The sequence below is a fragment of the Pongo pygmaeus genome, chromosome 20 (genome assembly GCF_028885625.2).
Source record: "Pongo pygmaeus isolate AG05252 chromosome 20, NHGRI_mPonPyg2-v2.0_pri, whole genome shotgun sequence".
In the NCBI taxonomy this organism is placed as follows: domain Eukaryota; kingdom Metazoa; phylum Chordata; class Mammalia; order Primates; family Hominidae; genus Pongo; species Pongo pygmaeus.
Genome location: NC_072393.2, coordinates 21,557,343 through 21,629,431, shown reverse-complemented (window position 1 = coordinate 21,629,431; position 72,089 = coordinate 21,557,343). Strand labels below are relative to the sequence as shown.

At 39.8% G+C, this 72,089-nt stretch overlaps 1 protein-coding gene and 1 pseudogene across 1 annotated transcript; both read right to left on the bottom strand.

Annotated features, from left to right (window-relative positions):
* Positions 1–19,181: 19,181 nt before the first annotated feature.
* Positions 19,182–23,746, bottom strand: LOC129020601 (keratin, type I cytoskeletal 18-like; annotated as a pseudogene).
* A 4,546-nt stretch (positions 23,747–28,292) lies between these two features.
* On the bottom strand, positions 28,293–60,020 carry LOC129020588 (zinc finger protein 85). Its single transcript, XM_054465157.2, has 4 exons — positions 59,850–60,020; positions 49,115–49,241; positions 48,228–48,326; positions 28,293–34,502 (listed from the first exon to the last, which is right to left on the bottom strand). The coding sequence occupies exons 1-4, from the start codon at positions 59,850–59,852 to the stop codon at positions 32,944–32,946; spliced, it is 1,788 nt and encodes a 595-aa protein (XP_054321132.1). The 5' UTR covers positions 59,853–60,020; the 3' UTR covers positions 28,293–32,943.
* Positions 60,021–72,089: the final 12,069 nt, after the last annotated feature.

Genomic DNA, 72,089 nt, shown 5'->3' with positions numbered 1-72,089 from the left:
GAGGTTGCAGTGAGTTGAGACTGTGCTACAGCACTCCAATCTGGCTAACAGAGCAAGACACCATCTCCAAAAAATAAAAATAAAAAAGATTCATGATGTAATAGTTATATCCACAACCTATTTTAAACAGAGAAACAAGAACAAAGAACCAAAATGTGTTAGGGTTGTGATAATAATCTAGCCAAATTTGTCAGCTCAGATAGTGAATGCTGAACAAATTCTACAGAAGACAATGTAGCACCCAGGATGACTGAGGGAGGGTGAGGTAGAGGAGAAGCTTCCTTCTCCAGTTGGGCTCTTTGCTGCCTTAGGAATCAGTGGTTGATTGAGTTAGCACTGGCTCATATCTGATCAATTCAATGTGATCACATTTGATTTAACTATCTCTTCAACATTCAAGAGACAAAGGTATATTCTATTTGGAGTTCAGTTGTTCTGTATTTTATTTTATTGTATATTTATCAAATACAATCAACTATAATTTGATATGTCATTTCCAAGCATTTGAAAAATTGTGACATATAGGTATACAATTTTAATGGTATATGTAATTTTCTTTTTTTTTTGAGACAGAGTCTCACTCTGTCACCTAGGCTGGAGTGCAATGGTGCAATCTCAGCTCACTGCAACCTCTGCCTCCTGGGTTCAACCGATTCTCTCACCTCTGCCTCCCGAGTAGCTGGGATTACAGTCACAGGCTGGTCTCGACTTCTGACCTCAAGTGATCTGCCCGCCTCAGCCTCATAAAATGCGAGATTTCAGGTGTGATCCACCACGCCTGGCCTTTATGTAATTTTCTTTATGTGTAACATATAAATATACCTGTTAATATATGGTCTGTTTAATTTAGCATTTTAAAATCTAGCCAAGGTTTTTAATAGTTCTGGGTAAAAAGAGGTCCAGAAATCAAAAGGGGGTGAGTCTCTTGCCTTTCAATTTTCATGCCTACTGTTTTTTTTTTTTCTTTTGAGGCAGAGTTTCACTCTTGTCACCCAGGCTTCAGTGCAATGGCATGATCTTGGCTCACTGCAACCTCCACCTCCCGGGTTCAAGCGATTCTCCTGCCTCAGCCTCCAAAGTAGCTGAGATTACATGTGCTCACCACCACACTTGGCTAATTTTTGTATTTTTAGTAGAGACAGGTTTCGCCATGTTGGCCAGGCTGGTCTGGAACTCCTGACCTCAGGTGATCCACCCACCTCAGCCTCCCTAAGTGCTTCAGTTACAGGCGTGAGCCACCTCACCTGGCTGGTTTTGTTATTTTGGTTTTTGGTGATATGACAGGACCCTGAAAAAAATCTCCCCTTACGTGTGTCTAGGTACCTAGTAACTCACAGCCTGAAACATTCCTTATGAAGGCTATAATGGCTCCAGGAAATAAATTTCTTGTCATAAGAGTGAGCCATGCCCAGCTCAGGGGCCTATAAAAGGCAAGTCCAGCATAACACTCTGCATTCTGAGTCTGGATGTGTAAGAGAGAGGACATTTCATTTGAGTTTCAACATGGAATGGGAAACTGAAGACCAAGATCTTCTCTACCTCTTCATCCAAGGCCCCACTTGCCAACTCCATTTTCAACAAATCTTTTTTACAGATAGAAGCTTAGATGAGGAGGAGAAACTATTTGAAAAAAGACAAGGTGCTCTCTTCCCATTCCAGTGAGTAATGCAGTCAAATGCCAGATAAGGCCTTGGGCTGTTCATATTAAGATCAGAAAGACTGGTGGAATGAGGGATAGTAAGCTGTGTGTCTTTGGTAGGGTTTTATTTTGAGATAGGGGATGAGAAATGGCTTGTAGCCCTGAGGTGGCTTTGAGAATTGTAGTAATGATCCCTTGGAACCGTATTCTTCTCATTAACTCTTGATGCTTGCTGAACAGCCTTAGTTAAGAAAATGACCAACAAATGTGAGTCAGGAATAGACTATGGGACTCTGGATCTAGAGAGATTTGAGTCACCTAAACTTCCTTTCTGACTAGGACCAGATCACAATCCAAATAAGAGAGAGAATTACAGAAAACTAAGCTCAAAACCAGAAACAGCACCACTAGATCAGGTAGGATTTGAATCAAGGTGAGAAGAGATAGGATATAGATGAACACAGTCTCCCCTGGAAAAATATTGAGAGCTTTTTTAAATGCAGAGTTTTACAGATCCTGGACTCTGGAGAACAGAGAACTGAGTTTTGGTGACAACCTTGGCTTTAGTGCATCCACAATGGACTAGGGCTTCTAAGGTGTTCAGTTTGAAGCACTCACCTGCACTTTGTTTTTTTGTTTGTTTGGTTTTTTTTGTTTTTTTTTTTTTGGAGACAGGGTCTCATTCTTTCACTGAGGCTGGAGTGCAGAGGCACGATCTCGCCTCACTGCAACCTCCGCCTCCCAGGTTCAAGTGATTCTCCTGCCTCAGCCTCCTGAGCAGCTGGGATTACACATGCATGCTACCATGCCTGGCTAATTTTTTTGTATTTTTAGTAGAGACGGGGTTTCACCATGTTGCCTGGGCTGGTAGCCTCCTGAGTAGCTGGGATTACACATGCATGCTACCATGCCTGGCTAATTTTTTTGTATTTTTAGTAGAGACGGGGTTTCACCATGTTGCCTGGGCTGGTCTTGAACTCCTGGCCACAAGTGAAAAAAAAAGGTGGGCGTGGTGGCTCACGCCTGTAATCCTAACACTTTGGAAGGCAGAGGTGGGTGGATCATGAGGTCAGGAGTTCGAGACCAGCTTGGCCAACAAGGCGAAACCTCGTCTCTACTAAAAATACAAAAAATTAGCCAGGCATGGTAGTGTGCACCTGTAATTCCAACTACTTGGGAGGCTGGGGCAGTAGAATCACTTGAACCTGGGAAGAAGAGGTTGCAGTGAGCCGAGATTCCACTATTGTACTCCAGCCTGGGCAATAGAGTGAGACTCCATCTAAAAAAAACAATTAACTGGGCATTATGGCTTGTGCCTTCAGCCCTAGCTACTCAGGAGACTGAGGCAGCAGCATCACTGGAGCCTAGGAATTTGAGGCTGCAGTGAACCATGATCACACCACTGCACCTTATCCTGGGTGGCAAAATGGGACCTCGTCTCAAAACAAAACAGACAAAAAAAGAAGGTGGGTTTGTCCTAAGAAAAGATCTTGAATAATCTACTCAAAATTGTGAACTCTGTGTTTTCTTGAGGGGTAAGATTACTGAAAAAAGGCCAGGTGCAGTGGCTCACACCTGTAATCCCAGCACTTTGGGAGGCTGAGGCGGGTGGATCATGAGGTCGAGAGATTGAGACCATCCTGGTCAACATGGTGAAACCCCGTCTCTACTAAAAATATAAAAATTAGCTGGGTGTGGTGGTGGGTGCCTGTAGTCCCAGCTTCATGGGAGGCTGAGGCAGGAGAATCACTTGAACCCAGGAGGTGGAGGTTGCAGTGAGCCGAGATCGCGCCACTGCACTCCAGCCTGGTGACAGAGCAAGACTCCATCTCAAAAAAAAAAAAAAAAAATTACTGAAAAACTTTGTATTTTGTGTAAGATGTTTGATGTATTTGGAATGTCTTATGACAGTCATGTATTTTATTATAGTCAGAAAAATATGAGGGTGTAAAGTGTAGCACAATAGATATATATATTTATAGCCTCCTTTTTTAATTCAAAAAAGGCTGTAGCTTTTTACTCTCCCAGCCCAAGTTCAAGGAGCACTGATATCCACAAACTTTTAATAGAGTTCTCTATGGAGAAATGTGTGTGTATATATATATATATATATTTTTTTTATTATTTATTTTATTTTTTCTTTTTTGAGATGGAGTCTCGCTCTGTCGCTAGGCTGGAGTGCAGTGGCATGATCTTGGCTCACTGCAACCTCTGTCTTCCAGGTTCAAGCGATTCTCCTGCCTCAGCCTCCTGAGCAGCTGGGATTACAGGCACACCCCACCATGCCCAGCTAATTTTTGTATTTTTAGTAGAGATGGAGTTTCACTATGTTGGCCAGAAAGGTCTCGATCTCTTGATCTTGTGACCCACCTGCCTCGGGCTCCTAAAGTGCTGGGATTACAGGCGTGAGCCACCGTGCCCTGCCAAAATGTTTATATGCTTTAGTTTGGTGACATCATGGTAAAATCACCATACAGCTGTTCACTTTTCATTTTCTTTGTGTAAAATATAAGACAAGCTATAGTAAATGCTTACTGATGATATTCATTCTTCACTTGGCTCATATTATTTGCCTAAATTTATGCTTTATTTTATTTATTATTTATTATTATTATTATTATTTGAGACAGAGTCTCTCTCTGTTGCCCAGGCTGGAGTGCAGTGGTGCAATCTTGGCTCACCACAACCTCCGTCTCTTGGTTCAAGTGATTCTCTTGCCTCAGCCTCCTGAGTTGCTGGGATTACAGGTACGTGCCACCAGGCCTGGCTAATTTTTGTATTTTTAGTAGAGACAGGGTTTCACTATGTTGGCCAGGCTGGTCTCAAACTCCTGACCTCGTGATCCACCCACCTCGGCCTCCTAAAGTGCTAGGATTACAGGTGTGAGTCACTGCACCTGGCTGCTTTCTTTTATTTTACATGTTTCAATTGATTTTATTTTATTGTATAAAATTTTTAATTTAATATATGTTTTGGTTTTTTTTTTAACATATTCTTGCTTTATTTTTCTGGTAAAATACATATTTTTATTGTAATAAAATGAGAAATGTAAAGATTTCTTTTGGCTGTAATGTAAGAGTCAAGGGAAGTAGAAGCAGGAGAGTGATAGAATTTTTATTCACTTTTAATGACAAAATATTAATAATAGAAAGTTCTCGTCAGAACAATCAGTCAAGAACAAGAAATAAAAGGCATCCAAATTATGGGGAAAAAAGTTCAAACTATCTCTTTCTATGGATTATCTAATTTGATACCTAAAAACCCCTAATAACTTTACTAAAGAGCTCCTGGAACTTCTCAGCAAGTTCAGTGGTGTTTCAGAATACCAAGTCAATACGCAAAAGTCATTTTTATTCACCAATATTATTGAAGCTGAGGGCCAAATCAAGAACTCAATCCCATTTAACTTGCCACAAAAAAATACCTAAGAATGCATATAACCCAGGAGGTGAATGATTATCACAAAGAGGACTACAAATACTGCTAAGAGAAATCATAGATGACGTAAACAAATGGAAGTACATTGTATTCACATGGATTACAAGAATCAATATTAAAATGACCCCACTGGCCAAATTAATCTACAGATTCAATGCTATCTCTATCAAACTACCAATAAAATTTTTCAGAGAATTAGAAAAAAAAACTATTCTAAAATTTATATAAAACAATAAAGAACGTAAATACCCAAAACAATCTTAAGCAAAAAGAGCAAAGCCAGAGACACCACTCTACCCAAATTTAAACTATTCTATATGGCTCCAGGAACCAAAACAGCATGTTACTTGTATAAAAGCAGACAGAGACCAATGGAACAGAATACAAAACTCAGAAATAAAGCTGTACACCTACAGCCATATAATTTTTGACAACATTGACAAAAATAAGCAATGGAAAAAAGACTGTCTATTTAATAAATGGTGCTGGGATAACCAGCTAACCATATGCAGAAAAAAAATACTAGATAATACTGAACCCCTACCATTTGCCATATACAAAAAATTAACACAAGATGAATTAAAGATTTAAGTTGAAGACATCAAACTATAAAAATCCTACATAAAAACCTACTAAATATCTTTTTTTGACATTGGCTTTCACAAAGAATTTTTGACTAAATCTCCAAAAGTAAGCAAGAAAAACAAAAATTGACAATTTCCCAACTTCCTAACTATTCTAAAGAGCTTCTGCACAGCAAAAGAAACTATCAACAGAGTAAACAGACACCCTACAGAATGAGATTAAATGTTTGCAAACTATGCATTTGACAAAACTCTAATTTCCATAACCTATTAAAAAAACTTAATTAAAGAAGAATAAATAACCCCACAAAGATGAGCAAAAGACATAAACCAATACTTCTCAAAAGAAAACTTACAAGAAGCCAACAAACATAAAAATATGCTCCATATTCCTAAACATAATTTTGCTTTCAATGAATAGTTTTAGGTCCCTGCTCTCTAGAAAATTTTGGGAATTTGTTAGTATAAAAAAAGAATTTTTTTTGGCTGGGCGTGGTGGCGCATGCCTGTAATCCCAGTACTTTGGGAGGCCGTGGTGGGTGGCTCACCTGACGTTAGGAGTTCAAGACCAGCCTGACCAACGTGGTGAAGCCCCATCTCTACTAAAAATACAAAATTAGCAGGGCGTGGTGGCGCATGCCTGTAATTCCAGCTACTCAGGAGGCTAAGGCAGGAGAATCGCTTGAACCCAGGAGGTGGACGTTGCAGTGAGCCAAAATTGTGGCACTGCACTCCAATCTGGGCACAAGAGCAAAACTGTCTCAAAAAATAAAAAAATTGTGCAGTGGCAAAATCTTGGCTCACTGCAACATCTGTCTCCTGGGTTCAAGTGATTCTTCTGCCTCAGTCTGCCGAGTAGCTGGGATTACAGGCATGCAGCACCATGCCCGGCTAATTTTTGTATTCTTAGTAGAGATGGGGTTTCACCATGTTGGCCAGGCTGGTCTTGAACTCTTGACCTCATGATCTACCCACCTCGGCCTCCCAAAGTGCTGGGATTACAGGCTTGAGCCACTGCGCCTGGCCCAATATGTTTTATTTTGACATTAACCTTTTTGTTTCTTGAATGACTGACATTCTTCACTCTAGTGGTAATTATAGAAATTTAGTAGCATAAAATGTTGCTCATATTTCAAAATCCAGTTTTCACCACCAGCTTTTGATTCAGTAGTACTACTGGGTAGTGGAGCTAAGGACCCACAGATTTAAAATACTTTCTAAATATTCTAAACATTCTGTCAAAGAAAAGGTATTTTGATATTAACTTTATATTATCTGTAATATTCTCTTTCTTTAGTAAGCACAGTACTAACTACTAGTCTGGTAATTGGAGAATCCAGCAAAACTCATGTTACCTTTTTCTAATAAAACAGATCTTGCTGTGTCTAATCTGGGCCTGATCAACTCTCTGAAGCAAAGGAAAGAATCCTGGAATTTAAAAAGACAAGAGACCATAGCTAGCACCTACGTAGGTGGAAGTGAAAGAAGATGACGCAGGTGAGGTCCAAAGGTGAAGAAGAAAGCCAGACCATAAAATGTGGTTTAGGAAGCTCTACTCCAATGGAAATAGTTTCTAAAATGCCTGATTTTTTTTCTCATACCCAAATAGTGGGACAGCTTCTGTCCCATCGTCTTAAATCCCCCAAGAATTCTACTTTAATTTAATCTTTCTTCAAGTTTATACTTAGAGCTGAAGACCATCTTATGGTTTATAAGAAGTTGAATAATCTGACAGGTCTTCCATTGCTATTGGGGGACATGAGACTATTTGTCTTTTTTTTTGAGAAACTCTGTATGAAACTATTTTAAATCCTTTCTACATCATTGCTGAAATGTGTGAAAGCAGTAGTGATATTGAAATTTGGTTTCAAAATCTCAAGAACACCAGATAAAGGTGTGTGTTTTCTACTTTATGAATTTCTATTCTGTGACAGTTTCACATGTGTTTCTAGAGATATTTATACTCAGTAACTTTATCAGAACACTAAGTATTTCTCTAAATGTAAGAAAATCTATTTTTTTTTTAATTTTCAGGGTTTTTTTTTTTTTTTTTTGAGATGGAGTTTCGCTCTTGATGTCCAGGCTGGAGTGCAATGGCACGATCTTGGCTCATTACAACCCCTGCCTCCTGGGTTCAAGTGATTATCCTGCCTCAGCCTCCTGAGTAGCTGGGATTATAGGTGCCTGCCACCATGCCCAGCTAATTTTGTATTTTTAGTAGAGATGAGGTTTCACCATGTTAGTCAGGCTGTTCTTGAACTCCTGACCTCAGGTGATCAATTCACCTCAGCCTCCCTAAGTGCTGGGATTACAGGCATGAGCCACCGCACCTGCCCCGATTTTCATTTTTTTAACATAAATTGAGATAGGTAATTTAAACACTACATGACCAAATTTGTTACGGTAATATAGCTTAATGTATTTACAGCATATATATATATATATAAAACATATATACATATATAATATATATGCAGTATATTATATAATATATAATATATATATTTTAAACAGAGTCTTGCTCTGTTGCCAGGCTGGAGTGCAGTGGCATAATCTCGGCTCACTGCAACCTCCCAGGTTTGAGTGATTCTCCTGCCTCAGCCTTCTGAGTGGCTGAGATTACAGGCACATGCCACCACACCCAGCTTATTTTTGTATTTTTAGTAGAGACATGGTTTCACCATGGTGGCCTGGATGGTCTCAACCTCTTGACCTTCTGATCTGCCTGCCTTGGGTTCCCAAAATGCTGGGATTACAGGCATGAGCCACCGCACCCAGGCTACTGTGTATATTTTTACAATATACTATGTCATTGGGAAGCTTAGAAAATCACTGAGGGCCAGGTGCCATGGCTCATGTCTGTAATCACAGCACTTTGGGAGGCTAGGGTGAAAAAACACTTGAGCCCAGGAGATTGAGACCAGCCTGGGTAACACAGCAAGACTTTGTTTCCATAATTACCAAAAAATTAATTTATTTGTATGTACATTTAAAAGGAAGAGGAGATTGATTTTTCTTCTGGAGAGTTATAATTACATTCAAAGTGTACTTTTTGCATTAAAAAATTAAAATTATTTGAAAGCAAACATTGATGCAATTCAACTCTTTTTCATTTTTTTGAGACGGAGCCTCACTCTGTCACCCAGGCTGGAGTGCAGTGGCGCAATCATGGCTCACTGCAACCTCTGCAGCCCTGGTTCAAGTGATTCTCCTGCCTCAGCTTCTCAAGTAGCTGGGATTAAAGGCACCTGCCACTGCACCTGGCTAATTTTTGTAGTTTTTTAGTAGAGATGGGGTTTCACCATCTTGGCCAGGCTGGTCTTGAACTCCTGACCTCGTGATCCACCTGCATCAGCCTCCCAAAGTACTGGGATTACAGGCGTGAGCCACCATGCCCGGCTGCAATTCAACTCTTAGATCACTTGTTATACCTTCATTCTTAGTGTGTATACAAAAGAACATGGTTAGTTTTTGCTTCATCAGAGCTATAAGAGGCACATCTCTATTAGACAAACATCTCTATTAGACAAACATCATTCACGTAGTTTTTCATAGACACTGAAATGTAAGATATATCAAGTGATTCTAAGTGGAGAAGTGCTTTGTGGTTGATTAACAACAGCATTGTGATACATGGGGTAGGTTTTTAGAGTAAGATTCCATGCATTATAGTAAGGGAGAAACATTTTAGATCTTAAATTCATGTTGTTTTTCCAATTGCTTACTAAAGTAATAAGATACAGTGGATTTTTAAAAAAATTTAGATTCTGTGTGAACTTAATTTGTTTTAATTAAGCATAATTGTTTTTAATTTGTTTCTACTACTGTGCATTGAACAAAGTATTATTCTTTGACCCGTGTTAACCTATCCAACCTAACTGAAGCTTATAGGTAACAGATGGTAACAATACACTATTGGTTAACATAGTTGACTAACATTTTTAGAGATCCTTTTTTCCAATAACTTTAAACATCAAACAATTTGAAGAATATTGTTTCTATTGGTAATATTTTTATTCTTTTTGTAACTACAGGGCCATTATAATGGTAATAATAAAGATTATATAAAAGTACAATTTAAAACCATGTATTTCTGAATACTGAATGAGTATTTACAAAATTTTATTCCACTTTTTTTTGCACCTGTCACCTCTGACTTGCAAAATATATGCAGACTGATAGTCTTGTTTTACAAGGATAAAATATACAAATATATTCCTCTAATGATAAATCTTAGAAGTAAAGGAGTTATGGAGCAAGTAATTGTGTTTTGTGAGTTTGGGTGTATACCTATTTTGCAAAGAAAAGAAAAATATTGAAATAAAACATAATTTCCAAAGCGTTGATAATTTACTAAAAAGGCAAAAATGTCAAAAATTCTGAAAGCAAATCTATTTTCTTTGCTTTATGTCGAGCTCATTTCTCTGAGATTTTATTTGTCCTTCATTGGATTCTCCCCATGCAAATCCTCTTTTTTTTTTTTTTTTTGAGATGGAGTCTTACCGTGTCGCCAGGCTGGAGTGCAGTGGCGTGATCTTGGCTCACTGCAGTCTCTGCCTCTCAGCTTCAAGTGATTCTCCTGCCTCAAGCTCCTGAATAGCTGGGACTACAGGTGAGCACTGCCATGCCCAGCTATGTTTTGTGTTTTTAGTAGAGACGGGGTTTCACGATGTTGGCCAGGATGGTCTCGATCTCTTAACCTCATGATCTGCCCACTTTGGCCTCCCAAAGTGCTGGGATCATAGGCGTGAGCCACTGTGCCCGGCCAATTGCTTTTTTTTCTTTAATATTAAAGGGAGTCTGGAGAAAGAACTACAACAATCCCAGAACTGGCAAAGGGGCAAATGCTGGAAAACTCCAGGGTGGGAGAATGCCCATCACAGGGCCAAAGATCTGAGCAGATGACTCAAAAAAGAGAAAATCTCAACAGGTCTTAAACAACTGAAAGGTGACTCAAACGTGTCAGTTTAAAAACTGAAAGTGAAAGGAACAATATGATTTTATTTGCCGTATAGGCACAAACTGACAACAAAAATTAAAAGAATGCAATATGCAGGAGAGCTTAGATACAGAGCAGCAGGTGCATCAGAGAGTGCCGGTGCCGATGGACCTGCTACAGCCCTTTTGGAAAGTCATCTGGCTGTAACTGTGAACAGTTTACATAGACATCCTTTAATCCAGTAATATATTTTCTGAGGATCTATCTTCAGATAGTTAGTAAATGTTATGGGATAATTTGTTATTTTCTCCTTAATTCCCAGGATCAATACTTTGTATTCTTCAATCCAATCAAGTTGACATTCAGTATTAACCATCACACCTGTGGACTCCATCCATGTATGAGTGTCATGATTCCAACTGTCAACTTCTCTGGGTGTGAGATTCAGAACCTCAACAGTGGGTTGTGTCCATGTGTGAGGCTGATAATTCTAACATTTGGTTGAGTATGCATACAAGAATCACAAAGTTTCCTGTGTGCTGGGTTCTTTTATGACACTCTATGTATCAACCAAGTGCTTTATACAGCATGCATGAGAGCTGCAATCTTCCCTGAGACCTGCATGCTGGTATAGACACATGATCTTACCTGTGGCCTTAAGCCCAAGAGAAGAGTCAAAATGTTTCTTTTTTTTTTTCTTTTTTTCTTTTTCAAGACAGAGTCTCGCTTTGTCACCCAGGCTGGAGTGCAATGGTGCGATTTCAGGTCACTGCAACCTCCGCCTCCCAGGTTCAAGCGATTCTTATGCCTCAGTCTCCCGAGCAACAGGGACTACAGGTGTGTGCCACCAAGCCTGGCTTATTTTTGTATTTTTAGTAGAGATAGGGTTTCATCATATTGGCCAGACCTGTCTAAAACTCATGACCTCGTGATCCGCCCACCTCATCCTCCCAAAGTGTTGGGATTACAGGCATGAGCCACCGCACCTGGCCAAAAATGTTTCTTATTGGCTGGGTCCAGGTATGAGACTCATGATCGTGCCTGTGGGCTTGGTCCAAAAATGAATAACCATCCCACCTGTGTCAAGATTCACATAGAAGAGTCACAATTCCAACTGTCAAGTATGTTTGGCTATAAAATTGGGGACCTCGCTAGTGAGCTGTGTCCATGTGTAACAATCCTAACTTTCAACTGGGTGTGCATGAGAGCCACAATCTCCCCTGTGTGATGGGCACTGTTATAACACTCTACCACCTGAGAGTTTTATGTGATATGCTTGAAAGTCACAAACCTCTCAGTGACTTTTGTACAAGTATGAGATCCATGAACTTACCTATTTCCTTAAGGCTAGCTATGAGAGTCAGAATGTCTCCTCTTCACTGGGTCCAGGTATGAGAGCCATCATTGCCTGTGAGCTGGGTCCAGCTAAATCTTACAATTTCCCCCGTGAGCCTGGCTCAGGCAGAAGAGCTACATCACCTGAAGGCTGGGCCCATGTATATATCACAATCTCTCTTGTGGTCGAGGCCCAGCAGAAGAGTAACATCACCTAGGTGTGGGGCCCAGGTATATTAAAATCCCCTGTTTGGCAGGTCCCAGGCAAGAGTGTCACATCACCTAGGTACTGGGCCCAGGTATGTGTCACAATCCCTCCTGTTGCTTGGGCTAATGTTGGAGATTCACATCACCTAGGTTGTGGAATTAGCTCTACATCACAATCCCACCTATGGCCTTGGCCCAGGCAGAAGAGTTACATTGCCTAGGTACCAGGTATGTGTCACAATCCCCGCTATGGGCAGGTCCCAGATAAGAGAGACACATTGTCTAGGTGCTTAGCCCTGGTATATTGTCACAATCTCTTCTGTTGGCTTGGCCCAGGTTAGATATACACCTCACATAGGTGTTGAGCCCAGGTATGTGTCACAATACTCCCTGTGGGGTGGGCTCAGCCTAAAGAGTCACATCATCTAAGTGCTGGGCCCAGGTATATGTCACAATGCCCCTTGTGACTTTGGCCAGGCATGAGAGTCAGAACACATAGGTGCTTGGTTCAACTGTATGTCACTATCCCATTTTTGGCCTTGACCTAGGTGAGAGAGTCTTATGACCTATGGGCTGGGCCCAGGTATATGTCACAATCTTCTCTGTGGATTGGGCCCAGGCAGGACAGCCACATCACCTTAATTCCTGAGCCCAGGTATATGTCAGTCCCCCTGAAAACTTGACCTAAAAAAGGTTCAAATCACCTCAGTACTTGGCCCAGTTTTATGTAATCCCACTTGTGGCTTTAGCCTAGGCAGCGGAGTCACATATCTTAGGTGCTGAGCTAAGAAATCTGTCAGAGTCTTTTTTGTGTTTTAGGTCCAGGCAAAGTGTAACATCACCTAGGTGCTGGACCCAGGTACATGCCACAATCTACCCTCTAGGCGGGACCCAGGAGGAAGAGCAACACAACTCAGAAGACGGGTTCAGGTATATGTCACAATTACCAGGAGGTGGGGCCCAGGCAGGAAAGTCACATTACCTAGGTGCTGGAAGCAGGTGTATGTTACAATCCTCCCTTTGAACAGGGACCAGGAAGGAGAGATATATCACCTAGGTGATGGAAACACGTGTAAGACCCAATTTCAAATGTGGGCAGGGATCAAGCAGAAAAGTCGCATCCACAGGTGTATCACAATACTCTCTTTGGGTAAAATCCAAGCAAGACACTCACATCACTTGGATGCTGAGCCCACCAATATGTCACAATCTCCCCTGTGGGCAGGGCACAGACAGGAGACTCACATCACCTTGGTTCTGGGCCCACTGATATGTCACAATCCCACATGTAGGCAGAGATGGGGCAAGAGAGTCGCATAACCTGGACACTGGGCCAGGAATATGTCACAATCCTTTTTGTGGGCAAAGCTGAGGCAAAATAATTATACCACCTTAGTTCTGAGCCCAGAAATATGTTACAATTTCCTGTGTGGGCAGGGCCCAGGAAGAAGTGTCCCATCACCTGGGTGCTTGGCCCAGCAATAAGTTACAATCTTCTTTGAGGGTAGGACCAAGTAAGAAAAGGAGACACATCACATAGCTGTTGGCCCTTGTAATATGTCACAATCCCCACTGTGGGCAGAGCCCTGGCAGGAGAGGTGTATCACCTGAGTGCTGAGCCCAGCGATATGTTACAATATCTCCTATGGGCAAGACCCAGGCAGGAGATTTACATCACCTGTGTGCTAGATCCAGTGATATATCACCATGCACCCTTAGGACAAGGCCCAGAAAAGAGTCACATTACTGGGTGTTGGGCCCAGCAATATACCATAATGCCCTGTGTGGGCAGGGCCCAGGCAGCAGAGTTACATCACCTGGGTGCTGGGCTCAGCGATGTGTCACAATCTCCCACACGAGTAGAGCCGAGATAGGAAAGGAGACTCACATCACCTAGATACTACATCCAGCAGTATGGCAAAATCCCCCATTATGACAGGGCCCAGGCAGGAGAGTCACATCACCTGAGAGCTTGGGTCCAGGTATATCTCACAATCCTGTTTAGGAGCTGGACCCGGGCAGGAGAGGCACCTCACTCAGGTGCTAGGCAAAGGTATATGTCACAACCACATCTGTGGAAAGGTCCGGAGAAGAGCTTAACAATCCCACACATGTCCTGGCTTCAGGCATGAGAGTCAATGCCTGTGAGTTTGGTCCAAGTACATGAGTCAAAGTCTCAAGGGTTAGCTGGATTTGTGCATAAGATCCCCAATCCTGTCTGCAGGGGACTGTGTTTCAGCAAAGGAGTCACAGCCTCACCAGTGTTCTGAATCCTGGTCTGAGAGTCATTATCCAACCTGTGGAAAAGATTCACATAGGAGAGCCACAATTTCAACTTTTGACTGAATCCAGGTGTGAGATTAAGAACTTCAACAGCGGGGTGGGTTTATGAGAGGGTGACAATCCTTACTGTTGGCTGGGTGTGCATATGAGAGTCACAGTCGCTTCTGTGTGCTGGGCCATGTTATGAAACTCTCTGTATAGCCCAAGGGCTTTATACAGTGTGCGAGACAGTTGCTATCTGCTCTGGAAATTTGTGCTGGTATGGAGCCAGGATCTTACTCATTGCCCTAGGTACAAGAGTCAACATCTCTCCTATTAGCTGGGTTCAGGTATGAAAGTCATCATTGTCCCTGTGTGCTGTGTCCAGAAATGAGTCAGCATCACACCTGTGGCCAGGCCTATGTATGACAGTCACAATTCCAACTGTGTACTCCTCTGAGATCCAGGACCTCACCAGTGGGTTGTGTCCATGTTTGAGGGTGACAATTCTGGCAGCTGAGTGTGAATATGAGAGTCATAATCTCATCTGAGTGCTGTGTTTTTGTTTTTGTTTTTTGAGACGGAGTCTTGCTCTGTCACCCAGGCTGGAGTGCAATGGCGCAATCTTGGCTCACTGCAACCTCCGCCTCCCAGGTTCAAGTGATTCTCCTGCCTCAGCTTCCCGAGTAGCTGGGATTACAGTCATGCACCACCACACCTGGCTAATTTTTGTATTTTTAGTAGAGACGGGGTTTCGCCATGTTGGCCAGGCTGGTCTCAAACTCCTGACCTCAGGTGATCTGCCTGCCTCGGCCTCCCAAAGTGCTGGGATTACAGGCATGAGCCACTGTGCCCTGCTCCTGTGTTCTGACACTCTCTGTACCACTCAAGGGCTTTATATGATATGTGTGAGTGTCATAATCCTCTGTTATCTTCATAAAAGTAGGAGACCCAGGACCTTACCAGTTGCCCTAAAGGTATCTATGAGAATCAAAATCTCTTCTATTGGCTGGGTACAAGAATGAGTTATTTTCACAGCTGTGAGTTGAGCCCAGGTATGTCACACTGTCACCTGTGGGAAGGAACAAGGCAAAAGAGTCACATCACCTAGGTGCTGGGCCCAGTGTTATGTCACAATTCCTCCTGTAGGCAGGGCCCAGGCAGGAGAGGTGAGTTACCTCACCTAGGTGATGGAATCGGTGATATAATTCCTTCTGTGGGCCAGGCCCAGGCAGGAGTGTCATCTCACCTGTATACTGTGCCCAGAAATATGTCACAATCTTTTGTGCATAAGGCCCCCCAAAATAAGTGAAATGACCTAGATTATAGGCCTATAGATCCGTCACAAAGCCTTCTGTGGGCAGAGCCTAGGCAGGAAAGTGATATATCACTAGACACAGCATGTAGGTGATGTGACTCTCCTTCCTGAACTCTGTTCCCCAAGGGACACTGTGACCCATCACTGGGCACAGCACACAGGTGATGTGACTTTTTTGCCTGGGCCTTGATCTCAGGGGGCATTGTGACATATTGCCTTGCCCAGTACCGAGGGCAGGTATTAAGCAGGAGAAGAGACTAACACCACCTAGATGCTGGGCCCAGGCACATGTCACAATCCCATCTGTGAACAAACCCAGGCAGAAGAAGAGTAACATCTGGGTGCTGGGCCCAGTGATATGTCACAATGCAACCTGTGGTCAGGGGCCTGGCAAAAGAGGAGTCACATTACCTAGGTTCTAGGCCCAGTGACGTGTCACAGTCACCAATTGGGCAGGTCCTAGACAGGAGAGTCACATCACCTAGGTGCTGAGTCCAGTAATGTGTCACAGTCCCAGAGCAGGGAGGGGGCAGGAGAGGAGATTCACATCATCTAGAAGATTGGCCCAGATAGATGTCACAATTTCTCCTTTGGGCAGTGCTAAAGCAAGAGGGTTACATTACCTGGGTGCTGAGCCCAGCAATATTTTACAATCCTTAGGGCAGGGCTCAGGCAGAGAGGAGATTCACTTCACATGGTTGCTGGGCCCAGCGATATGTCACAATGCCCTGTGTAGGCAGTGCACAGGCAGGAGAATCACATTATCTGGGTGCTGGGTCAAGGAATATGTCACAATTTTCTCTGTAGGCAGGGCCTAGGCAGGAGAGCAGAGCCACATCACCTAGGTCCTGGGTTCAATGATACATCACAATTCCCTTGAGGGCAGGGCTCAGGCAGCAGAGTCACATAACCTAGGTGCTTGGCCTGAGTATGTGTCACAATCACATTTGTGGGCTTGGCCCAGGCAGAAGAGTCAAATCATTCAGATTCTGGGCAAAAATATCTGTCACAATTTCACCCGCAGAAAGGTCCAGGGATGACATTTACAGTCCTGCACATGTCCCAGGTTATGTATGAGAGCCAATCTCTCCTGTGGGTTGGGTCCAAGAATGCAAAGCAGTCTCGATGCTGGACTGAATCCCTGCATGAGAGCCCCAATTCCACCTGAGGTCCAAGAGCCATTATTCCACCTGTGGACTAGATCCATGTGTGAGAGTCACAGATCCAACCTTTGACTCACTCTTGGTGTGACATTCAAAACCTCAACAGTGGTCTGTGTCCATCTGGAAGGGTGACAATCCTTACAGTCACCTGGGTGTACATAGGGGGGGTCACAGTCTCTTCAGCATGGTTGGCCCTGTTGACACTTTCGGTGCCACTTGAGGAATTTGTATGATATGTGTGAATGTTGTCATTCTCTTTGACTTTGGTACAAGTAGGAGACCCAGGACCTTATCCATTGTTGTAAGCCAACCTATGAGAGTCGAAATCTTTTCTCTTGGCTGTTGTCCAGGTATATGAGTCATTGTAGCATCTGTTTACCTATATGGGCCCAGGTATATTTAATAATCTCACTTATGCGCAGAGATAATGCAGGAGAGTCACATCACCTAGGTTCTGGGCCCAGTGATATATTCAGGATAAATGAATTACAATTTTTAAAATAAATACAGTAAAATAACAGGCCAGATGCAGTGGCTTATGCCTGTAATCCCAACACTTTGGGAGGCCAAGGCAGGTGAATCATCTGAGGTCAAGAGTCCAATACCAGCCTGGCCAACATGGTGAAACCCTGTCTCTACCAAAAATACAAAATTAGCCAGGCATGGTGACGTGTGCCTGTAGTCCCACCTACTCAGGAGGCTGAAGAAGGAGAATCGCTTGAACCTGGGAGGCAGAGGTTGCAGTGAGCCAAGACTGTGCCATTGCACTCCAGCCTGGGCAGCAGAGCGAGACTTCACAGTCTCAAAATAAATAAATAAATAAATAATAAAATAAAAATAATTAACAATATCCAGATGAAACAGTTATCTGCATGTTCAAGTTGTTTAACTTATATCTTTCAAAAACTATAAATTTTTATAAACTATTGAAAAACTATTAAAAATATAATGTATCAATTTCTTTTTTTTTTAGTTTTAAAATACTGTCATGTGGCCAGGTGCGGTGGCTCACCCCTGTAATCCCAGCACCTTGGGAGGCCGAGGTGGGCAGATAACCTGGGGCCGGGAGTTTGAGACCAGCCTGACCAACATGGAGAAACCCCATCTCTACTAAAAATACAAAATTAGCCTGGTGTGGAGGCGCATGCCTGTAATCCCAGCTACTCAGGCAACTGAGGCAGGAGAATCACTTGAACCTGGGAAGTGGAGGTTGTGGTGAGTCAAGATCACGCCATTGCACTCCAGCCTGGGCAACAAGAGTGAAACTCTGTCTCTAAATAAATAAATAAATAAAACAAAATAAAATAAAATACTGTCATTACTTCTGGTTGACATAACACAAGAATTCAGATGTTGTTGCTGTAGAAACTCAATATGTCATGGCTGACTCCACTTTACTTCCTGTCTTTCTATTTTAGACAATCAAAGTAGCACAAGCAAAGCCAGAAATGCTACACCTCGATTGCAAATACACCAGTGCCCTTCTAGTGAGAATATATGTGTGAGGATATTAACTTGAAATTCTTGGCATCTTTTGTTGAAGTACAGACTTCTATATGACAAATAATAAAGACAAGAATTTAACACTGCAATAGAATCAGAAAGGTATTCTAAAAATACATTCTAATCCATTATTATTATTATTATTTTCACCAGAATGGTTGTGATAGAGTGGTTGCAGCAGTGTGGTCATAAATAACCCATACTGTGTACTTCATTATTTTTGGTCTATGATCATAAGACTTTTATGCTTAAAAAAAATGTTTTCTTGCCAGGCGGAGTGGCTCACACCTGTAATTCCAGCACTTTGGGAGGCCGAGGCAGACAGATCACCTGAGGTCAGGAGTTCGAGACCAGCCTGGCCAACATGGCAAAACCCCATCCCTACTACAAATACAAAAATTAACTGAGCATGGTGGCAGATGCCTGTAATCCCAGCTACTCAGAGGGCTGAGGCAGGAGAATTGCTTGAACCTGGGAGGCAGAGGTTGCAGTGAGCTGAATTCACGCCACTGCACTCAAGCCTGGGTGACAGAGCCAGACTCCGCCAAAAAAAAAAAAAAAAAAAAAATTATTTTCCTAATTTAGGAATTTAACATGATTTTCACAGCCTGACATTTTCAAAAATGGTTTATTCTAAAAGAGAAATGTGATTAAACTACTTTTTCCCCAAAAAGAGTAGAGTAACAAATTATAATCTAGTGTACAGTTAATAAATACAATATAAAGATATAGCCATTTATTTTAGTTGCATACTTGGGGATAAGACACTTTTTGGGCTATAAACCAAGGGCTTTCAGAGATATTAGCTCATAAAACGTGGGGCGACCTGGTATAAAAACATTCACCTCTATACTCAAAATGGACATAATTCTGTGTCTTTCACTCCTAATTTCAACTATTAACCCAGAACTGGAGAAATATAACATGCCATTATACCACAAAGCATTTTATTATTTTTATTTTGGATTCATGGGGGTATGTGGGCAGATTTGTAACATAAGTATACTGCATGATGTTGAAGTTTGGGCACTTAATAATTCCATTGTCCAAGCAGTGTACCTTGGCATTTTTTTTAAGAACTCCCAGCATTTATTGTTTCCATGTTCACCCAATGTTTAGCACCCAATTATAAGTGAGAACATGCAGTATCTGAAATACTTATATACAGTGCAATACTAAGAAACCACAGAAAAAGATGTTCTTTGAAGCAACATGGATGCAGCAGAAGGCCTTTATTCTTTTTTTTTTTTTGACCTTTGAACTTTTTATCGGCCTCCTGCTCCCCAAAGAGTACCCTGCTTCTGCTGGCTTAATGTCTCAGAATTTGGTGTCGTTGGTCTCAGACAGCACTTTGCCATCCATTCTCTGGTGGGTAGTGGTCTTTTTGATGGTTTGCATGGAGTTGCTTCTGTCCAGGGCATCACCAAGATTGAAATCCTCACCATCTTCCAGCAGGCAGAGGTAGTTGGCGATCTCAGCCTCCTGCTTGACTTTGATGTTCAGCAGGGCCTTGTACTCCTGGGCCTGGGTCTGTGCCAACTCTGACTACAGGTGCAGCAGGATCCCGTTGAGCTGCTCCATCTGCAGGGCGTAGTGGGCTTCCACCTCCCTCAGGCTGTCCTCCAAGCTGGCAGAAGGCCTTTATTCTAAGCAAATTAACAAAGAACATGAATCTAAGATTCATGGGTACCTACTTTAATTCTGTCTTTTTTTATGGTGAATAGTGCTGCAGTAAACATGTGAGTGCCTGTGTCTTTCTGGTAAAATAATTTCTTTTTCTTTGGGTATATACCCATTAATTTGATTAATGGGCCAAATAGCAATTCTATTTTTAGTTATTTGAGAAATCTTCAAACTGTGTTCTACAGGGGCTGAATTAATTTGCATTTCCACCAACAGTGTATACAGATTCTCTTTTCTCCACAACCTCAACATGTTTTCATTTTTGTTGCATTAACTTCTAAGGTGTTAGTTATAATTTTTTTCTAGAGCCCTGTGTCTAGAAGAGTACTTTCTACATGTTCTTCTAGGGTTTTAATAGCTTGAAGTCTCACAGTTAAGTCTTTAAACTATATTGAGATATATTATTTATATGGTGAGAGGTGGAGTTTTTTTCTTCTCCTGCATATGACCAACGAGTTTTCCCCGTATCATTTATTAGATAGGGAGTTATTTTCTTTTTATTTCCCCATCCAAATCTCACCTTGAATTGTAATAATCCCTACACGTCATTGGAGGGTCTGGGTGGGAGGTGATTAAATCATGGGGGTGGGGTTTTCCCATGCTGTTCTCTGGGTTGGGAATAAGTCTCTTAAGATCTGATGGTTTTATAAAAGGGAGTTCTTCTGCACATGCTTGCTCTTGCCTGCTGCCATGTCTTGCTTTCCCTTTGGCTTTCATCATGAATGTGAGGCCTCCCCAGTCATATGGAACTGTGTCAATTAAACCTTTCTTTTATAAATTACCCAGTCTCAGGTGTGTCTTTATTAGCAGCATAAAAATGGACCAATATAGTCTGTATGTGTATTTTTGTACCAGAACCATGTTATACTGATTACTGTAGCTTGTAGCACAGTTAGAAGTCAGGTAATTTGAGGCCTCCAGATTTTATTTTGTTTGTTTGTTTAATGTTGCCTTGGCTATTCTGGCTTTTTTTATTCTTCCATATAAATTTTAGAATAGCTTTTTTCCCTATTTCTACAAAAATGGCACTGACAGTTTGATAGGAATAAAAATCTGCAGGTTGCTTTAAGTGGCATGGACATTTTAATTATATGAAATTTTCAAATTCATGAGCATGAAATGCTTTTCCATGTATTTGTGTTTTGTCTGATTTCTTTCAGCAGTGTTTTTTTTGTTTTCTTTGTTGAGATATTTTACCTCCTTCATTTAATGTATTCCTAAGTATGTTGTTTTTTGTTTGTGGCTATCCTAAATAGAATTCTGTTCTTTTATTTTTTACCTCTGAACTTTTTATTGGCCTCCTGCTCCCCAAAGGGTACCCTGCTTCTGCTGGCTTAATGTCTCAGAACTTTGGTGTTGTTAGTCTCAGACACCACTTTGCCATCCACTATCTGGTGGGTGGTGGTCTTTTGGATGGTTTGCTTGGAGTTGCTGCTGTCCAGGGCATCACCAAGATTGAAGTCCTCGCCATCTTCCAGCAGGCAGCGGTAGGTGGCGATCTCAGCCTCCTGCTTGACTTTGATGTTCAGCGGGGCCTTGTACTCCTGGGCCTGGCACTGCCCCTCTGCCCGGGTCTGTGCCAGCTCTGACTCCAAGTGCAGCAGGATCCTGTTGATCTGCTCCATCTGCAGGGCTTAACATGCCTCCACCTCCCTCAGGCTGTTCTCCAAGCTGCCCTTCAGATTTCTCATTGAGTCCAGGTCAATCTTCAAGGACTGGACTGTACATCTAAGCTCTGTGAGCATCATCTCAGCAGCTACAACCTTGGTGGACTGCGTGGTGACCACTACAGTGCTCTCCTCAATCTGCTGAGACTGGTACTTGTCCAGCTCCTCTCGGTTCTTCAGAGCCAGCTCGTCGTATTGGGCCTGGATGTCTGCCATGATCTTGGCAAGGTCCCGAGCTTTGGGGGCAACTACCTCCCTGGTCAACCCAGAGCTGTCAACCTGGGCTTGTAGTCCTTTTACTTCCTCTTTGTGGTTCTTCTTCATAAAGAGCAGTTCCTCCCTGAGAGCCTTGATCTCTGTCTCCAACTGCAACCGAGTGACATTGGTGTCATCAGTGACTTTGCGAAGCCCATGGATGTCGCTCTCCACAGACTGGCACACAGCCAGCTCTGTCTCACACTTGGCTCTAAAGTCATCAGCAGCAAGACGGACTGAAGGGGGCCAGCCCCTCCACACCTGTGGGTATTTCTCATCAGGTGGGATGAGAGACAGAGAAAAGAAATACGACACAGAGACAAAGTATAGAGAAAGAACAGTGGGCCCAGGGGACAGGTGCTCAGCATACGGAGGACCCGCACCAGCGCCAGCCTCTGAGTTCCCTCAGTATTTATTGATCATTATTTTCACTATCTTAGTGAGGGGAGTGTAGCAGGGCAGCAGGTGGGGAGAAAGTCAGCAGGGAAACATGTGAGCAAAGGAAGCTGTTATAAGTTCATGGAAAAGTACTGTGTCCAGATGTGCACATAGGCTAGATTTATGTTTCTCTTTACCCAAACATCTCAGTGTAGCAAACAGCAACAGAGCAGTACTGCTGCCAGCATATCTTGCCTCCAGCCACAAGGCGGTTGTCTCCTATCTCAGAAGAGAACAAATGAGAATGGCCAGCTTTACACTGAGACATTCCATTCCCAGGGACGAGCAGGAGACAGATACCTTCCTCTCATCTCAACTGCAAAGAGGCCTCCCTCTTTCAGTACTCCTCCTCAGCACAGATCTTTTACAGGTGTCAGGCTGGGGGATGGTAAGGTCTTTCCTTTCCCATGAGGCCATATCTCAGGCTGTCTCAGTGGGGGGAAACCTTGGACAATACCCAGGCTTTCTTGGGCAGAGGTCACGGCAGCTTTCCACAGTGCATCGTGTCCCTGGTTAATCCAGAATGGAGAATGGTGATGACTTTTACTAAGCATACTACCTGCAAACATATTGTTAACAAGGCACATCCTGCACAGCCCTAAATCCATTAAACTTTGATTCATTACAGCACATGTTTCTGTGAGCACAGGGTTGGGGCTAAAGTTACAGGTTAACAGCATCTCAAAGCAGAAGCAATTTTTCTTAGTACAGATCAAAATGGAGTTTCTTATATCTTGCTTTTCTACATAGACACAGTAACAATCTGATCTCTTTCTTTTCCCCACAACGGACATTGTTGATCTGCAGAATGATGTGGGCATTGTCCACAGTATTTGTGAAGATCTGAGCCCTCAGGTCCTTGATGGCCTTGAAGTAATGGCTTGTCTCTGACCTGGGGTCCCATCTTCTCCAGGTGCTCCCGGGTTTTGCTCTCCACCTTCTGGTTCTTGGTCCTCAGGCTCCTCACTCTGTCCAAGTAGGAAATCAGGGAGTAGTTCAGGCTTTGCACGGTCTTCTCATTCTGGATGCCTCCCATTCCTGTCAGACTCCCGGCTATCCCTGCAGACAGGCCCCTGGACCCCATGCCGCCTCGGAAGCAGTGAGGCAGGACACAGAGATCCTGGAACTAGAAACCCCATGCCTGCATAGATGATGGCTGTGCTGCTGACCGGCCAGGCACCTGGACAGAGCCCAGGGACCGGTAGTTGGTGAAGAAGGTGGAGAGAATGGTGAAGCTCATGCTGTCCAGGGAGGAGAGCGAGAGGACAGGACTCAGGCTTTGTTGCTGACCAGAACTGTGTTTTTCATTTTTTTCTCAGCTTGAGTGTTATTCATGTACAGAAATGCTACTCATTTGTGTATGTTAATTTTGTATCCTGAGACTTTGCTTAAGTCACTTTTTAGGCTTAGGGGTCTTTTTGTGACCTCTCCAAAGTTTCCCAGGTAGAGAATTATATCATCTGTGAGAATAATTTGACTTTCTCTTTTCTTATTTAGATCCCTTTTATTTCTTTATCTTGTTTAATTGCTCTAGCTAGGACTTCCAGAACTATGTTGAATGCAGGTGTTTACAGTGGATATTCTTGTCTTATTTTTATTCGTATGGAGAGTTCATCCAGCTTTTGCCTGTTCAGTATTATTTCAGCTGAAGATTTGTCACAGATGGCTTTACTATTTTGAGATATTTCTTTAATACCTAGTTTGTTGAGAATATTTTTATAAATATTGGATTTTTTGAATGCTTTTTCTGTATCTATTGTGATAGTCATGTTTGCTTTTAATCATCTTTACTTGATGAATCACATTTATTGTCTTGTATATGGTGAAACATCCTTGCATTCATGAAGTAAAGCTCCCATGATTGTGGTAAAATAACTTTTTGATTTGATTATGAACTCAACTTGCTAGTATTTTATGGAGAATTTTTGTTTTAATGATCACCCAAAATATTGGCCTATAGTTTTTGTTGTTGTTGTTTTGTCTTCACTAGATTTTGGTATCAAGGTGATACTGGTTTTATATAAACAGTTAGGAAGAAATCCCACCTTGATTTTTGGAGTACATTCAGAGGATTAGTACGGCCTCATCTTTGTATATGTGGTAGAATTTAGCTGTGAATTCATCTGATCTAGGGGTATTCATGGTTTGTGGGTTTTCTATTACCAATGTATATATTTCTATTACTAATGAATGATTTCTATTACTATAATGTATAATTATAATGTATAATGTAAAATATAATGTATAATTTCTATTGCTAAATGTATAATTTCATTATACATTTTATTATTTTTGCTGTGTTCAAGATTTTTGCTTCTTTCTGGTTCAATCTTGAGAGGTTGTGTGTATTCAGGAGTTTATTTTCTGTAAATTTTTTAGTTTGCATGCATGGAGATGTTCATAGTAGTCTCTGAGGATGTTTTGTATTTATGTCGAGTTAGTTGTGATTTCACAACTTTAACATTTAAATAGATGCAGAACAAAAGTTTGACACATTCCCTAATGATAAATCTCTGAAAAAAATTAAGTATAGGACAAATGCACCTGAAGCCAATAAATGCCACATATAACAAAAAAGTGCATAGGAAACAGCATACTAAACAGGGAAAAGGTAAACTTTTACTCTGAAAGCTAGAACAAGACAAGGATGCCCATTTTCTTCAGTCTTGCTAAACATAGTACGAAATGTCCGAGACAGAGAAATTAGAGAATAAAATCAAAGGCATCCAGATTGGAAAAAGAAGTTAAATTATTACTATTTGTAGAAGACATAATCTTAAGTATAGAAAAGCCTGAGACTTTACTAAGAACTACTAGAAACTAATAAACAAATTCATTAAATTTACAGAATAAAAAATCCACATGCAGAAGTCAGTAGCATTTTTGTAAACAATTAACTATCTCAAAATAAAATTAAAAAACAATCCTATCTACAATAACTGTGGTAACTATACTTTGAGATAAATGTAACCAAAAAGTTGAAACCTTACATTATAATCTAAAGAATATTAAAGTAATAATTAATACACAATTGAAAAATATTTATGAATTGGCATTAATATTGTTAAATATCTGCATTATACAAAATGATCTACAAATATAATGCAACTTCTATCAAAATACCAGCAACAAACTTCATAGGAATTAAGAAATATATATTTAAAATTTATATGGTACCACAGAAGACCCTGAGTAGCAAAAGCAATCAAACAAAACAAAAAAGCCTGAACCTATTACCCTACCTGGCTTTGAAATATGCTACAAAGCTATAGTAACCAAAACAGTATGGTACTTCAATAAAAAAAGACACATAGGCCAATGGAGCAGAAGAGAGAAATGAGAAATATATTCATGTACTTACAGCTGATTATATTAACAGGTGACAATCTTTTAGGGAAATGACAGTATCTTCAATAGATGGTGTTGAGAAAACTTTATAGCCACATGCAGAGCAATAAAATGAGACCCTCATCTCACACCATATATAAAAATCAACTTAAAATAAATTAGATATTTAAATGTAAGGCTTGAAACTCTGAAACTACTAAAAAAAATACACAGTGAAAGCCCCATAACATTGGTCTGGGCAGTGACTTTCTAAAATGTAACCTCAGAATCCCAGGGAACCAAAGAAAAAATAGAGGAGTCAGATTAATTCAAATTAAAAAGTTGCTGCACAGAATCTGATACAATCAACAGGATGAGAAGACTAAAAAATGGGAGAAAATATGTGCAAATTATACATGTGACAAGGGTTTAATATTAAAATATATAAGAAACTCAATTATAGAATAAAAACAAACAATATTAAAAATGAGTTGAGCTTAAATATTTTTCAAAAAAGACACACTTACAGGCAAGAGATATAAAAAATACTCAATATCAATTATTACCAGGAAAAGCAAAGCAAAAAAAAAAAAAAGAAAAAAAGAAAAAAACTATGATATCAACTCACTTCTGTTAGAATAACTCTTATTTAAAAAAAAAAAAAATTAGTAAAGGTGTGAAGATAAAGGAATGCTTGGGGGCCGGGTGCTCACGCCTGTAATCCCAGCACTTTGGGAGGCTGAGGTGGGTAGATCACAAGGTCAGGAGATTGAGACCATCTTGGCTAACACGGTGAAACCCCTACTAAAAATACAAAAAATTAGCTGGGCGTAGTGGCGGGTGCCTGTAGTCCCAGCTACTCGGGAGGCTGAGGCAAGAGAATGGCGTGAACCTGGGAGGTGGAGCTTGCAGTGAGCCGAGATTGCACCACTGCACTCCAGCCTGGGTGACAGAGCGAGACTCCATCTCAAAAAAAAAAAAAAAAAAAGAAAAAGAAAAAAAAGAATGCTTGCACATTGTTTGCTTGAATGTAAATGAGAACAGACATTATAAAAAACAAAATAGGCTGGGCAAAGTGGCTCATGCCTGTAATCCCAGCACCTTGGGAAGCTGAGGCAGGTGGATCACCTGAGGTTCGGAGTTCGAGACCAGCCTGACCAACATGGAGAAACTCTGTCTCTACTAAAAATACAAAATTAGCCAAGTGTAGTAGCACATGCCTGTGATCCCAGCTACTGGGGAGGCTGAGGGAGGAGAATCGCTTGAACCTGGGAGGCAGAGGTTGCAGTAAGCTGAGATCACGCCATTGCACTCCAGCCTGGCAACAAGAGTGAAACTCCATCTCAAAACAAACAAACAAAAATAAATAAATAATAGAGAAGTCTCAAAAAATTTAAAATAAAACTATAACACAGCAATTGTAATATTGGACATATATCCAAAACAAATAAAATCAGAGTAAAAAAACGTTTGCACTTCTATGTTGTTTGCAACACTCTTTACAACTGTCAAAACATAAGAGTCAACAGTTCAACATCGAATGAGTAAATAAAGACAATATAGTAGGCTGGGTGCAGTGGCTCATGCCTGTAATCTCAGCACTTTGGGAGGCCAAGGCGGGTGGATCACTTGTCAGGAGTTCAAGACCAGCTTGGCCAATATGGTGAAAACTCATCTCTACTAAAAATATAAAAGTTAGCTGGGGGGAGGTTGCAGTGAGCCGAGATCGCACCACTGCACTCCAGCCTGGGCTACAGAGCAAGACTCCGTCTCAAAAAGAAAAAAAAAAAAAGTATGATATATGTAAACAATGGAATACTACTTATCTTCAAAAAAGAAAATTCTATTATTTTCAGTCGGATTGATGAACCTGGAGGACATTACATTACCTGAAATAAGTCAGGCACATAAAGATTATTATTATTTTTGTGACGGAGTCTTGCTCTGTCGCCCAGGCTGGAGCGCAGTGGCACAATCTCGGCTTATTGCAACTTCCGCCTCCCAGGTTCAAGTGATTCTCCCGCCTCAGCTGGGACTACAGGCGCCCGCCACCATGCCCAGCTAATGTTTGTATTTTTAGTAGATGGGGTTTCATCACATTGGCCGTGCTGGTCTCAAACTCCTGACTTTGTGATCTGCCCGCCTTGGCCTCCCAAAGAGCTGGGATTACAGACGTGAACCACCGCACCCGGCCCAGAAGGATTATTTTGTAATTTTAGTACAAATGGATCCTAAAAAAACGTAATCTCATCGAAGTAGAAAGTAAAATGGTGACCACCAGATACCAAGGTATTTAGAAGGGGGGTTTGGAAAGATGTCAGTCAAAAAATACATAATTATACTTGAATAGGAGAAATAATTTCAAAAGATTTTTTGTACAGTATGGTGACTATAGTTCATAATAATGTATTTTTGAAAAGTGCTAAGACTGTGTCACTTGCTCTCACCACAGAAAATGTTAACTATGTGAGGTAAAGCCTTAATTACCTAGAATTAAACATCTGACAATGTATACACATTTCAAAATTCATATCTTACAGAATAAATATTTATTTACTACAGATAATAACTGCATAAAAACATTTGGTCTCATGACTGGCCACTCTTCGAACACACTAAACAAGTTTGTGAGCAAACTAATAGGATATGTTTCAATCCAAAAGCCGCCATGATCTCCACGTTTTCCAGAGAAAATGATCAAGAAGTTGGCTACAGTTATGTGACTAAGAATAGAAACTCTAGACTGAACTTCACCCACTAAAAAAATTATATAAGACTGAGAAATTTTTTCAAATTGTAATATCAATATAAAAAAGAAATATTATTCCAAATTTTAAATCCACAGAGGTCATCTTATTATTTTACAAACTTTAACATTCACACTTAAAAATAGAAGATTCTGCATGGAAATGTTAAGTTGTGCTATATCATAGAAAATTAAATTTAAAAAATTTCACTTACCATTAGCTCTCTTAAAAATTTAATTTCTGAGATATATTTTTTAGCAAATATTTGCCACACTTTGTGTAAGACTTTTTTCTTTTACAAGCAGAAAAAAAGAACACTAACTGACTTATTCCTCTCACCTGTGGATACTGAATGCCTTTTATCTTAATTAACTGATCTGAAAGTTGTATTGATAAGCAAACTCTCCAGTTAAAACTAATTTTTTAGTACATTTAAAAAAATACCAACTTTCTCATCAAAACTTACAAAGTACCATGTAAAATGACATGGCATAAAGACAACAATGAGAAAACCACAGATATAATACAGAAAAAGAAAGAAAAGGGCTGTGATGCATACATAGCTGGAATACACATAATAAAACAAAAGATACTTAGAAAATAAAGGAAGCAGAATTTCTCTTTAAATTCAGCAAGAGTCAGCTTTGTAGCCTGGAAAAAATGTCTTCTTAACATGAAGAATCAATATTATTTTTTCACCATTGATATTTTCCATCTCTGACTTGAAGTTACAAACTAACTTCAGCAGGAATATTTATAGCTTGTTATGCAGCATCTGTTACACAGCAGGCACTGTCATGTTTGTTTGCTATATTTATATATAAAAACATCCTCATGACTTATAAAGCATCCTTAGTACTTACCGGAAAAAAAATTGGCTCAATAAATAAATATAGTTATTTCAATTATAAAAAGTGAAAAGAACAACAACTAAAGCAGGTTTAGAGTTCTCCAATTAAAAGAACAAATGAAATGTTCTAAGAAAATAAAATATAACGATACACTAATTTTGGAATAACATCTAAACATTATTTTGTGTGCACTACTAAATTTTATAAAAGCATTATAATCCCTGACAAGCTCACATAATAATGCCTCAGAAACTATAAAAAAATTATAAAAAACAAGAAAATTATAGGTCCAGCATGAGTACCAGCCAAGTCAAAACAAAATATTTGCATGGGAATATTCTTAACCATAAGCCATAAGATATTACAATAACACAAAGCAGAGAGTATACATTTGTTTTCAGCATTTTTGAGGTATTCAGTTTTCTAGTAAACTAGTTACCTTATTATTATTTTTTTGAGATGAGTATTACTCTTTCACCCAGGCTGGAGTGCAGTGGCAAAATCTCAGTTCACTGCAACCTCCGCATCCTGGGTTCAAGCAATTCTCCTCTCTCAGCCTCCTAACTGGGACTAGAGGTGCACACCACCATACCCAGGTAATTTTTGTATTTTTAGTAGAGATGAGGTTTCACTATATTGGTCAGGCTGATCTCGAACTCTGGACCTCAGGTGATCCACCCGCCTCAGCCTCCCAAAGTAATGGGATTACAGGCATGAGACACTGCACACAGCCAATTAGTTACCTTATTAAGATGATTTGTTTTGTTCCAATATTGCTCTTTTCTTCTGAATATAGGTACAAATTCATATGCACAAAAACACACAGACTTTATAATTTTCTTACCCCTAAGGTTTATCTTTAGAGTAATATGTGTATATTTACCTCTGTAAATAAAAATTAAGAGTCTGTATGTGTTTGCAGGCAGAGAAGCCAGGTTTAAAGAAAAATATTAACAAATTTTTAAATGTTTATTCAGAATTCAGAAATGTATGGATTTTATTAATACTTCTATACAATTCTTATTATGACCATAAAATAAAATTATGACCAAAATCTTGCCACTTGCCAAAGTGGCCAGAAGGAAGTAGACATTCCATGCAAATTGGTTACTGTAACCAATAACAATTGCACATTTCAAAATAACTAAATGTGTAGAATAGGTTTGTAATACAAAGGGTAAATGCTGGAGGTGATGGATACTTCACTTACCCTGATGTGATTGTTACATATTATATGCCTGTATCAAAATATTCTATATATGGCATAAATATATACACATACTATGTACCCGCCAAAATTAAAAAAAAAAAATAAGTTCATATAAGAAAAACGAATAAAAATTTTACCTACAAGAACAATATTCTTTAACCTATTTGCAGTTTAAAGCCACTGGCAAAAGAGATGTTAGTTCATTATGTTACCAAATTACACAGTGTAACCATCTTTTAACTACATTCTTGAGTAAGGTAGATAGGTTAAACTTAGTGGCATCGTAAAACATCATTGAATGCACAATGGTCATAATGTTAAAAAAAGTTTAATTAAAAAACTAAGTTTAAATGTAATCTGAAAATTTAAAAATGTACTGCATTTTATTACATAGAACTATAATTAGTAAAATAATATATTACTAATTTTAGCTAAAATTAAAAATGTTTTTCATTCACTATAATGCAGAATATTACTCTGAACAACTACCTCATATATCACTCAATGATTATGTTAACCACAAAGAGCCCCACCACTTAGAGTTTCATCATGCATCTTACATTTTAATGTTCTTATTCTTTTTTGTTTTTGAGATGGAGTCTCACCCTGTCACCCAGGCTGGAGCATACATAAGAATGGTGTACTTTTTTGTTTTTTTTTTTTTGAGACGGAGTCTTGCTCTGTTGCCCAGGGCGTGCCCTCGGCTCACTGCAACCTCCGCCTTTTGGGTTCAAGTGATTCTCCTGCCTCAGCTTCCCGAGTAGCTGGGATTACAGGTGCGCGCCACAGTGCACAGCTAATTTTTGTAGTTTTTAGTAGATGGGGTTTCACCATATTGGCCAGGCTGGTCTCGAACTCCTGACCTCATGATCTGCCTGTCTCGGCTTCCCAAAGTGCTGGGATTACAGGTGTGAGACAATGCGCCCAGCCTAATGTTCTTATTCTTTAATAGAAAAGGTCATAAATAATGACCACCTAATAAAAAAACTCATATCTTTGATGTAGCAACCACTGATCACATGCTTTCACATGTGAATATAATAGCAGTGAAGAAGAAACAGCATGAAGTAATTTGAAAGTTGAATTACATGATTATTTGTTTTTCAAAAAACCTGTAATATTTTTAAGGAAAAAAGTATACTTTGAATGTAATTAAAACTCTGCAAAAAATGTCCTACTTCTTTTAAAGTTACATACAAATAATTTATCCACCAAATTTAGTTTTGGATTATTTTCTATACCCAGCACTCTGATTTAGTGTAGTGTCTGAAGTGCCAGCACCTTAGATATTTCTACTGTGAACCCTCTGATATTTACATGAACTTAATTTTGGATTAAATATATTTTTATATCTACTGCATCTGCAAAAATATATTTTAGTATGAATCCTCTGCTGCTTTTTAAGCTGTAGTTTTTGAAAAGGTTTTTCAAAATTTGTTACATTTGCAGGGTTTTTCTCAAATATAAATTCTCTGATGTTGGCCAGGTGTGGTGGCTCATGCCTGTAATCCCAGCACTTTGGGAGGCTGAGGCGGGCAGATCACCTGAGGTCAGGAGTTTGAGACCAGCCTTACCAACCTGGAGAAACCCCGTCTCTTCCAAAAATACAAAATTATCCAGGCTTGGTGGCACATGCCTGTACTCCCAGTTACTCGGGAGGCTGAAGCAGGAGAATTGTTTGAACCCAGGAGGTGGTGGTTGCGGCGAGCCGAGTTCACACCATAGCACTCTAGCCTTGATAACAAGAGCGAAACTCCGTCTCAAAAAAGAAAAAAAAAAATTCTTTGATGTTAAACAAAGTTTAAGCAACTGCTTCAGGGGTTTCCTCTAGTACAAAATCTGTATAATAAGATTTGTGGTACAAGTAAAGGTACTACAACCCTCTTTAAATTTGCAATGTTTGCCTTCAAAATGATTACTCTTTCTCACATTAAAGGCTTATATTTTCTGAATGCTCTTTTGACAGTAATTGCATTTATAATGCTTTTATTAAGTACTTTCTGATGCTGAGTAACATGTAAGTAGATATTAATGGCTTTTCCACATTCTTTATATTTGTATAATTTTTCTCAACTAAAAATTCTTTTCTGTGCAATAAGGTGTGAGCATAAATTAAGTTTTGCCACATTGTTTGCACTTGTAGTTTGTTCCAGTATGAATTATCTTACCTAAAATAAAGTGTGACAACCATTTAAAGACTTGCCACATTCTTCACATTTTTAGAATTTCTCACCAGTATGATTACTTTCATGCTTATAAGTTTGAGGTGTTGTCAAAATTATTGTCACTTCTTTCAGGTTAGTAGAGTTTCTCTCCAGTATAAATTTTCTTATGTTTAGTAAGACTTGTGAATTGGTTAAAAGCTTTGCGCTAATTTTCACATTTGTAATTTTTCTCCGGTATGAATTATCTTATGTTTAGTAAGGACTGAAGACCATTTAAAAGCTTTGTCACATTCTTCACATTTGTAAGGTTTTTCTCCAGTATGAATTCTCTTATGTTTAGTAAGGTTTGAGGACTGGTTAAAGGCTTTGCCACATTCTTCACATGTGTAGGGTTTCTCTCCAGTATGAATTTTCTTATGTTTAGTAAGTTTTGAGGACTGGTTAAAAGCTTTGCCACATTCTTCACATTTGTATGGTTTCTCTCCAGTATGAATTATCTTATGGATAGTAAGGGTTGAGGGCCATTTAAAACCTTTGCCACATTCTTCACATTTGTAAGGTTTCTCTTCAGTATGACTTTTCTTATGTCTAGTAAGATTTGAGGACTGGTTAAAAGCTTTGCCACATTTTTCACATTCATAGGGTTTCTCTCCAGTATGAATTTTCTTATGTTCAGTAAGTTTTGAGGATTGGTTAAAAGCTTTTCCACATTCTTTACATTTGTAGGGCTTCTCTCCAGTATGAATTATCTTATGTTTAGTAAGGGTTGAAGAGTGTTTAAAAGCTTTGCCACATTCTTTACATTTGTAGGGTTTCTCTCCAGTATGAATTATCTTATGTGTAGTTAGGTGTGAGAAATGATTAAAGGCTTTTCCGCATTTTTCACATTTGTAGGGTTTCTCTCCAGTATGAATTATCTCATGGGTAGTAAGGTGTGCAGACTGGTTAAAGGCTTTTCCACATTTTTTACATTTGTAGGGTTTCTCTCCGGTATGAATTATCTTATGTGTAGTAAGGTTTGAGGACTGCTTAAAGGCTTTGCCACATTTTTCACATTTGTAGGGTTTCTCTCCAGTATGAATTTTTCTATGGGTAGTAAGGGTTGAAGATCGGTTAAAAGCTTTACCACATTCTTTACATTTGTAGGGTTTCTCTCCAGTATGAATTATCTTATGGGTAGTAAGAGTTGAGGATCGGTTAAAAGTTTTGCCACATTCTTCACATTTGTAGGGTTTCTCTCCAGTATGAATTTTCTTATGTTTAATAAGGTTTGAGGACTGGTTAAAGGCTTTACCACATTCTTCACATTTGTAGGGTTTCTCTCCCGTATGAATTCTCTTATGTTTAGTAAGGGTTGAGGACCAGTTAAAGGCTTTTCCACATTCTTCACATTTGTAGAAATTTACTCTAGTATGAATTCTGCTATGTTCAGTTAGGCATGAAATCATGCGAAATGATTTGCCACATTCTCTACATTTGAAAGGTTTCCTTTTAGTATGTCTTATCTTAGGTCTGTTTGAATTTGAAAATTTATGAATGACTTTTACATATTTATCACACTGAAATATTTTGCTCTGGGTAGCTGCGAGGCATTGGTAAAGTCCATTATAACCTCCTTTGTGCATCTTACACTCATCCACACTTTCACAGCCTTTTCTTAATGGTAAATTCTCATGTCTACATTTTCCATATCTTTTCAGTGTCGCTTTTTGGAAAGAATCTTTTATATTCTGCTCTGGCCAAAGGTCTTGGGCAAAATGAGAACACATAACTGAAAGAAATAAAAATGACAAATTAATGCACTTGCTAGACTTAGATGAAGATAGTTTACAAATGTAACATATAAAACTAAACAAACTACATTAAGATGGCATAGCAAAATACCATAGGCCCTAAATCCTTCATAGACATATAAATGTAATGAAAACATACTGACCAAAATACATTGGTGGAAAATTTATAAATGAGTTAAGTGAGTACGGGCCCCAGGTGAGCATAATGCAAAGAGCCACATAGGAAAAAAAAAGTTTGTTACATTTACAACACAGCTCTTTCGGCTGCCCAATGTAACACAGTGCCTTTAGAAGTAAATTGGCAACTCTTGGTTTCTTTTATAAAAGACAAGAAAAATGGCAGCAAAAACATTTCTATTTCTGGTTTCTAGGGACTTTTCCAGACACTGGTTTCTGTATTGAAAGAAATGATATACATTGGAATGGCAGTTTGAGTCTGCTGAGATCAAAGGTAAATGCTATAGCAGCAAAGAGACTGCAATACTATAGGCAGGAAATAGTTGTAGCAAATGATTACTGACTATTAAGAAGAAACATGAACAAACTCCTTTAACTAAAAAAACCTAAAAAATTTCAGACAAGACACATCCTAAGAACATGTTAGAGAAACTCTCAGAATCTCTATCCAAGACAACTGGTTTCAGACTATGCCAGGACAGAGCTATATTATAAAGATTGTTACAGGTAGTTTGTTTTTAATGTGTAAATTTCAATGAAAGATTACAATGTATATAAAATATTAGGGCAATATAGCCCCATCAGAAATATAAAAATTTCAGGAAGCTATCATTAAAAATAAACATATACAAATTAGTTTTAAAAACTTGAATAATATTCAATGAGGAAAATAGAAACACAGACAACTATTGAAAATCAGAAGAATGAGGATAACAACAAAAATATTAAAAATATCAAAAAACAGAAATTGTGGAGGTGAAAAATATAAAAATAATTTAATATAAGAAAAAATGATGTAAAAATGAAGAAGCTCAACAAACTAGAATACACACAAAGATATTTATAACAAACACATACATGAGTGGAATTTCAAGTCACAAAGTAGAGAATCCTGAAAGCTGCAAGATAAAAATGATGGGTCATTTATAAGCATAGTCTTATGAGAAAACTAGTAAATTTGTCATGAAAATTTTGCAAGCCAGAAGGGAACTGTGTGATATTATAATAGTCCTGAAATTAGTAAAAAAAAGTATATTGGCACTGCATATGCCCTGTATATCAAAGATGCTGAAAATAACATAATGTAAGAAAACAACATATTATTATATAAAAATGCATAACTTTCTGGGAAAGATATGCACATATCCAAAATTAGAATTCCTTAGCATTATTATAATGGTGCCAAAAACATTTTTAGTTATTCTCTAAAAGTTGAAAAATAAAAACACTAATTATTATAAACACCCATTAATGTACTTACAAGATAAAGATATAATTAGCAACATCGATAAGAAAGTTGAGAGCAGATATAATGAGATTTTTTCTATACCACTAAAGTTCATTTTTTACCAGAATTAAATATGCTGTTGCATCTTTTAGAGATTTTATGTAATCCCCAAGGTACCACAAAAAAATCTGTACAGAGGTATAAAATTTCAAAAAGTGAAAGCATATTAGTACAAAAATAAAAACAACACAAAGAAAGAAAGAGAGAAAATTGGGAACAAAGATACAAGAATCAAATAAAACAATAAAATAACATTTGTCAGTCTTTCTGTTTCAGAAAATTAAATATATATAAAATTAACTTTTTAATTAAAAGACATACTTTCAATAAAGGGATTTATTAAAAAAAAATTAAAAACCAGGATTCAACTTGCCTTTCTACAAGGGTCAGTTGAGATCTAATGATAAAGAAAAACTGAAAGTGGCAAGATGGAAGTAGACATTCCATGCAAATTTTAACCAAATGAGAGCAGAAGAGGTCAAGCTACGTCTTAAGTTAATACTGTCATATTTTATAAAATTTACTTTAAAGTCAAAACTCCAAAGAGACAAAGAAGGATATTAAACAATAATAGATTCACTCACTGGGAACCTCTGAAAAATTTCTATATACATTTGTGGTGTGTGTGTGTGTGTGTGTATCTCACATTAAAGTTCCAAATATATAAAGCAAATAATGCCAGAACTGATGAAACACATACAGTGCAATATAATTATAGTAAGATATTTCAATACCTACTTTCTATAATAAAAATAAAACAAGACAGAATATTAGAAGGGAAGAGATAACTTTAAGGCAATATAAAACAATTACTTCTAACAGAGGTATAGAGAACACTCCTCAGTAACATCAGGATATACACATTTCTCAATAGCTCATACAACATTCTTTTTGACAGACCACATGATAGGACAAAAAAGAAGTCTTAACAAATTTTTAAAACTAAAATTTTATAAATTACTCTTTATGATAAAAATGGAATCGGTATAATTAATGTTGTAAAGATGTTCATACTGCTTAATGTAATCTGCAGATTTAAGGCAATGTTTTTAAAACTTGTCATTGCATTTTTGAAGAAATAGAAACAGCAACCTCAGAAGTATATGGAATCTCAAAAGACAATAAAGTACCCAACAATCTTCAAAAAAAGAAACAACGTCTGAGGCATTACAGTTCCTGATTTCAAACACAGCACAAAGCTACAAAATTAAAACAACTTGGTATAAGTATAAAGCTGAAAAGGTAGACTAATAAGAGAATGCAGTACATACATAATGTATATGTCATATAAAGAGTCATTTGCTTACCCATAATTATTGCAGCATTGTTACTGAAAGCCAATGGGTGAAAGCAATGCAAATTTCTGTCACTAAACCATTCAGCAGATTTAATTTGAAATATAAAAGTACTGGAATAGGCCAGGTGCGGTGGCTCAAACCTGTAATCCCAGCACTTTGGGAGGCCAAGGCAGGTGGATCACTTGAGGTCAGGAGTTTGAGACCAGCGTGTCCAACATGGTGAAACCCCACCTCCACTAAAAATACAAAAATTAGCTGGGCATGGTGGTGCATGCCTGTAATCTCAGCTACTTGAGAGGCTGAGGCAGGAGAATTGCTTGAACCCAGGAGGCGGAAGTTGCAGTGAGCCAAGATTGCACCATTGCACTCTGCACTCCAGCCTGGGTGACAGAGGGAAACTCCATCTCAAAAAAACAAAAAACAAAATACTGGAATATCCCTCAGTTTTCAAAAAGCAGGAAATATTCTGACAACTGTAAAGATAAGTTTTGATGACATTATGCCAAATAAAATGAGCCAGCCACAGAAAGACAGAGATTGTATAAGATATTTAAAGTAGTTACAACCTTAGACAAGGAAAACAGAGTGGTGTTTCAAAAGTGCCACAAAATAGGAAAAATTGGTAGTTGTTTAATGTATATTCAGATTCAGCTTTACAAGATAAAAACATTTTGGTGATATGTTGTATAACAATGTCAATATAATTAAGATGACTAAACTGAATATTTAAAAATATTTTATTATAAATTTTGTTATGTTTTTGATAAGTAAAAATAAACAGAAATACCTAAAAAAGATACAGAGTAATGATAGTTTTTATATTATCTTAAAATTCAAAAGTGTTTCTCCCACACAGAATATAGATTCACAAATAAATAAGATGATAAAAGTAGAAGAATTTTTATGACTACTCACCCACACAGGATTAAACAACCATTCACAACCAAACTACACAACAAATACACAAGTTATAGGAAAATAGAAATAATATTTATACAGGCAAACAAACATAAACACATTAGCAACAGACATATGGCTGATTCATATTTGATTTTGCTTCACACTCATAAATTGCAGAGTTAAATATTTTCATACACAATATAAACTAAAACATCCAAACACAATTAACTAATGTGAGCTGGAATACCCTTAAATATAAAACACAAAAATATAAAAGAGCAAAACAAAATTAAAACATGAAATGTAAAACTTATTGGACACTGTCAAGTAGAACAATATATTCATGAAAAAAATCATAGAAGAATATAGCAAAAAAGTAATACAGAGGTTACTTGAAGATTAAAAAAAGCTGAGAACTTTCCAAATTATGATGTAATAAAAAATCATTAACCAATACTACTTGAAAATATGTTTATAATTATATATTAATATAAGTATATAAAAATATATAATATACTACTAATTATAATGATTTTACTTCAAAAACAAGATAAAAACAAAGACTTTTCAAAATAAAAGGTGAGGGTATTCATCACCCCTAGCACAGTCCTACAAAAACTGCTACATGGTTGCCAGGCACAGTGGCTCATGCCTGTAAATCCTACAGTTTTAAGAGGCCAAGGCAGTCACATCACTTGAGACTAGGAGTTGAAGATCAGCCTGAGCACACAGTGAGACACTGCATACAAAATAAAAAAGAAAGGCTAAATGAACCCATTATTTTAAAAAATAAAATGATGCTGAACAGCATCATAAAAACATATATAAATAAAAAACTCTCTATTAATTATAAATATATCAACACATATAAAATTATTTATTATCAAAATAATGGTGCATAAAATGCTTAAATTTCCTCTGTAGAATATGAAAAACAAAATATAAATCTGTTAATAGATACACAACATAAAATAATATTTAATACCAATAACAAACTGGAAAATATAGAGTCATATAAGCTGAAAGTAACAATGGAAAAACATTTTATTACATGCAAATATAACCACAATTGAGTGAGACACTCATAATTATATTAGACATTATATGCTTTAAGTCAAGTACTAGCATCAGACAAAGATTGATATTATACAATAGTAAGATGGGTCAATTTACCAGGAACCTATAACTGTTATGCCTATTTATTTATGTGTATATGTATATACAACATTAGGGCTCCAAAATATATAAAGCAAATACTGACAAAAGTGAAGCAAGAAATACTTAGCAACATAATAATTGTAGACATCAAGACCCCATTTTTAATAATAGAAAATTCAGAGAAAAGATCAATAAGAAAACAGAAAACTTAGACAACGTTACAGAATATATTATTTTGCACATAGAGGAATACCTGAGAGTGGATAATTTATAAATAAAAAAGGTTTGTTTGGCTCATGGTTGGGCAGACTGTACGTGTGTGCCGGCATCTGCCTCTGGCGGAAGGTTTCAGTAAGCTTCCACAATGGTGGAAGGCCAAGAGTAAGTGGACATATCACATAGTAAAAGACAGAACCAAATGTGAGGTGAAGGAGCCAGGTTCTTTTAATGAGGCAGCTTTCATTTGAATTAACAATGTAAACTTTTTGATTACCAAGAGGATGGTACAAAGCCATTCATGAGAAATTTGCCCCATGATCTAAAACATCTCCCACCAGGTTCCATATCCAACACTGAGGATTACATTGCAGCATGAGATTTGAAGAACACGAACATCTAAACCACATCACAGACCAACTAGGATTAACAGACACGTACAAAACTTTTTAGTCAAAAGCAAGAGAATACACAATATTCTTATTTGCACCTTGTGTATTCTGTTAGGACACATAAGAAATCTTATTAAATTTAAGAATACTGGCTGGGTGAAGAGGCTCATACCTACAATCCCAACACTTTGGGAGACCAAGGTGGGAGGATCATTTGGAGCCAGAAGTTTGAGACTAGACTGGGCAACAAAGTGAGACCCTATCTCTACAAATAATCAAAAAATTAGCCAGGCATAGTACTGCATGTCTGTAGTCCAAGCTACTCGGGAGGCTGAGGTGGAAGAATCACTTGACCCCAGAAGGTTGAGGCTGCAGTGGGCCAAAATCATGCTACTGCATTCCAGACTGGGTGACAGAGTAAGATTCTGTGTCAAAATAACAATGACAACAACAACAAATAAATTTAAGCAGACAAAAATTACACACTGTGTGTTTTCTTACCAAAATTGAATGCAACTAGGAATTAAAAGCAAAAGTAAAACTGGAAAATCCAAAATTATGTAAAAATAAAACACACGCTTCAACATATTCTTGCTCAAGGTTCAAAAAAATTAATTTTTCAAAGATGTCAATACAAACTACAGTGGCAAACAAATTCAATATAATCTAACTAGAAATCCCAATACCACAATTTTTTACAGAAATATTGTTTAAAATTTGATTATAAACTATAGCCAAACACCCATGAAAAAGAACAGAGGCATTATACTTCTTGATTTAAAAACACAATAGGCTGGCAAGGTGGCTCACGTCTGTAATCCCAGCACTTTGGGAGGCCAAGACAGGTGGATCATGAGGTCAGGAGTTCGAGACCAGTCTGGCCAACATACTGAAACCCTGTCTCTACCAAGAATACAAAAAATTAGCCAGGTGTGGTGGTGGGTGCCTGTAATCCCAGCTACTCAGGAGGCTGAGGCAGGAGAATCACTTGAACCTGAAAGGCAGAGGTTGCAGTGAGCTGAGATTATGCCATTGCACTCCAGCCCGGGAGACAGTGAGAGATTCCGTCTCAGGAAAAAAAAAAAAAAAAAAAAAAAAAAATTGACAATAATAATAATAATAATAAAAGCTATGATAACAAAAACAATGTGGTACTGACACAAAAACAGATAAACAGATGAAAGAACAGAATAGAGAGCACAGAAATAAACTCTTCTGTATATGATCAAATGATCTTGTAAAGTTGCCATGAGCACACAATAGAAAAAAAGATAATCTCTTCAAGACATAATGTTGAAAACTGGATATCAACATGGATACAATGAAGATGGATTATTTCCTTGAACCACATATGAAAAACATTTTTAAATAAAATACCCAGATATAAAAATAAAGGGGGAAAGACATGACATTGGTCTTGGCACTATTTTCCTAGATATGACATTAAATGCATGAACAACAAAGAAAAGAACGGTAAAATTTAACTGCACTACACTTCAAAGTTTCTGCACATCAAAGAAAACATTCAATAGAGTGACAATGCCTCCTAGGAAATAGGTAAAAATATTTGCAAATCACATATCATAGAAGTTAATATTGAGAATATATAACCAACTTGTAAAACTGAACAATAAAGTTGAATAATTTTATTTAGGAATGAACAAATAATTGAACTAAATTTTTCTCAAAAAGAATACACAAATGGGAAAAAGCATTTGAAAGGAAATGCGGCCAGGCACGGTGGCTCATGCCAGTAATCCCAGCACTTTGGGAGGCTGAGACGGGTGGATCACTTGAGGTCAGGAGTTCGAGACCAGCATAACCAACATGGTGAAACCCCGTCTCTACTAAAAATACAAAAATTAGCCGAGTGTTGCAGCATGTGCCTGTAATCCCAGCTACTTGAGAGGCTGAGGAGAACTGCTTGAACCCCGGAGGCAGAGGTTGCAGTGAGCTCAGATCACGCTACTGCACACCAGCCTGGAGCAAGACTCCATCTGGGACAGGAAGGGTGGGGGGAGGGAAGAAAGGAAATGCAAAATTACTGATTTGTAGAGAAATGCATAAAAATCACAATGAATAACAAAATCACTTCACACCCATTAGAATGGCCACTACAAAATATCAAAAAAAACCCACCAAATTTGTTGCTGATGCAATGAAAATAAAACCCATATTAATTGGTGGAAAACAAGGATGCAGTCATTATTTTAAAATGTTATAAATGTTCCTCAGATAATTAAAACTGGAATTATCATTAAGTACAGCAATCACATTTATGAATGTATATCCGAAATATGCAACACAGAACCTGGGAGACATATTTGAGCATCCATGTTTATTGTACCAGTATTTACATAAGCCAAAAAATTGAAGCAACCCAGATGTCCCTTGATTTATAAACACATCAAAAAATGTAACATATACATACAATGAAATATTTTTTCAGATTTAAAACAGATTATCTTGTAACAATTTAAGATAACCTTTGAGAATATTTTGTCACTTAAAATAAGCTAGTAATAAATGATAGAAACTATATTATTCTAGTTATATGAGATATCTTAAGTGGTCACACTCAAAAAAACAGAAAGTGGAAGGGTGTTTGTCAAGGGCACCAGAGAGGGTAAAATGGGTTGCTGTTACTTAATGGGTATTGAGTTTTTGTTTTACAAGATGTAAAATTTCTAGAAGTCTTTTGCATAACAATGTGAATATACTTAACATTCCTGAAATATAAAGCTATTTTTGTTTTTTGGAGACAGGGTCTCACTTCATCACCTAAACTGGAGTGCAGTGGCACAATTATGGTTGACTATAGCCTGAAATTCCCAGGCTCAAGTAATCCTCTTTCTTCAATCTTCCAAAGATCTGGGACCACAGGTGCACAACAAAATGCCAGGCCATTTTAAAGAAAATTTGTAGAGAAGGAGTCTCCATATGTTGCCCAGGGTGGTCTCAAACTTTTGGGTTCAAGTTACCCTCTTGTCTTGGCCTCTCCAAATCTCTGGGATTACAGATGAGAGCCACAACCATGCCTGGCCCTAAAATGCACACTTCAATAGATTTAAGATGACAAACTTTATGCGTTTTAAAAACAATTTTTCTAAAGAAAAAAACTGAAAACAATATAGAATTATAAATCTTTTCAGGAATTACCTTCATATCACAAAAGTGTTTTTTTTTTCACATAAAGGAAATATATATTCATTATTAAACACATGGTAAAAATAAGACTATCTCCATAATTAATCACTTAAACAAGATGAAACAACCATTGAAAATCAGCTAAGAGGTCAGGCATGGTGGCTCACATCTGTAATTTACCCCAGCACTTTGGGAGGCCAAGGTGGGTGGATCACCTGAGGTCAGGAGTTCGAGAGAAGCCTTACCAACATGGAGAAACCCCGTCTCTACTAAAAATACAAAATTACCTGGGTGTGGTGGGGCATACCTGTAATCCCAGCAACTCGGGAGGCTGAGGCAAGAGAATCGCTTGAATCCAGAAGGCAGAGATTGCGGTGAGCTGAGATTGTGCCATTGCACTCCAGACTGGGGGTCATATTTACAGATAGGCACACACACATATATAATCAGATTGTATTAGACATATGGCTGATTTACATCTTAATTAAACCTCACATTGACTTAATGTGTACAAACAGAATTGCAAGTTATCTAAAATTATAATGTGTAAGTAAAACCAAAAAACGCAATAAACTGATATTAAGAAACCTACACTACCTGGGCGTGGTGGCTCAGGCCTGTAATCTCAGCACGTTGGGAGGCCGAGGTGGGTGGGTCACTAGGTAAGGAGTTCGAGACCAGCCTGGCCAATACAGTGAAACCCCATCTCTACTAAATATACAAAAATTAACCAGGCATGCTGGTGTGTGCCTGTAGTCCCAGCTACTTGGGAGGCTGAGGCAGAAGAATCGCTTGAACTGGAAGGCAGAGGTTGCAGTGAGCTGAGATCACACCACTGCACTCCAGCCTGGGTGACAGAGCAAGACTCTGTCTCAAAAAACAAAACAAAACAGAAAACAAGCCTACACTTAAAAAACACACTAATACAGAACTGCAAGACAGTAATAAATGTTTACTCCTACACTCTGGTTTGCAATATTGATGTACCATTAAGAAAGAATGTGTCTAGACAACAATATTTGACTGTGTACTCATGCAAAGCAGGTATTTTGAATCATTGGCAGGCACTGTATGGCAGTAAAATTTCAGAGAAAATGCAGTATAAGCATAAACAGAATATTGTAATGAGAAACTTTCTATAATCATTTAAAAGAAACAAGAGATAAATTTTGTTTTAAATATATGCATTTTTACACAAAATGAAACTGCTGCAATCCAAATTTAGAAGCAAATAGCCTTATACTGCTAAATAAAATACACACACACACATATATATATACACACAAACACACACATATATAGCAGAATATGGTTAGAGCCTCTGATATATAAAACAAATATTTGGGAATAAATTATGCTATTATTTAGATTTAGGCTGAAGAAAGTGGGTGAATATCCTCTAATTCCGTTTTGCCTGCAGCAAACTTAAATTTATAAGTAACTATTTTAATAAATATGGAGTGCCTACTAATTGTATAATTTACTTCAGGCATAACATGTAAATTCTAGCATATTGTTCTAAATGTCTGAATCTAAAATTACAGACAAGTTTGAAATGAAAAATAGAAAGAAAAATGTATATAGAGAGTAACATCAGCAAGATGGAAAAATAAAAGGTGCCCTACTTTCTTATGCCCCAACAGCAAGAAAATTTTTTCAGCCAATTGTGACAAAAATGCCCTTATGAGAGAGCCAGGCATCATGGCTCACCCCTATAATGACAGCTACATGGTACACTGAGGTTGGAGAATTGCTTCAGGCCAGGATTTCAACAGCATCCTAGGACAAATGCGGTGGCTCACGCCTGTAATTCCAGCACTTTGGAAGGTTGAGGTGGGAAGGTTAAGGTCATAAGTTCAAGATCAGCTTATCCAATGTGGCAAAACCATTGCCTAAAAATACAAAAATTTTTTGTATTTATTCTACTAAAAATACAAAAATTAGCCCTGTGTGGTGGTGTGTGCCTGTAATTTCAGCTACTTAGGAGGCTGAGGCATGATAATCACTTAAACCCAGGAGGAGATGGGAGTGAGCCAAGATATGCCACTGCACTAAAGCCTGTGTGACAGAGTGAGACTCCGTCTCAAAAACAAAAAACAAGACTAGCCTGGGTTCTGAAGCAAGACCCCATCTCCAAAATAAGTGCCTTTAAGAGCTTTGAGATCCAGGGAGGGACTTGTGAAACTGATAAAGCCCAAGATTGAGGAGTATACTTTTCAGAAGGCAGGCCCTCATTCAGGTGGCAAACTACAGAAACTCTGTTCTTGACTATAGACCAAAGAAATGGCCCACCCAGCTTGGTCATCCCAAACTCCTGCTAGCCACAGTATGAAAGAGGCCCTGCCCTTCCGGAGGCCTGGAGGAAGACACCAATTTATAGACATGCAGACAGGCCTGCAGACCTTGGCCTTTACTGTGATCCCCAAAGCAGTTTAATGACTCAGTTCCAGCTCCCTAAGCCACAGTTTATGGCCAGTTCTGCCTACATAGAAACCCACAGTGTCCCGGAGAAATGCTCTCTGGTATTCAGTGAAAGCCATACTCATCCACATCCTGATATAAGCCCTGCCATTAGCAGACTCGACTGCAGAAACCTGCCCTAGTGTCTGCTCTATATATAGAAGTCCTGAAAGATATTCAGTTTGTCCAAAAATAAAATGGGAGTTACAGCTACCCAAGCCTCTTATAACAAACCAACTAAAGGTGGACCCTAGTGCAGACCCAGCAGCCTTCTGATCAAGCTACAATTCCTCTGCACTATAGATCCAGTGGGCATCCCATCACCCTGGGGGCCCAACGGAAGATCTTTACCTTCTGAAACTGGTTTATGAAAACTTGAAGAGGGCCAGGCGCTGAGGCTCATGCCTATAATCCAAGCACTTTGGGAGGCTGAGGTGGGTGGATCATGAGGTCAGGAGTTTGAGACCCACCTGGCCAATATGGTGAAACTTCGTCTCTACTAAAATACAAAAAATTGGCCAGACATTGTGGTGCACGCCTTTAGTCACAGCTGCTTGGGAGGCTGAGGCAGGGGAATCACTTGAACCCAGGAGGCGGAGGTTGCAGTGAGCCGAGATCGTGCCACTGCACTCCAGCCTGATGACAGAGTGAGACTCCATCTCAAAAACAAAAAACAAAAAACAAAAACCCAAAAAACAAAACAAAAAAACCCCAAAAACTTGAAGAGCTGTTTGCTCATTCAAATTCATACACACCAATGCAAAACTATACTGTGCTCATTGTAAAATATGAAATAGAGGTTCCTCTTCAAATGGACTTTCCTCCTCATGTAATTAGGAATAAATAGTAACTTTTCTTAGAAGCAAAATGTATTCAAAGACCTGTGCTGACATTATCAGATATCTGCTAGCCATAATAAACAATTCAATGCTTTGTGTTCTTAGCTCCCACATTTTATCCTAAATATTTGCCTTGTCATGCTTATACTGGTCCAAGCAAGCATTAGGTCATAGCCTGTTCCTATTCCTTATTTGGAGGTGTTTTTACCTTTCTCAGCATTCCACAAGTTGCTCTCTCCTTCCTTTGTTTTCCTCTGCCTTTGCCTCTTTTAGAAAGTTCTAAGTCACTAGCCAACTGGGACAAATAAAGAATGTGAGGTCCTGTTGTATAGCCAATGGAAACCGGACATAGCAGTAGGGTGGACGCATCAGGTTATAAATGACCCTGCCTCCTTTGTTTAGTGTATTCTCGTGGCAAAACTGCTGACGAGTATACTCTTTCTGCAGAAAGTAAACTAGCCTTGCTGAGAGATCCTTTGTCTCTCAAAGGATTTTTGTGACACCAAGCACCCATTCCCAATACGATTGTCAATGTTTCTATTTTATTATAGCACTGGAAGTATGTGGCAGAAGAATTAGTCAAAAAATTGTTTTAAAGCCATTGAAATTGAAGACAAATAAGTAAAAGTTGCTGGTTGTAGATCATATAATCTTATATATAGAAAACCATGAATAGTACATTAAAACCTGTCTAAACTAATAAATACACTCAGTAAATTAGCAAAATATAAAATTAACATACAAGTATAAATTAGGGTTCCATATACATAAAACAAACTATCTGATAAAGAAAACAATCTTTTTTATAATAGCATCAAAATAATAAATTTCTGAGAACAAATTTAACCAAAGAGGTAAAACATTTTTACACTGGAAGATAAAATATATCATAGAAAGGAACTAGAGAAGACACAAATTTTAAAATATTTTATGTCTATAGATTGAAAGAATAAATACTGTTAAAGTGACATGTTATACAAAGTAACATATAGATTCAACAAACTCCCTATCAAAATTCTAGTGGTAGCCAGGCATGGTGGCTCATGCCTGTAATCCTAGCACTTTGGGAGGCCAAGGCAGGTGGATCACCTGAGGTTGGGAGTTTGAGACCAGCCTGACCAACATGGAGAAACCCTGAGGCAGAGGTTGCGGTGAGCCGAGATCACACCATTGCACTCCAGCCTGGGTAACAAGAGCGGAAAAAAAAAAAAAAAAAATTCTAGTGGCATCTTTTACAGTAATGAAAAATACAATTCTAAAACATACATGAAACTATAATAAACTCTGAATAGCCAAAGCAATCTTGAGGTAAAAGAACAAAGCATAGGGGCATCATACTTTATAATTTCAAACTATATTTCAAGACTGTAGTAATACAAACAGGATGTAATGTGCAGAAAAATGAACAAAAAAACTCCCAATGGAACAGAAACCACTACTCACATATTTCAAACATGATGCCAAAATACAATTAAAAATATTGTTTAACACAGACTTTTTCAAAATTATGCAGATATTTGTGTGTCCCCCAAAACAATGAAAAAGCAGTCAGACTGTGCAGTCTCTTATATGCCATGAAGAGGACTTTGGCTCTAACTGCAAACTTGAAGATCACCGAAGGGAAATTAGAATCCTTAGAAAATTTAAAAGCATAAGACAGAAGATGCCCCCATGTGAGAGCAAAAAAGAAAGAAAGAAATCTCAGGCTTCTGAGAAACTATTTTCTTTGGAACACAGCTTCCTAAATCACATTTTAAGGACTGGCTTTCTCTTTGGCCTTTGGACCTCTTATGTGTCATCTGTTGTATTCATTTTCACTTTCACCTACCTGTGGGTTTGGCCACCATGATCTCATGTCTCTTCATACTCCATGCCTCTTTTCCTTGCTCCAGACAAGTGATCAGGTCTGGCTTAGAAACAGCAATACCTGTTTTATTAAAAATAAATAATATAAATCTTGCTTATATTTTCTAATGACCAATCTAGTAATGTGCTTAGCTAGTAAATTAATCCCAAAATACTAATTTATAACAGATATTTCCAAATATTTAAAAAATATTTTTGATTTGTAGGTTTTTTTTTTTTTTTTTGAGATGGGGTCTCGCTCTCGCTCTGTCACCTAGGCTGGAGTGCAATGGTGTGATCTCATCTTACTGCAAGCTCCACCTCCTGGTTCACGCCATTCTCCTACCTCAGCCTCCTGAGTAGCCGAGACTACAGGTGCCTGCCACCACGCCCAGCTAATTTTTTGTATTTTTAGTAGAGACGGGGTTTCACCATGTTATCCAGGATGGTCTTGATCTCCTGACCTCGTGATCCGTCCACCTCAGCCTCCCAAAGTGCTGGGATTACAGGCAGGAGCCACCACGCCTGGCCCAGTTTCTTAATTTTACTATCCAGTACTATTGAATCAAAAATTGGTGTTGGCAATTACATTTTAAGGTGTGGGTAAAAATATTTTATGCCACTAAATTTGTGGAATTTAATAATCTAGAGTGAAGGATACAGATCAGCTCAGGAATTTGGAAAGTTAAGGTCAAAATGAAACATCTTGCAGAAATTCTTTTCTACATGTATTAATCCCCAAGATTTTCTTGAAAACAGGGATCTGAAACTAATTTATGCAAAGCACACTTTACCAGAAAAACATTCCACAAATAAAAGAAATAAAACCTTTAGGGCATATTAGAAATTGTGTATTGAAGTTATCCTCACCCAGGAAGACCAGGTTTCTGTAGTTCTCTAACATCACATTCCTATATAAATTCCGCTGTGCAGTGTCCAGGCAATGCCACTCCTCCAGGGAGAATTCTATGGCCACATCCCTAAATGTCAATGGTCCCTGAAAGATACACACACATACACACAGACACACAGACACACACACACACACACACACACACATATAATTACCAACTGGTTATGAAAAGCATTTTTAATTTGACTCAAGACGAAATGAGAGAGTACAGGTAACTCTTTCTGACTTACAGGAGTGACTAAAATTATAAAATAAAATAATTTTTTTAACACACAAATATTCTCTAATATATTTTTTAACTCCAAGAAAAGAGAGTGGCATAAGATCCACAATATCAGTGTATACATGATACTTTTCTGGATGATATAGTATAAAATTAAGGGCATAAAATGTGTATTTTGGAATGCTGTATATGCATTCTACAGAATGAGTTGTGTATATTTTTCAGACGGAAAAGACAGGTTGAGTTAGAAGGTACTTTTTAAATTTTAATGTGTACAATAAACTGGAGAACTTGTTAATGCAGATTATTTTTTTCAGATGATCTGGAATAAAGTCTGATTGTCTGAATTTCTAACAAGCTCACCAGTAAGGTTAATGTTTTTGGCCAAGAAGAATATTTTGTCAAGCATCCAATAAGGGGAAGAGCCTGTGTTTTTCCTAATTTTTCTGACCTGTAAACAAAGGTAAGAGCTTTGACTTTCCAAAGACAGATATATGCAAAAAAAACCTATGAAAAAAGGGCAGCTGCTGGATTAACTGTGATGGTTTATGCACATTAGCTGCATTAAGATAATAATGAAGAAAAAATAATTAACTCTATAGTGACAAAATCTGTCAGAGAGCTCTTTAACCAAGTGAATCATTAACATGAACTGCACTAGGACAATTTTTTTTTTTTTTTTGAGATGGAGTCTCGCTCTGTTGCCCAGGCTGGAGTGCAGTGGTGCAATCTCAGCTCACTGCAAACTCCGCCTCCTGGGTTCACAGCATTCTCCCGCCTCAGCCTCCCAAGTAGCTGGGACCACAGGTGCCCGCCACCATGCCCGGCTAATTTTTCTTTTTTTTTGTATTTTTAGTAGAGACAGGGTTTCACCATTCCCAGGATGGTCTCGATCTCCTGACCTTGTGATCCGCCTGTCTTGGCCTCCCAAAGTGCTGGGATTACAGGCTGAGCCACCGCGCCCATCCTAAGACAAATTTTTAGGATGTGTTGATGCACATGAAATGACACAGCATCACAGCTGTGATACTGCTCCTCCAAAACTATAGTCTGAATTTTAACATTAAAATATCAGTTTTATGCAAAGTTCAGGATACAGATATCTTTCCTGTTCCATAATTTGTAATAGTAATTTTAAGTCATCTCTCTTTAGCACCCTAAGGAGCAGGTATCTCCTGACAAATTTTTTTTTAGAACTTTCCGGGTGATAAATGTCATCTTGTTTAACTAAGCATTTCCTTGATCCTGTTTTGCACAGATGTAATGTAGAATACAGATGGAACCTCAACATTACATGTTTTCCATCTTTACAAATGACTCCAGGTTTCCCCCAATAGAAATCTTGAGTAACCACACCTTTTCATGTTCAAGAGCCACAAAGCGAACATTTTTAATAGTGCAGATTATAAATTTGTGGTAGGAATTCTGCATGGCATATAAGAAGCCACGATGTAAAGAATGTAGAAAGGGCTCTGGTTATATAGAAAAAAATACTTTTCAGACACCCTTGACTATCATAAGAATTTTTAAAAGTAGTTAAACTCTTTAGGGAGGAGTAATACAATAGAGAAGTAATGATTTGCATGGCATTCTAGGAGGCAAAGTGGACACAGCTCTTGATCTGAGACATGTTTTGCTTTAAAAAAAAAAGCAATTTTTTTTCCTCTTTCTCCTCCTTTTCTGGGAATCCTTTCCAGATGAGATTCTTTGAACAAATTACAGCTGCATGTTGAGAATATGTCTTTAAAGATGTCAGCATCACCTGCTTATCTGCTACCACCAGACCCACAGGCAGAAGGATCAAGACCTGCAGAAAAAGCTCACTCATTTCTGTCCCTTATAATGGAAGAGATTCAGGAACAATGAGCTGCTCCATGGATATCAAAATACGTTTCACTTTTCCTGTTCTCAGGTGCCCTCCCCTGTCATAGACACCAGCAATTTCTGCTACAATAATGAAAATATGGGCCATGGCCAGGCTTGGTGGCTCATGCCTGTAATCCCAGTACTTTGGGAGGCCGAGGCAGGCAGATCATGAGGTCAGAAGATTGAGACCATCCTGGCTAACACGATGAAACAGCATCTCTACTAAAAATACAAAAAGTTAGCCAGGTGTGGTGGCATGTGCCTGTAGTCCCAACTACTCAGGAGGCTGAAGCAAGAGAATCGCTTGAACCCAGGAGGCAGAGGTTGCAGGGAGCCGAGATTGCACCACTGCACTCCAGTGAAACTCCATCTCAAAAAAAAAAAAAAAAGAAAAGAAAAAAGCAAAAGAAAATATGGGCCACATTGCTCTGTCCCTACCAAACCCAAACAGAAACAGTTCTGTGGCCACCCTTTAGTGCAAAGGTGGAACTTAACTCACGAATGTACCTGGAACACCTGATACTTGATTCTGGCCTCAACTTAAGAGTCACATGAGGCACTTCATTACTACAACATGGCTGCTTCGCCCTAGAACAATAAACAGAATCTGTGGAAAGGCCACAAGTAATGAGATTTCTGCAAATTGGCCATGGAATCCTAATGAGAAGCCTGGGCTGATAACCAATTAGCTAAGCATTGCCTCTCAAGTTTTAATGAGCTTATAAATCACTTGGTAATTTTGGCTCCATCCTATGTAATGTGATTCTGCAGGTTTGAAAAGAGTCCATGAATAGGTAACAACGCTGTCAGTGCTGATGTTGCTTCCCTTGGGCTCATTATTAGCATTAGAGAAAGCAGGCACAGCAAAGGTTCCCTTACACTCAGCACTCTTGTCACAACCAAATACTTCTGGTACGAATAAAGACAACCCATCTCTGCCAGGCGCAGTGGCTCATGCGTGTAATCTCAGCACTTTGGGAGGCCGAGGCGGGTGGATCACCAGAGGTCGGGAGTTTGAGACCAGCCTGACCAACATGGAGAAACCCAGTCTCTACTAAAAATACAAAAAATTAGCTGGGTGTGGTGGTGCATGCCTGTAATCCCAGCTACTAGGGAGGCTGAGGCAGAAGAATCACTTGAACCTGGGAGGCAGAGGTTGCGGTGGGCCAAGATCGTGCCATTGCACTCCAGTCTGGGCAGCAAGAGCGAAACTCTGTCTCTAAATAAATAAATAAAATCCATCTCCATCCTAAAATATCATATTCTTTGCTGGCTCATTAAAGTTTACAGAGGAAACAGAAGGCAGCAATGTCTGAATAAGCCTGCATTTGGCAACAACATGTACACATGTACTAATGCAAGATATATTAAGCAGGAACTATGTACTCAAAAGGATGTTAAAAAGCACTGTGTTGGCCATAACACATTACGTGATTTCATCATCATAACACCCTGAAAGATGTTATTGTTTAATAATTCTTAGGATTTAAATAAAGAGCCCAGCCTTTCCATTTCTTCTTGTTTCTCTGTCATTGATTTTTTTTTTAATTGCATAGAAGAAAAGTTAAATATAGACAGATGAGAGGAATACAGAAAGGAAAGTTTAATGTATTTTAGAGAAGTTTTTACTGTGTTTGTATTTAATTTTATGTGACTTGCAGAGCAACTACTGGATTTGCAAAAATAGAAAACAGGTTGTTAAATAGAATGTTTCTGCAAGCACTCGCTTTAATACAGAATTTAAAAATTAAGACCCTAAAATACATAATTTATTTTTACCATTTATCTGTTTTGGGGTTTAAGGAAATTGTGAGCATTAACTCTAGAAAGGCAGAAGGATTCACCAGACAAAAACTCTGATCTCTTTTTTTTTTTTTTAGTTGGAGTCTTGCTCTGTCACCCAGGCTGGAGTGCAATGGCATGATCTCAGCTCACTGCAACCTCCGCCTCCTGGGTTCAAGAGATTCTCCTGCCTCAGCCTCCCAAGTAAGTGGGATTATGGGTGCATGCCAGCATACCAGGGTAATTTTTGTATTTTTTTAAGTAGAGATGGGGTTTCACCATGTTGGTCAGGCTGGTCTTGAACTCCTGACCTTATGATCTGCCTGCTTTGGCCTCCCAAAGTGCTGGGATTACAGGCATAAGCCACTGCGTCTTGCCCAAAACTCTGATTTCTTCTAACAAATTGTGTGAGGCAAGACTCCAGGGTGGGGCCAGACCTAAATAAGGCCTCCAAATAGGTTAAATCTAAACAGAACTGGGGCAGGTAGAGGACCCTATGTAGAATTCTGTTCTCTATGCCACTGGGGTATTTCCAGTTCTGTTTTTCCTAAGCTTACCTAAGAGAAACTTAAATCCCAGAGTTTGTGTAATCTTAATCTTTTTAAGCCAAGCCACTGCCCCCTCAATTTTATAACATATACTAAGAAATTTAAAGAAATATTTTAAGGTTTTCTAGGGTAATTTTATTATAAGATATATATGTATTCTTAGCAAGGTAAAAGAAATAGAAATAGGCTGGGTGCAGTGGCTCATGCCTGTAATCCCAGCATTTTTGGAGGCTGAGGTGGGATCACAAGGTCAGGAGTTAGAGACCAGCCTGGCCAAAATGATGAAGCCCTGTCTCTACTAAAAATACAAAAATTAGCCAGGTGTGGTGGTGTGCACCTGTAGTCTCAGCTACTTGGGAGGCTGAGGCAGAAGAATTGCCTGAACCTGGGAGGCGGAGGTTGCAGTTAGCTGAGATCATGCCATTGCACTCCGGCCTGGGTGACAGAGCAAGACTATGTCTCAAAAAAAAGAAGAGATCAGAGTTTTTGTCTGGTGAATCCTGTCACTGTACTCCAGCCTGGGTGACAGAGCAACACTCTATCTCAAAAAAAAAAAAAAAAGTAAGAGCTAAATAGCTAAATAAGAACACGTACACAAAAAAAGAAACAACAGACACTGAGGCCTAGTAAGGGTGGAGGGTGAGATGACAAGGAGAATTTGAATAAATATTTGTTTGGTGCTATGCTTAGTACCTCTCTGACAAAATAATCTACACCAAACCCCTATGACACAATTTTACCTATATAAGAATCCTGCATGTGTACCCCTGAACCAAAATCAAAAGTTAAAAGAAAAAAACTTCATGGGTGGGGTAAAGTGCAATGTAGGTGGAAGGACTGCAGGTTTTTGCTACAGATAGTGGTCCCGGTCGGGCTGTACTCTGATTTATTTGTGCCTGTGCAGGCAGATGAGATTATGAACAGGTGGTCCAGAACCCTAGGTTGGTGGAGAAAACAGTTTGCTGCTGCAGATTCAGTGTCTAGGGGTTGGGATATGCCAGGAGACTTGTAGACACTCTTGTGGGATTTTGGCAAGAAATACTAGGATCCACAATGCTGTGGTGAAATTCCTGAGGATGATGACTAGTCTTGAGAGGGATGTGGACACGTCAATGTCTAGTGTGTGTTTGTGAGTGGGTGGGACTCCTGTGGTAGCACCTGCAAGAAAAGGGGGTCTGTCATCAGAGGTCCTTTCCTCTAAGTTTCAGTCCACAGTCACCCTGGGAGGAGACCTGGAATCACAAGACAATGGGCAGTGTGACAGCCTGTGGACAGGAGAGCAGAGCCTCCCCTTCCCAGACACCCAGAGTTCCATTCAAGGCCAGGCCTCTGTGATATCTTTTTTCTGGTGTCAAATCTATAGAGTTTGCTGAACACTAATCAATTCTCCAGCACCTACTCATTATCTGAACTTTGAATTCTGACACCACCCAGAGTCAGCACTGACCCTGATTCAGGGTTCAGTCCCACAACACTGCCCTCATTACAGATGCCAGTCACAAACCCCTAGGCCCAACTATGCTTCTGAGCTACTGTTTAAAATTTGGGGATTCCCATATCCTCCCTCTAGTTCAATAATTTGATAGAGCTACTCACAGAACCCAGCAAACTCTGTAGTTTATTATAAAAGATATGACCCAGAAAAAGTCAAATGAAAGAAATATATAGGACAAAGAAAAGAGGTGGGGAAAAATGAAACACATACATAATCCTGGAAAATAGCTGTGATTAATAAAATTCATCCTTTGTGTGCTCCAGCAACAGTTTATGAAAAGAAACACTTTTTTTTTTCCTCAGATGGAGTCTTGCCCTGTCACCAGGGTGGAGTGTAGTGGCATGATCTCGACTCACTGCAACCTCCGCCTGCCAGTTCAAGCAATTCTTCTGCCTCAGCCTCCCAAGTAGCTGGGACTACAAGCACACACCACCACGCCCAGCTAATTTTTGTATTTTTAGTAGAGACAGGGTTTCACCATCTTGGCCAAGCTGGTCTTGAACTCCTGACCTCATGATCCTCACGCCTCAGCCTCCCAGCGTTGGGATTACAGGTGCGAGCCACCATGCCCGACCAGAAACACCCTTCTTATTATGACTTAGAAGGCACTCCCTTTTCTTACCTATCACATAGCCAGATACATACTCTACACATTTTCTTCCTTTTCTCATTAAAAAATGAGCTGAATTTGTCTTCACTGGTCTAAATAAAATACTTTTTTTTTTTTTTTTGAGACAGTTTTGATCTTGTTGCCCAGGCTGGAGTGCAATGGCATGATAACAGCTCACCACAACCTCCGCCTCCTGGGTTCCAGGGATTCTCCTGCCTCCGCCTCCTGAGTAGCTGGGATTACAGGCATGCACCACCACGCCTGGCTAATTTTGTATTTTTAGTAGAGATGGGGTTTCTCTGTGTTGGTCAGGCTGGTCTCAAACTCCTGACCTCAGGTGAAATGCCCACCTCAGCCTCCCAAAGTGCTGGGATTACAGGCGTGAGCCACCACACACAGAAATAAAATACTTCTTAATCAAACTTTACTGAATTTTTTTTCCCACAGTCTCCTGAACTTTGAGCTACCATGAGTGTGAGTCAACATACAACCCCATTTTATGTCCCTCCTACAAACATGCTGACTTCAGGGTAAAACATTATCTGATCTAAAATCTGATTTTTTTCACACTCCATTTGTCACTCCCTTCCCACCTTTTTTCTAATCTTTTATGCTCCTCCCTAGGAAACAAAGCCTTTGTCTGCCTAAACTTTGCAAGCTATAAAGATGATATAGTTAGTACCTCCTCTTGTTGCAATATTCCTTTGGAATTCAATTTTTTTTACACAAGTCTAACTTTGTTTTATTTTACAAAGTCTAGAAATTGCCTCAAAACAATAAAAAACTTTATCATCAGTAAGACCCTCTCAGTTTCCTTTCATCTTAACCTTAACTGCATCTGCCTGTGGGGCCCCAGCCTTCCAGGGCTTTGGAGCTTCTCTCAGGATGGAAAGACTTCTTCCATGGCTGGGGTGAGCAGGCTGGGACTTCTGCAGGGGAGGCTCCCCAGAAAGAACTAACTGGGCCTTTAATAACCTTTTTTTTTGTAGGCTCAATATTAGCCTTAGGTTGGAGTCACTGGGTTCAAGCTTTAATTTCCATGTCAGATTTACTCCCTTGGCTTTTGAAACTGTTTGAAAACTCCAATGAAATCACTCAAACAGAGTGTTCACATAAAAAAAGAAAATTTTTGGTGCTTACATTTTATACCACAATTTGAAAAACAAAAGCATTTATTCCTTTCAGATGATAAACGTATTATTTTATTATTTCTATAAAAAATCATGTAGTAAACAATTAGTCATGGGAACACTTCTAGGAGGTACCAAGTTTCATCTCATAAAATTTAGCATGAAACTTAAAAATCAAGATAACAGGATATGGGACAGAAATACTCACTCACAACTTTACCCTGCAAAAAGAGAAATTTGTGTTTTCATGAATCTATGTAACTCACCAATTATATACCATATTTTCTTGTGGAAATCTATTTATTTTTTACAGCCAAAATGGAAGAGAGGGTTTTCCTAATTTTTTCCTTGATAACATTCTAAAAGCTAAGCCTTGGAATTCTGTTTAAAATCACCCAGCCATAAGCACACCTGAGAAAATTTTTAAATTCACTCTGACAAAGGAAAAGGTAAATGAGAATTCTTAACAAATGGTTAAAATGATTAGATTTTAATTTTTTTCTAAAACCCACTTCTTTTACACCCTGTACAAATATTTTTGTCCCTTTTAAACTTTACTAATTAAATGCAATTTACAATTAAAAGAAGCTGAAGTCAAAATAAATGAACAAATCTTTTCAAGGTGACAAACCCACGGAGTGACAGTACTGATTAGAAAACAGATGTGTCTGACCTATGTGTCAAGTCAGGCCACTCAATCACTTGAAAGATTCTCCCAACCCCTCCTGCTCACTGAAGTTCTCAATGACTAACCTCTCAAGAGACACTACACTATGCCCCAGTGCCTGCCCCAAGTGCATTTTACTTTGCAAATTCTTGCACCATCTCACTGGGGTGACTTTTTTTTTGTCTTTTGGGATACTATTTTTTCTTTCACAAATCTTAGAGAATCCAGGGGGTAAAAATTATTTCTGCATTTTTCTCTCAATGTGTCTCCAAGAAATAGAAGCTGGGTTGGGAGAAGTCAATCTTTTTTTTTTTTTTTTTTTTTTTGATACAGAGTCTCGCTCTTTTGCCCAGGCTAGAGTGCAGCGGCGCGATCTTGGCTCACTGCAACCTCCGCCTCCTGGGTTCAAGCAATTCTTCTGCCTCAGCCTCCCTAGTAGCTGGGATTACAGGTGTGTGCCACCATGCCTGGCTAATTTTTGTATTTTTAGTAGAGATGGGGTTTCACCATATTGGCCATGCTGGTCTCAAACTCCTGACCTCGTGATTCGCCCGCCTCGGTCTCCCAAAGTGCTGGGATTACAGGTGTGAGCCACCGTGCCCAGCTGGGTGAAGTCAATCTTAATGTCTCAAGGAGTTAGCCTTTCAAAGGAAGAGTACACCAGGAGACTGCACTCAGACCCAGGGTATCTACCTGCTCCCTTGATAGGATACACTTCATATCTCAGGTTGTCCTAAGAGAAAATGACCCAGGAGCTGATATTCACTAGACACTCTAGCCAACATAGCCACCATGGTTGGCATCTTGGTTTATCCCCATACAGTACTGAAAACCCAGGACCAGGAAAAAACTGAAGAGTGGCTGATGACCCATCACCCCATAAAGTCTCCAAACGGAAACCTTGACCCAACAACATTCTGATAAGAACTCTGTGCCTAGGGAAGATAAAAGGAAAGGAGACACAGAGATTTTTTTTACAATATGGTGTCAGGGATTATTATTCACTTTCTTCTCATGGGAAATATTTACAAACAGAAGACAATTTTTTAAACAGTGCCATCCAATGTTTTGTCAAAGAATTATTAATTGAAATATAATAAAATGTACAATAAAGGACAAATGATAATGTGTATCAGAGAGGGGAAGGTGGCATTTTGGAATGTCAATGACACTGGAAATTTAGTATTTTACTGTAAATCAGAGTTAATCTGGAAGAACAGGGAGTAAGAAGTAGACTTGAGACCCTGCTTGGGAAACATGTGAAAAATGCAGGGGAAAAGAAGTCCCCTGTGGACTGTGAAAATAATTTAGTGGCAGGCAATTAGACTGAGGTGGCTCTAGTCCCTGGGGTCCTCCTTTTTAAAAAAATCTAACTAAAATAGCATTTTTTAGTAAATTATCACATCGGGGAAAACAAAATTCAGGCTTAACCAACTATAAACTGCCAATTAAATTCTGATCACATAACCAGAAAATTGCCAACACGATCGTACATATTAAGAGACTACATAACTGTACCTAACCAATTACTAAATTTGATTTTCTTCATCATGCACCTTATAAAAGTTTTATTCAAGCTCCTCCCATGGACCACATACAAACCATAGCTGAGTGCTCTACAATACCTGAACCACTTTTTAAGTTATTTAATATTTTTGCGGTGACTCCTATACATTTTTTTTTGAGACGGAGTTTCACTCTTGTTGCCCAGGCTGGAGTGCAGTGGCGCGATCTAGGTTCACTGCAACCTCCGCCTCCCAGGTTCACGCAATTCTCCTGCCTCAAACTCCTGAGTAGCTGGGATTGCAGGCGCGCGCCACGACGCCCGGCTAATTTTTGTATTTTTAAAAATTGAGACGGGGTTTCACCATGTTGGCCAGAATGGTCTTGAACTCCTGACCTCAGATGATCCGCCCGCCTCGGCTTCCCAAAGTGCTGAAATTACAGGCGTGAGCCACCGTGCCCGTCCCCCCATACATTTTTAACAGAAAAAAAGAGGAACTGGGAACCCCACAGCCCAAAGCTCTTCCCTTTCATGAACCTGCACCCCGAGTCGGGATTCTCCTCTGACAACCCTCCCGCGGTCCCTGCTCAATCTGGGAGAGACGCGGTGCTGCGAATGCAGAGCTGCCCAGAGAGGGCTCCAGTCCAGGGCACAGTCACTGCGCAGGGAAGAGACAGGACGCCCGGGCCGGCGGTCAGCGCAGCCGCCATCTTATGGCTGGAGGGACTGGAGCCGAGATGGGCAAAAAGAACTCGGAGCGCAAATTGTGGAGCTGACTACAGGGAGGCCTGAGTCCCGCCACAGCCGCTTCCTACCGGTTTCAACCAACCCCTTTCCCCCTCGGGATGGCGGACCTGGCACTCTCACCATTTCTAGGCTTCCAGGGGGTCCCGGCGTCTTAGCTGTGGATCTCCCAATACCTGCAGGTCACAGGGCCACAGAGGCTGGGACTCTACGAGCAGAGAACACAGAGCAGGAAAGAAGACCTGGAGCTCAGGCTGCAGCGAGAGACAAAGGCCCCGCCACATCCCGGATGCCGCCCTATCCGCTCCAGCTGCGTTCCTGATTGGATGGTTCCCAGCCCAGCGTCTCTGATTGGATGATATTTAAGGCACCTTCTTTTCAGGCCCTGAGTGACAGAAGATGTGATCAGATGCTGGGCTGAAAGAAGAAAGAGTGACAGCCTAGGCTGCAGCCTTTTCAGACAGGGCTTCCTTCCTGAGCTGAGCCAGGCCCACACCAGAGAGTATTTGCCCTTAACCTTGTGTATCAATTTATATGCATTCAAAAATAATATATTATATGGCTATTCACAAATGAACAAAGTATAACATCAATTGTTCTAAAATTTTAGATTTTATGACCTTCCTGTATTCTGGTCCTTTGAGCAGGCAATCCTCTGAAATGTGAGTCACATGTGAATTTTAAATTTTCTAGTAGCCAAACTTTAAAAAGAAAGAAGAAACAAGTGGAACTGATTGTAACAATTTATGTAACCCAATATATTCAAAATATTTTCATTTTAATATGTGAGCAATATGTAATTATTAATGAAATATAAATACATTTGAAAAAATCTTTGAAACTAATTCTGTATTTTATCTTTCTAGCACATCGCAGTTCAGACCATCCACATTCCAGGCACCCAGTAGCCACACATGGCCAATAGCTGCCACATTGAAGTACAGCTGTGATGTCAGTGGGGGTGGAGGGCCTGTTTCTGCCACAGGTGAGGGGATAGCCTCTATTTATCAACGTCTCTTTTCAGTTCCGAGGGTGAAACAAATAGTGGCTATAGAAAAAGCTGATGGCAGCAGGAATAAATCACAGGTAAACCACTGCTTACCACCTGTTGCCCACCTTTCTTTCAGAGATCAGACAGTGAACAAAGGATGATGGGCCACAGGAGAAAAAAAACTATGTCTTCAGATCTGTTCACAGTCTTGACCTTTAATGTTTACATAGGAAGAAAATAGATTAAAGGCAAACTTATTTTGCTATTTGACCTTGACCCTAATGGTCAGGCTGTGGTTATCCGTTTTCTCCTGTGGTGTGGGAAACTTAGTGAATATAAGCACCAATCACATGCATACATGTCCACATGTATTTTGGCATTTCTTTTTTTTTGAGATGGAGTTTCACTCTTGTTGCCCAGGCTTTAAAGCACAATGGTGTGGTCTTGGCTCACTGCAACCCCTGCCTCCTGGGTTCAAGCAATTCTCCTACCTCAGCCTCCCGAGTAGCTGGGATTACAGGCATGCACCACCACGCCTGGCTAATTTTTTGTATTTTTAGTAGAGATGGGATTTCTCCATGTTGGTCAGGCTGGTCTTGAACTCCCGACCTCAGGTGATCCACCGCCTTGGCCTCCTAAAGTGCTGGGATTATAGGCGTGAGCCACCACCCCCGGCCAAATTTCTGCATTTCTCAACATTATCTTACAAGACATCTAACTTTGAATCGGGAAAAATATCAGTACTTTTATGGTGCCCGATGTTAGAAGGTAACTAGTAATCAACCTGTCGTTAAATCTTGGAATTCTATCTGCACTGGGTGCATGTATTAGTTAGCTATGGCAGCATAAAAAACCATCCAAAACTGATTTGCTCATAATTGAAATGCTCAACCATTTAGGCTGGGCTCAGTGGGGCCATTCTTCTCTTCTCAGCTGAGCTCCTTTAGACATGTATCATGAGCTGCTCATTGACTAGGAAAGCAGCTGTGCTTGTAGAGGTGAGCTTCTGCTTCTGGGACTGTCGATAGGGGTACCTTACTTCTCCTCTTCATAGTATCTTATACTCCAGTTGGCTAATATGGGCTTTTTTCTTTTCTTTTTTTGAGATGGAGTCTCATTCTGTCACCCAGGCTGGAGTGCAGTGGTGCGATCTCTGCTCACTGCAAGCTCCACCTCCTGGGTTCAAGTGATTCTCCTGCCTCAGCCTCCTGAGTAGCTGGGACTACAGGTGCCCACCACCACGCCCGGTTAATTTTTTTGTATTTTGAGCAGAGACAGGGTTTCACCATGTTAGCCAGGATGTTCTCCATCTCCTGACCTCTTGATCCGTCCATCTTGGCCTCCCAAAGTGCTGGGATTACAGGCGTCAGCCACCGTGTCTGGCCTAATATGGGCTTTTTTTCATGAATATGGCAGCATTCTGAAAGAAAAACAGAAACAGGCCGGGCATGCTGGCTCATGCCTGTAATTCCAGAACTTTAGTAGGCCAAAGCAGGCAGATCATATTAGGTCAGAAGTTTGAAACGAGTCTGGTCAACATGGCCAAACCTCGCCTCTGCTAAAAATACAAAAACTAGCTGGGTGTGGTAGCACATACCTGTAGTCGCAGCTACTCAGAAGGCTGAGTCAGGAAAATTGCCTGAATCTGGGAGGTGGAGGTTGCAGTGAGCCAAGATCATGCCACTACACTCCAGCCTGGATGACAGAGAAAGACTTCTTCTCAAAAAAAGAAAAAAACAGAGAAAAGAAAAGAAAAGCAGAAGCAGTCAAAACTGTTTGAGTCTAGGCTCCAAACCAACACATTGTCATGTTCTCAGGTTTCTACTGCCATGAGCAAATAAGGCCAGCCAGATCAAGTGTTTGGAAAATAGATTCTGAATCTTCATGGGAATGGTTGTAAAAGCACCTGCCAATGTACATGGATACAGGAGGGATGAAAAATTGCTACCATATTTGCAATCAGTATCCTTCTGCCTTTTTTTTTTTTTTTGAGATGGAGTCTCATTCTGTCACCAGGCTGGAGTGCAATGGTGTGATCTTGGCTCACTGCAACCTCCGCCTCCTGCATTCAAGTGATTCTCATGCCTCAGCCTCCCAAGTAGCTGGTGTTACAGGCCCACACCACCACACCCAGCTAATTTTTGTATTTTTAGTAGAGATGGGGTTTCTTCATGTTGGCCAGGATGGTCTCGATCTCCTAACGTGATTCACCCAATTCAGCTTCCCAAAGTGCTGGGGTTACAGGCGTAAGCCACCGTGCCCAGTCCATTCTGCTTTTTCTGCATATGTAGTCTACAGAACTCTTCCATATCAAGAAATTGTCCAAACACTCACAGCTTCTAAGTGGCTGGGCCGGGACTCAGGATCAACTCTGTCTGACTTCAAAGCCTATGTACCTCCATGGATCACACTACTCAAGCTGCCCTAGACTCTTAAAACCCTGGAGAGTGACACTTCTAAAATAAAAGCCAGATTGCTTATAGATTTGTGTCCATAAAATACTGTTTATTATTGGGAATAATCTCAAGAAATTACTGAAGTACATGGTGGCCTAAATCTGTAATTCCAATACTTTGGGAGGTTGAGATGGGAGAATCATAAGCTCAGGAGTTCAAGTGCAGCCTGGGCAACATAATAAGATCCTGGCTCAATAAAAGAAATTTAAAAAATTAACCAGGCATGATGATACTCAAGTGTCTAGGGCAGGAGGATTGTTTAAGACTAGAAGGTGGAAGCTGGATTAAGCCATGATTGATTACACCACTGCACTCCAGCCTGGTTGACAGAGTAAGACTCTATCTCAAACAAAATGAAAAAACAAAAAAGAAATTGCAAAAGCATTTTGAAAGAACATAGAATAATTTGGAAAAAATAGCTGACATAGCTGATATAGAGTAATTTGGAAAACATAACTTATTTTAGATAATCAAAGCCCAACAACACATCACTTATTTTTTATCATAGAACAAATTTGAGGCCAGGTGTAGTGGCTCACATCTGTAATTCCAGCACTTTGGGAGGCCGAGGCGGGCAGATCACCTGATGTTGGGAGTTTGAGACCAGCCTGACCAACATGGTGAAACCCCATCTCTACTCAAAATACAAAATTAGCCAAGCGTGGTGGCTCGCTCCTGTAATCCCAGCTACTCAGGAGGCTGAGGCATGAGAATCACTTCAGCCCAGGAGGCGAATGTTGCAGTGAGCCAAGATCATGCCACTACACTCCAGTCTGGGCAACAGAGCAAGACACTGTCTCAAAAAAAAAAAAAAATATATATATATATATATATATTTTTATATATATATATACATGAAAGAAAACATTTGAAAACCTTTAAAAGAAAAATAACTTCAGAGATATTAAATTTAACATAGTTTAATTGAGCAAATAATAATTTGCAAGTTAAGTAGTCTGTGGGTCCTGAGTAGCCTTAGAGAGAATCCAGCACAGCCACATGGTAAAAAAGATTTATGCACAGGAAAAGCAAAGTGACATACAGAAAACAGAAGTGGCACAGAAATAGCCAGATTAATTACAGTTTGGGATTTGCCTTATCTGAATATGGTTTGAACAGTTGATGTTCTTTTATTGCCACATACATAGTGGTTGGTACATGAATAGGTAACAATTTATTTAGATATCCAGTTAGGTTTTAGTTGACTATGTACAGAAAAACCTATTGACCAAAATTAAACATAGAAAGGGTTAGCTTTAGGCTGTAATTAATTTAACAATATCTCCCATTTGGTTAGCTTCTCAATTTTGAGAAATAACCCAAAACTTTAGACATTGATATTACTTTGTCACCATCAAAAATTTACTTATAGACGGGCATGATGGCTCACGCCTGTAATCCCAGCACTTTGGGAGGCCAAGGCAGGTGGATCACAAGGTCAGGAGTTCAAGACCAGCCTGGCCAATATGGTGAAACCCCATCTCTACTAAAAATACGAAAATTAGCCCATCGTAGTGGCGGGCACCCATAGTCCCAGCCACTCGGGAGGCTGAGGCAGGAGAATCGCTTGAACCTGAGAGGCAGAGGTTGCAGTGAGCCGAGATCATGCCACTACACTCCAGCCTGGGTGACAGAGTGAGACTCCATCTCAAAAAAGAAAAGAAAAGAAAAAAGACATATTTAGTCTCAATTTCCACTGTAAAATAGTAGAACTGTGGGTTTTGTAAAGTGAAAAAAGGGACTTCAGGTTATTATTGTTTAAAGGGATTACAGTGGATGGGACCTCCTTGTATTGAAATCTGCTGTTTACAAAAGAAAAACAAGACCTGGTCAGTTTAAAATCTATCTATTTCTTTAAATTTTCAGTTTTACTATGTCCTATTTAGCATGAATGACTCCATTTTGGTTCATTTTGGTCTGTTTGGGCCTAGTGAACAAGCTCAGTCCAGGATGATGGCCTCCAATAATTTTGTTTAAAAAGATTCCCCCCTTTTGATGAAGTTTTCACATAGATCAGAGTGTAACCAAACCTCAGAGTTTTAATGTCACTCTCAGTTTCCATTATTTTAGGTTTCCGTTCCTATCAGATCATTCATAGGTTATGGTGTTCTCATGGTCAAATACATCTTCAAGTTTTCATCATTCCAGTTAAAGAGAGATCACTTGACATTCTAGAGATGACTGCATGCAAAGATTTATAATTTTTGAGAGAATAGAGTGCAGTAGGGAGACTATTATTTTGACTATCAGGAAAATAATATCAAGAGTTTGAAGTATGGATTTATTTATTTATTTATTTATTTATTTATTTATTTATTTATTTTGAAACAAAGTCTTGCTCTTGTCACCCAGGCTGGAGTGCAATGATATGATCTTGGCTCACTGCAACCTCTGCCTCCGGGATTCAAGGGATTCTCCTGCCTCAGCCTCCCAAGTAGCTGGGATTACAGGCGTGTGTCACCACAGCTGGCAAATTTTTGTATTTTTAGTATGGACAGGGTTTCAACATGTTGGCCAGTTTGGTTTCAAACTTCTGACCTCAAGGGATCCACCTGCCTTGGCCTCCCAAAGTGCTAGGATTACAGGCATGAGCCACCGTGCCCAGCCTGAAGTATGCTTTTTAACCAAGGTCCCCATTGAACCAACCAACTATGATTAAATAGATCAAATGATTAGCTAGATAAGTGGTCTCCTCATTTCAACCAAGCAGTGTGTTCGTTAATCCCCTACAACTGAATCTCTGTAATACTCGATGTATTTCTCCATGTGCAAGTACAAATACTAGCAACTGCACAGATACTTCTGTGTTTATCCAGTAAGTAAACTAGATAAATTCTTTTATTTAGCACAACTTTGGTAAAAAATTTTAAAGTCTATTGGGTAACCATAGCCTTTACAGTGGAATCTGCGATAGAGCCTATTATGGAAGATAAATTTCCAACCATAGCCTCATTTACTCTAAGCCTTTGAAAGAAAGACCTAACGAATAATGACCACTCTGAAAAGTAATGGCCTCCTGGCAATGTGCTCTAACTTATTCTGCATAAGTTTCTCTTTAAGTTAATATTGCTCCAAGAGCAGTGGATCAATATTCTATTTCTTATATTATGAGACAACAAATTTCCCATGTCACATTTAGCAAGAATGTGAGACATTTCTTATTTCTCACCGACAGTGGCCTTTCATCTTTTACCTATCCAGACATAAGTTTGTTGATATATAAGGTTGGTTGCAAAATTATTTACATATATAAGTGTACCCCATAAGTGCACACAAGAGATCCCTTTTTCATTTCTGTTGTTTGTAGAGCCATAAAAAAGGTGAACTAGGAGTGTCATGATAGAAGAGATGTCTTTGTTTTTGATCTTCCGGAAAAAGCTATCTATGTCAAGGTTGCTATCTGCTTTTGAGGAGAAGCTTCTCTGCTTAGCTTTACCTAAAAATCTCCAATTAAGATCTCCAGTATGATTGCAAGAGTTTAGAGGGTCCTTTGTGAGTTTAAAGATTATGAACCCAAGGTTTGAGGTCCCAAAATCTTGATGCAGTGTAAGTGGCAAGCAGACTCAATCTCTTTGTTCTAGATTATAAAAGGTTTTCCTGTTCCCAGTCAGTAGAAGATTAAAAGCTTTTCTGGCCAGGCGCAATGGCTGAACAGGTTCACACTGTGATGAATGAGTGGGTTACAGTGAATAGGTTCCTTCTGTAATGAATGAGTGGGTGACAGTGAACAGGTTCCCACTGTGATGACTGTGTGAGTGACAGTGAAGAGATTCCTAATGTGGTGAATGAGTGGGTGAGAGTGAACAGGTTCCCACTTTGTTGAGTGAGTGGGTGACAGTGAACAGGTTCCCACTGTGATGAGTGAGTGACTGACGGTGAACAGGCTCCCACTGTGGTGAATGAGTGGCTGACAGAAAACAGGTTCTCACTATGGTGAATGAGTGGGTGAGAATGAACAGGTTCCCACTGTGGTGAATGAGTGAGTGAGAGTGAACAGGTTCCACTGAGGTGAGTGAGTGGCTGATAGTAAACAGGTTCCCGCTGTAGTGAATGGGTGTCAGACAGTGAACACGTTCCCCTGTGATTAATGAGTGGGAGACAGTGAACAGATTCCACTGTGATAAATGAGTGTGTGACAGTGAACGGGTTAATCCTGTAATAAATGAGTGGGAGGCAATGAACAGTTTCCCAGTGTGATGACTGTGTGGGTGACAGTGAGCAAGTTCCCACTGTGATGAATGAGTGGCTAAAATTGAACAGGTTCCTACTGTGGTGAATGAATGCCTGACAGTGAATAGGTTCCCACTGTGATGAATGACTGGCTGATTGTGAAAAGGTTCCCACTGTGATGAGTGAATGGGTGCGAGTGAACAGGTTCCGACTGTGGTGTATGAGTGGGTGAAAATGAACAGTTTCCCACTGTGATGAGTGAACGGCTGACGGTAAACAGGTTCCCACTGTGGTGACAGAGTTGCTGACAGTGAACAGGTTTCTATAGCGGTGAATGAGTGGGTGACAGTGAACTGGTTCCCACTGTGATGAATGAGCGGCCAAAGTGAAAAAGTTCCCACTGTGATGAACGAGTGGGTGACAGTGAAAAAAATTCTAAGATGGTGAACCTGTGGATGGCAGTCATCAGGTTTCTCCTGTAATGAATGAGTGGCTGACAGTAAACAGGTTTGCACTGTGATGAGTGAGTGGGTGACACTGAACAGGGTTCTATTTTAATGAATGAGTGGGTGATAGTGAACACATTCTCACAGTGATGAATGTGTTGGTGACAGTGAACAGGTTCCCACTGTGATAAATTAGTGGCTGACAGAGAACAGGTTCCCACTGTGGTGAATGAGTAAGTGACAGTGAACAAATTCCCACTCTGGTGACTGAGTGACTGACAGTGCACAGGTTTCTACTGTGGTGATCGAGTGGGTGACAGTGAACTGGTTACCACTGTGGTGAATGAGTGGCTGACAGGAAAAAGGTTTCCATTGTGATGATTGAGTGGCTGACAGTGAACACGTTCTTACTGTGGTGAATGAGTGTGTGACTGTCAATGGGACTCTACTGTTTTGAACGAGGGGGTGACAGTGATCATGTTCTTCTGGTAATGAATGAGTAGGTAACAGTGAAGAGGTTGCCACTGTGATTAGTGATTGGGTGAAAGGGAAAATATTTCTACTGCGGTGAACGAGTGGGTGACAGTGAACACATTCCTACTGTGGTGAATAAGTGGCTGAGAGTAAACAGGTTCCCACTATGATGAATGAGTGGGTGACAGTGAACAGGGTCCCACTGTGATGAATGAGGGGGCATCAGTGAACAGGTTTCCAGTGGGTAAATGAGCACGTGAGAGTCAACAGTTTAGCACTGTGATGAGTGAGTGGGTGACAGTGAACAGGTTCCTGCTGTGATAAATGAGTGGGTGAGAGTGAACAGGTTTCCAAAGTGGTGTATGAGTGGCCGAGAGTGAACAGGTTCCCACTGTGATAAATGAGTGGGCAACAGTGAACAGGTTCCCATTGTGGAGAGTAAGTGGGTAACAGTCAACAGGTTCCCACTGTGGTGAATGAGTGGCTGACTGTGATCAGTTTCTCACTGAGATAAATGAGAGGATGACAGTGAAGAGGTTCCCACTGAGATGAGGGAGTGGGTGAGAGTGAACAAGTTCCCACTGTGGTGAGTGAGTGGGTGACAGTGAACAGGTTCCCACTGTGATGAGTGAATGACTGACAGTGAACAGGTTTTCAGTGTGGTGAATGAGTGTCTGACAGTGAACAAGTTCCCACTGTGATGAAAGAGTGGGAGACAGTGAACAGTTTTACACTGTGATGAATGAGTGGGTGACAGTGAACAGGTTCCTCCTGTAATAAATGAGTGGGAGACAATGAACAGGTTCCCACTGTGATGAATAAGTGGGTGACAGTGAACAGGTTACCACTGTGATGAATGAGTGGCTGACAGTGAACAGGTTACCAATGTGATGAATGAGGGTCTGACAATGAAAAGTTTGCCACTGTGGTGAATGAGTGGGTGACAGTGAACAGGTTCCCACTGTGATGATTGAGTGGGTGACAGTGAACAGGTTCCCACTGTGATGACTGAGTGGGTGACAGTGAATAGGTTTCCAGTGTGATGAATGAGTGAGTGACAGTTAACAGGTTCCCATTCTGGTGACTGAGTGGCTGACAATGAACAATTTTATGCTGCAGTGAACAAGTGGGTGACAGTGAATTGGTTTCCACTGTGGTGAATGAGTGGCTGAGAGGAACAAGTTCCCACTGTGATGAATGTGTGGGTGACAGTGAACATTTTCCTATGGTGTTGAAGGAGTGGGTGACTGTGAACAGGTTTCTGCTGTTTTGAACGAGTGGTTGACAGTGATCAGGTTGCTCCTGTAATGAATGAGTGGGTGACAGTGAACAGGTTCCCACTTTGATTAGAGACTGAGTGACAGTAAACAGGTTTCTACTGCTGTGAAAGTGTAGGTGATAGTGAACACGTTTCCACTGTGGTGAATGAGTGGCTGACTGTGAACACATTTCCACTGTGGTGAATGAGTGGCTGAGAGGAACAAGTTCCCACTGTGATGAATGTGTGGCTGACAGTGAACATTTTCCTATGGTGTTGAAGGAGTGGGTGACTGTGAACAGGTTTCTGCTGTTTTGAACGAGTGGTTGACAGTGATCAGGTTGCTCCTGTAATGAATGAGTGGGTGACAGTGAACAGGTTCCCACTTTGATTAGAGACTGAGTGACAGTAAACAGGTTTCTACTGCTGTGAAAGTGTAGGTGATAGTGAACACGTTTCCACTGTGGTGAATGAGTGGCTGACAGTGAACACGTTTCCACTGTGGTGAATGAGTGGCTGACAGTGAACAGGTTCCCACTGTGATGAATGAGTGGGTGACAGTGAACAGGATTCTCCTATAATGAATGAGTGGGTGACAGTGAACAGGATTCTCCTATAATGAATGAGTGGGTGACAATGAACAGGTTTCCACTGTGATGAATAAGTGGCTGACAGTAAACAGGGTTTCATTGTGGTAAATATGTGGGTGAAAGTGAACAGGCTCCAACTGTGGTGAATGAGTGGTTGACGGTGAACAGGTTCGCACTATGATGACTGAGTGTGTGACAGGGAACAGGTTCCCACTGTGGTGAATGAGTGACCGACAGAGAAAAAGTTCTCACTGTGGTGAATGACTGGGTGAGAGTGAACAGGTTTCCACAGTGCTGAATGAGTGTCTGACAGTGAACAGGTTCCCGCTGCGATGAATGAGAGGGTGACAGTGAACAGGTTTCTCCTGTGATGAATGAGTGGGTGACAGTAAACAGGGTTCCACTGTGATGAATGAGTGGGTTACAGTGAACAGGTTTCCACTGTGATGAGTGAGTGGGTGACAGTGAACAGTTTCCCATTGTGATGAGTGAGTGGGGGAAAGTGAAAAGTTTCCCACTGTGGTGAGCGAAGGGCTGAGAGTCAACAATATCCTACCGTGGTGAATATGTGGCTGACAGTGATAAGTTTCTCACTGTGATAAATAAGTGGGTGACAGTGAATAGGTTCTATTTTTGTGAGTGAGTGTCTGACAGTGAACAGGTTTCCAGTGCGATGAATGAGTGTCTGACAGTGAACAGATTCCCACCGTGATGAATGAGTGGGAGACAGTCAACAGTTTCCCACTGTGATGAATGAGTGGGTGACAGTGAACAGGTTCCTCCTGTGATAAATGAGTGGGAGGCAATGAACAGGTTCCCACTGTGATGAATGGATGGGTGACAGTGAAGAGGTTCCCACTGTGATGAGTGAGTGGCTGACAGTAAATAGGTTCCTACTGTGGTAACAGAATGGCTGACAGTGAACAGGTTTCTACTGTGGTGAATGAGTCAGAGACAATGAAATACTTCCCTCTGTGGTGAATGACTGGCTGACAGGGAGCAGGTTCCCACTGTGGTGAATAAGTGGGTGACAGTGAACAGGAATCTACTGTGGTGAACGAGTGGGTGACAGTGATCAGGTTCCTCCTGTAATGAATGAATTGGGGACAGTGAATAAGTACCCACTGTGATAAATGAGTAACTGACAGTAAACAGAATCCCACTGTGATAAGTGAGTAGGTGATTATGAACTGGTTTCTACTACTGTGAATGAGTGGGTGAAAATGAAAAGCATCCCACTGTGGTAAATGAGTGGCTGACAGTGAAGAGGTTCCCACTGTGATGAATGAGTCAGCGACACTGAAAAGGTTAGTCCTGTAATGAGTGAGTGGGTGACAGTGAACAGGTTCCCACTGTGATGAATGAGTGGGTGATAGTGAACAGGTTCCCAGTGTGGTAAGTGACTGGGTGAGAGTGAATAAGTTCCCACTGTGATGAGTGAGTGGGTGACAGTGAACGGGTTTCCACTGTGGTGAGTGAGTGGGTGACAGTGAACAGGTTCCCACTGTAGTGAGTGTGTGGCTGACAATGAACAGGTTCCCACTGTGATAAATGAGTGGGTGACAGTTAACATGTTCCAACTTTAATAAGTATGTGCGTGATAAAGGAAAGGTTCCCACTGTGATGAATGAGTGGGTGACATTGAAGAGGTTCACACTGTAATGAATGAGTGGGTCACAGTGAACAGGTTCCTCCTGTAATGAATGAGTTGGTGACAGTGAACAAGTTTCCACTGTGATGAATGTGTGAGTGATGGTGAACTGTGAGTGGCTTAGAGTGAACAGGTTCCCACTGTGATGAATTAGTGGGTGACAGTGAACAGATTCACACTGTGATGAGTGAGTGGCTGACAATAAAATGTTCTCACACTGGTGACCGAGTGGCTGACAGTGAACAATTTTATACTGCAGTGAACGAGTGGGTGACAGTGAAAAGGTTCCCACTGTGGTGAATGAGTGGCTGACAAGAAGAGGTTCCC

Bases quoted from the DNA above. Each gene is read 5' to 3' on its own strand.
- LOC129020588 (XM_054465157.2), bottom strand. The intron at 48,327-49,114 runs GTGAGGATAACT...TTAATAAAACAG, and splicing joins CAGAAACCTGGTCTTCCTGG to GTATTGCTGTTTCTAAGCCA. The intron at 34,503-48,227 runs GTAGGTGAAAGT...TATTTCTTTCAG, and splicing joins CATGGTGGCCAAACCCACAG to TTATGTGTTCTCATTTTGCC.